The sequence below is a fragment of the Diachasmimorpha longicaudata genome, chromosome 9 (assembly GCF_034640455.1).
Source record: "Diachasmimorpha longicaudata isolate KC_UGA_2023 chromosome 9, iyDiaLong2, whole genome shotgun sequence".
In the NCBI taxonomy this organism is placed as follows: Eukaryota; Metazoa; Arthropoda; class Insecta; order Hymenoptera; family Braconidae; genus Diachasmimorpha; species Diachasmimorpha longicaudata.
In genome coordinates this window covers 892,912-965,000 of record NC_087233.1, presented here as the reverse complement: position 1 = coordinate 965,000, position 72,089 = coordinate 892,912, and positions in this window count along the sequence as shown.

Here is a 72,089-nt window from a genome sequence, read left to right as displayed (position 1 = left end):
TACCGATCTGACGCTGTTTTTTGATTCACATCTTTCGCTCTATGGTCGACGTTCTCTGCAGAACCGTCGATCGCACCTGAAAAATTCCTGTTTCATCGGCTTCAGTAGGACGAAATACACCTAGTAAGATGTTTAGCAACGGCTGTGAACTGTTGCGGGTGAGTTATATGCAAGTTGAGCTATTCCTATGAAAAATTTTCTGATATGAACGAAGTTATCTCGAGGACCGTTGATCGCACCTGAAAAATTCCTGTTTCATCGGCGTCAGTAGGACGAAATACAACTAGTAAGATGTTTAGCAACGGCTGTGAACTGTTGCGGGTGAGTTACAGCCAACTTTATCTTTTACTATGAAAAATTTTCTGATATGAACGAAGTTATCTCGAGAACCGTTGATCGCACCTGGAAAATTCCGGTGCCATCGGCTTCAGCTCGTCCAAATACACGTAGTAAAGAAGTTTGAAACAGCTGTGAACTGTTGCGGGTGAGTTATATCCAAGTTTAGCTATTACTATGAAAAATTTTCTGATATGAACGAAGTTATCTCGAGAACCGTTGATCGCACCTAGAAAATTCCGGTGCCATCGGCTTCAGCTCGTCGAAACACACCTAGTAAGGAAGTTAGAAGCAGCTGTGAACTGTTGCGGGTGAGTTATATGCAAGTTTAGCTATTACTATGAAAAATTTTCTGATATGAACGAAGTTATCTCGAGAACCGTTGATCGCACCTGGAAAATTCCGATGCCTTCGGCTTCAGCTCGTCGACATACACCTAGTAAATAAGTTTGAAGCAGCTGTCAACTGTTGCGAGTGAGTTATATGCAAGTTTAGCTATTACTATGAAAATTTTTCTGATATGAACGAAGTTATCTCGAGAACCGTTGATCGCACCTAGAAAATTCCGGTGCCATCGGCTTCAGCTCGTCGAAACACACCTAGTAAGGAAGTTAGAAGCAGCTGTGAACTGTTGCGGGTGAGTTATATGCAAGTTTAGCTATTACTATGAAAAATTTTCTGATATGAACGAAGTTATCTCGAGAACCGTTGATCGCACCTGGAAAATTCCGATGCCTTCGGCTTCAGCTCGTCGACATACACCTAGTAAATAAGTTTGAAGCAGCTGTCAACTGTTGCGAGTGAGTTATATGCAAGTTTAGCTATTACTATGAAAAATTTTCTGATATGAACGAAGTTATCTCGAGAACCGTTGATCGCACCTGAAAAATTCCTGTTTCATCGGCTTCAGTAGGACGAAATACACCTAGTAAGATGTTTAGCAACGGCTGTGAACTGTTGCGGGTGAGTTAAAGCCAACTTTATCTTTTACTATGAAAAATTTTCTGATATGAACGAAGTTATCTCGAGAACCGTTGATCGCACCTGGAAAATTCCGGTGCCATCAGCTTCAGCTCGTCGAAATACACCTAGTAAAGAAGTTTGAAACAGCTGTGAACTGTTGCGGGTGGGTTATATCCAAGTTTAGCTATTACTATGAAAAATTTTCTGATATGAACGAAGTTATCTCGAGAACCGTTGATCGCACCTAGAAAATTCCGATGGCTTCGGCTTCAGTTCGTCGACATACACCTAGTAAAGAAGTTTGAAACAGCTGTGAACTGTTGCGGGTGAGTTATATCCAAGTTTAGCTATTACTATGAAAAATTTTCTGATATGAACGAAGTTATCTCGAGAACCGTTGATCGCACATCGAAAATTTTTGTTCCATCCGCTTCAGGTCGTCGAAATACCCCCGGAAGCCAATTTTCAAACGGCTGCATTCAGTTGTGGGGAAATAATTGCAGTCTTATCCGTTTTAGTGAAAATCGTGCGTTTCAGTTTTGCTGAAAAACACTTTTTTGAAGAAAAATTCTTTGAAATCTTGCATTTTGACGCTGTACGACACCGTCTATGGCTGCATGGCATCATTTTGTATTACCGCACGCATTTTTTATACCGATCTGACGCTGTTTTTTGATTCACATCTTTCGCCCTATGGTCGACGTTCTCTGCAGAACCGTTGATCGCACCTGAAAAATTCCTGTTTCATCGGCTTCACTAGGACGAAATACACCTAGTAAGATGTTTAGCAACGGCTGTGAACTGTTGCGGGTGAGTTACAGCCAACTTTATCTTTTACTATGAAATATTTTCTGATATGAACGAAGTTATCTCGAGAACCGTTGATCGCACCTGGAAAATTCCGATTCCATCCGCTTCAGCTCGTCGAAATACCCCCGGAAGCCAATTTTCAAACGGCTGCATTCAGTTGTCGGGGAAATAATTGCAGTCTTATCCGTTTTAGTGAAAATCGTGCGTTTCAGTTTTGCTGAAAAACACTTTTTTGAAGAAAAATTTTTTGAAATCTTGCATTTTGACGCTGTACGACACCGTCGATGGCTGCATGGCATCATTTTGTAGTACCGCACGCATTTTTTCTACCGATCTGACGCTGTTTTTTGATTCACATCTTTCGCTCTATGGTCGACGTTCTCTGCAGAACCGTCGATCGCACCTGAAAAATTCCTGTTTCATCGGCTTCAGTAGGACGAAATACACCTAGTAAGATGTTTAGCAACGGCTGTGAACTGTTGCGGGTGAGTTATATGCAAGTTGAGCTATTCCTATGAAAAATTTTCTGATATGAACGAAGTTATCTCGAGGACCGTTGATCGCACCTGAAAAATTCCTGTTTCATCGGCGTCAGTAGGACGAAATACAACTAGTAAGATGTTTAGCAACGGCTGTGAACTGTTGCGGGTGAGTTACAGCCAACTTTATCTTTTACTATGAAAAATTTTCTGATATGAACGAAGTTATCTCGAGAACCGTTGATCGCACCTGGAAAATTCCGGTGCCATCGGCTTCAGCTCGTCCAAATACACGTAGTAAAGAAGTTTGAAACAGCTGTGAACTGTTGCGGGTGAGTTATATCCAAGTTTAGCTATTACTATGAAAAATTTTCTGATATGAACGAAGTTATCTCGAGAACCATTGATCGCACCTAGAAAATTCCGGTGCCATCGGCTTCAGCTCGTCGAAACACACCTAGTAAGGAAGTTAGAAGCAGCTGTGAACTGTTGCGGGTGAGTTATATGCAAGTTTAGCTATTACTATGAAAAATTTTCTGATATGAACGAAGTTATCTCGAGAACCGTTGATCGCACCTGGAAAATTCCGATGCCTTCGGCTTCAGCTCGTCGACATACACCTAGTAAATAAGTTTGAAGCAGCTGTCAACTGTTGCGAGTGAGTTATATGCAAGTTTAGCTATTACTATGAAAATTTTTCTGATATGAACGAAGTTATCTCGAGAACCGTTGATCGCACCTAGAAAATTCCGGTGCCATCGGCTTCAGCTCGTCGAAACACACCTAGTAAGGAAGTTAGAAGCAGCTGTGAACTGTTGCGGGTGAGTTATATGCAAGTTTAGCTATTACTATGAAAAATTTTCTGATATGAACGAAGTTATCTCGAGAACCGTTGATCGCACCTGAAAAATTCCTGTTTCATCGGCTTCAGTAGGACGAAATACACCTAGTAAGATGTTTAGCAACAGCTGTGAACTGTTGCGGGTGAGTTATATCCAAGTTTAGCTATTACTATGACAAATTTTCCGATATGAACGAAGTTATCTCGAGAACCGTTGATCGCACATCGAAAATTTTTGTTCCATCCACTTCAGGTCGTCGAAATACCCCCGGAAGCCAATTTTCAAACGGCTGCATTCAGTTGTCGGGGAAATAATTGCAGTCTTATCCGTTTTAGTGAAAATCGTGCGTTTCAGTTTTGCTGAAAAACACTTTTTTGAAGAAAAATTCTTTGAAATCTTGCATTTTGACGCTGTACGACACCGTCGATGGCTGCATGGAATCATTTTGTATTATCGCACGCATTTTTTATACCGATCTGACGCAGTTTTTTGATTCACATCTTTCGCCCTATGGTCGACGTTCTCTGCAGAACCGTTGATCGCACCTGAAAAATTCCTGTTTCATCGGCTTCACTAGGACGAAATACACCTAGTAAGATGTTTAGCAACGGCTGTGAACTGTTGCGGGTGAGTTACAGCCAACTTTATCTTTTACTATGAAATATTTTCTGATATGAACGAAGTTATCTCGAGAACCGTTGATCGCACCTGGAAAATTCCGATTCCATCCGCTTCAGCTCGTCGAAATACCCCCGGAAGCCAATTTTCAAACGGCTGCATTCAGTTGTCGGGGAAATAATTGCAGTCTTATCCGTTTTAGTGAAAATCGTGCGTTTCAGTTTTGCTGAAAAACACTTTTTTGAAGAAAAATTTTTTGAAATCTTGCATTTTGACGCTGTACGACAACGTCGATGGCTGCATGGCATCATTTTGTAGTACCGCACGCATTTTTTCTACCGATCTGACGCTGTTTTTTGATTCACATCTTTCGCCCTATGGTCGACGTTCTCTGCAGAACCGTCGATCGCACCTGAAAAATTCCTGTTTCATCGGCTTCAGTAGGACGAAATACACCTAGTAAGATGTTTAGCAACGGCTGTGAACTGTTGCGGGTGAGTTACAGCCAACTTTATCTTTTACGATGAAAAATTTTCTGATATGAACGAAGTTATCTCGAGAACCGTTGATCGCACCCGGAAAATTCCTGTTTCATCGGCTTCAGTAGGACGACATACACCTAGTAAGATGTTTAGCAACGGCTGTGAACTGTTGCGGGTGAGTTACAGCCAACTTTATCTTTTATTATGGAAAATTTTCTGATATGAACGAAGTTATCTCGAGAACCGTTGATCGCACGTGGAAAATTCCGGTGCCATCGGCTTCAGCTCGTCGAAATACACCTAGTAAAGAAGTTTGAAACAGCTGTGAACTGTTGCGGGTGAGTGATATCCAAGTTCCGCTATTACTATGAAAAATTTTCTGATATGAACCAAGTTATCTCGAGAACCGTTGATCGCACATCTAAAATTTTTGTTCCATCGGCTTCAGCTCGTCGAAATACCCCCGGAAGCCAATTTTCAAACGGCTGCATTCAGTTGTCGGGGAAATAATTGCAGTCTTATCCGTTTTAGTGAAAATCGTGCGTTTCAGTTTTGCTGAAAAACACTTTTTTGAAGAAAAATTTTTTGAAATCTTGCATTTTGACGCTGTACGACACCGTCGATGGCTGCATGGCATCATTTTGTAGTACCGCACGCATTTTTTCTACCGATCTGACGCTGTTTTTTGATTCACATCTTTCGCTCTATGGTCGACGTTCTCTGCAGAACCGTCGATCGCACCTGAAAAATTCCTGTTTCATCGGCTTCAGTAGGACGAAATACACCTAGTAAGATGTTTAGCAACGGCTGTGAACTGTTGCGGGTGAGTTATATGCAAGTTGAGCTATTCCTATGAAAAATTTTCTGATATGAACGAAGTTATCTCGAGGACCGTTGATCGCACCTGAAAAATTCCTGTTTCATCGGCGTCAGTAGGACGAAATACAACTAGTAAGATGTTTAGCAACGGCTGTGAACTGTTGCGGGTGAGTTACAGCCAACTTTATCTTTTACTATGAAAAATTTTCTGATATGAACGAAGTTATCTCGAGAACCGTTGATCGCACCTGGAAAATTCCGGTGCCATCGGCTTCAGCTCGTCCAAATACACGTAGTAAAGAAGTTTGAAACAGCTGTGAACTGTTGCGGGTGAGTTAAAGCCAACTTTATCTTTTACTATGAAAAATTTTCTGATATGAACGAAGTTATCTCGAGAACCGTTGATCGCACCTGGAAAATTCCGGTGCCATCAGCTTCAGCTCGTCGAAATACACCTAGTAAAGAAGTTTGAAACAGCTGTGAACTGTTGCGGGTGGGTTATATCCAAGTTTAGCTATTACTATGAAAAATTTTCTGATATGAACGAAGTTATCTCGAGAACCGTTGATCGCACCTAGAAAATTCCGATGGCTTCGGCTTCAGTTCGTCGACATACACCTAGTAAAGAAGTTTGAAACAGCTGTGAACTGTTGCGGGTGAGTTATATCCAAGTTTAGCTATTACTATGAAAAATTTTCTGATATGAACGAAGTTATCTCGAGAACCGTTGATCGCACATCGAAAATTTTTGTTCCATCCGCTTCAGGTCGTCGAAATACCCCCGGAAGCCAATTTTCAAACGGCTGCATTCAGTTGTGGGGAAATAATTGCAGTCTTATCCGTTTTAGTGAAAATCGTGCGTTTCAGTTTTGCTGAAAAACACTTTTTTGAAGAAAAATTCTTTGAAATCTTGCATTTTGACGCTGTACGACACCGTCTATGGCTGCATGGCATCATTTTGTATTACCGCACGCATTTTTTATACCGATCTGACGCTGTTTTTTGATTCACATCTTTCGCCCTATGGTCGACGTTCTCTGCAGAACCGTTGATCGCACCTGAAAAATTCCTGTTTCATCGGCTTCACTAGGACGAAATACACCTAGTAAGATGTTTAGCAACGGCTGTGAACTGTTGCGGGTGAGTTACAGCCAACTTTATCTTTTACTATGAAATATTTTCTGATATGAACGAAGTTATCTCGGGAACCGTTGATCGCACCTGGAAAATTCCGATTCCATCCGCTTCAGCTCGTCGAAATACCCCCGGAAGCCAATTTTCAAACGGCTGCATTCAGTTGTCGGGGAAATAATTGCAGTCTTATCCGTTTTAGTGAAAATCGTGCGTTTCAGTTTTGCTGAAAAACACTTTTTTGAAGAAAAATTTTTTGAAATCTTGCATTTTGACGCTGTACGACACCGTCGATGGCTGCATGGCATCATTTTGTAGTACCGCACGCATTTTTTCTACCGATCTGACGCTGTTTTTTGATTCACATCTTTCGCTCTATGGTCGACGTTCTCTGCAGAACCGTCGATCGCACCTGAAAAATTCCTGTTTCATCGGCTTCAGTAGGACGAAATACACCTAGTAAGATGTTTAGCAACGGCTGTGAACTGTTGCGGGTGAGTTATATGCAAGTTGAGCTATTCCTATGAAAAATTTTCTGATATGAACGAAGTTATCTCGAGGACCGTTGATCGCACCTGAAAAATTCCTGTTTCATCGGCGTCAGTAGGACGAAATACAACTAGTAAGATGTTTAGCAACGGCTGTGAACTGTTGCGGGTGAGTTACAGCCAACTTTATCTTTTACTATGAAAAATTTTCTGATATGAACGAAGTTATCTCGAGAACCGTTGATCGCACCTGGAAAATTCCGGTGCCATCGGCTTCAGCTCGTCCAAATACACGTAGTAAAGAAGTTTGAAACAGCTGTGAACTGTTGCGGGTGGGTTATATCCAAGTTTAGCTATTACTATGACAAATTTTCCGATATGAACGAAGTTATCTCGAGAACCGTTGATCGCACATCGAAAATTTTTGTTCCATCCACTTCAGGTCGTCGAAATACCCCCGGAAGCCAATTTTCAAACGGCTGCATTCAGTTGTCGGGGAAATAATTGCAGTCTTATCCGTTTTAGTGAAAATCGTGCGTTTCAGTTTTGCTGAAAAACACTTTTTTGAAGAAAAATTCTTTGAAATCTTGCATTTTGACGCTGTACGACACCGTCGATGGCTGCATGGAATCATTTTGTATTATCGCGCGCATTTTTTATACCGATCTGACGCAGTTTTTTGATTCACATCTTTCGCCCTATGGTCGACGTTCTCTGCAGAACCGTTGATCGCACCTGAAAAATTCCTGTTTCATCGGCTTCACTAGGACGAAATACACCTAGTAAGATGTTTAGCAACGGCTGTGAACTGTTGCGGGTGAGTTACAGCCAACTTTATCTTTTACTATGAAATATTTTCTGATATGAACGAAGTTATCTCGAGAACCGTTGATCGCACCTGGAAAATTCCGATTCCATCCGCTTCAGCTCGTCGAAATACCCCCGGAAGCCAATTTTCAAACGGCTGCATTCAGTTGTCGGGGAAATAATTGCAGTCTTATCCGTTTTAGTGAAAATCGTGCGTTTCAGTTTTGCTGAAAAACACTTTTTTGAAGAAAAATTTTTTGAAATCTTGCATTTTGACGCTGTACGACAACGTCGATGGCTGCATGGCATCATTTTGTAGTACCGCACGCATTTTTTCTACCGATCTGACGCTGTTTTTTGATTCACATCTTTCGCCCTATGGTCGACGTTCTCTGCAGAACCGTCGATCGCACCTGAAAAATTCCTGTTTCATCGGCTTCAGTAGGACGAAATACACCTAGTAAGATGTTTAGCAACGGCTGTGAACTGTTGCGGGTGAGTTACAGCCAACTTTATCTTTTACGATGAAAAATTTTCTGATATGAACGAAGTTATCTCGAGAACCGTTGATCGCACCCGGAAAATTCCTGTTTCATCGGCTTCAGTAGGACGACATACACCTAGTAAGATGTTTAGCAACGGCTGTGAACTGTTGCGGGTGAGTTACAGCCAACTTTATCTTTTATTATGGAAAATTTTCTGATATGAACGAAGTTATCTCGAGAACCGTTGATCGCACGTGGAAAATTCCGGTGCCATCGGCTTCAGCTCGTCGAAATACACCTAGTAAAGAAGTTTGAAACAGCTGTGAACTGTTGCGGGTGAGTGATATCCAAGTTCCGCTATTACTATGAAAAATTTTCTGATATGAACCAAGTTATCTCGAGAACCGTTGATCGCACATCTAAAATTTTTGTTCCATCGGCTTCAGCTCGTCGAAATACCCCCGGAAGCCAATTTTCAAACGGCTGCATTCAGTTGTCGGGGAAATAATTGCAGTCTTATCCGTTTTAGTGAAAATCGTGCGTTTCAGTTTTGCTGAAAAACACTTTTTTGAAGAAAAATTTTTTGAAATCTTGCATTTTGACGCTGTACGACACCGTCGATGGCTGCATGGCATCATTTTGTAGTACCGCACGCATTTTTTCTACCGATCTGACGCTGTTTTTTGATTCACATCTTTCGCTCTATGGTCGACGTTCTCTGCAGAACCGTCGATCGCACCTGAAAAATTCCTGTTTCATCGGCTTCAGTAGGACGAAATACACCTAGTAAGATGTTTAGCAACGGCTGTGAACTGTTGCGGGTGAGTTATATGCAAGTTGAGCTATTCCTATGAAAAATTTTCTGATATGAACGAAGTTATCTCGAGGACCGTTGATCGCACCTGAAAAATTCCTGTTTCATCGGCGTCAGTAGGACGAAATACAACTAGTAAGATGTTTAGCAACGGCTGTGAACTGTTGCGGGTGAGTTACAGCCAACTTTATCTTTTACTATGAAAAATTTTCTGATATGAACGAAGTTATCTCGAGAACCGTTGATCGCACCTGGAAAATTCCGGTGCCATCGGCTTCAGCTCGTCCAAATACACGTAGTAAAGAAGTTTGAAACAGCTGTGAACTGTTGCGGGTGAGTTATATCCAAGTTTAGCTATTACTATGAAAAATTTTCTGATATGAACGAAGTTATCTCGAGAACCATTGATCGCACCTAGAAAATTCCGGTGCCATCGGCTTCAGCTCGTCGAAACACACCTAGTAAGGAAGTTAGAAGCAGCTGTGAACTGTTGCGGGTGAGTTATATGCAAGTTTAGCTATTACTATGAAAAATTTTCTGATATGAACGAAGTTATCTCGAGAACCGTTGATCGCACCTGGAAAATTCCGATGCCTTCGGCTTCAGCTCGTCGACATACACCTAGTAAATAAGTTTGAAGCAGCTGTCAACTGTTGCGAGTGAGTTATATGCAAGTTTAGCTATTACTATGAAAATTTTTCTGATATGAACGAAGTTATCTCGAGAACCGTTGATCGCACCTAGAAAATTCCGGTGCCATCGGCTTCAGCTCGTCGAAACACACCTAGTAAGGAAGTTAGAAGCAGCTGTGAACTGTTGCGGGTGAGTTATATGCAAGTTTAGCTATTACTATGAAAAATTTTCTGATATGAACGAAGTTATCTCGAGAACCGTTGATCGCACCTGAAAAATTCCTGTTTCATCGGCTTCAGTAGGACGAAATACACCTAGTAAGATGTTTAGCAACGGCTGTGAACTGTTGCGGGTGAGTTAAAGCCAACTTTATCTTTTACTATGAAAAATTTTCTGATATGAACGAAGTTATCTCGAGAACCGTTGATCGCACCTGGAAAATTCCGGTGCCATCAGCTTCAGCTCGTCGAAATACACCTAGTAAAGAAGTTTGAAACAGCTGTGAACTGTTGCGGGTGGGTTATATCCAAGTTTAGCTATTACTATGAAAAATTTTCTGATATGAACGAAGTTATCTCGAGAACCGTTGATCGCACCTAGAAAATTCCGATGGCTTCGGCTTCAGTTCGTCGACATACACCTAGTAAAGAAGTTTGAAACAGCTGTGAACTGTTGCGGGTGAGTTATATCCAAGTTTAGCTATTACTATGAAAAATTTTCTGATATGAACGAAGTTATCTCGAGAACCGTTGATCGCACATCGAAAATTTTTGTTCCATCCGCTTCAGGTCGTCGAAATACCCCCGGAAGCCAATTTTCAAACGGCTGCATTCAGTTGTGGGGAAATAATTGCAGTCTTATCCGTTTTAGTGAAAATCGTGCGTTTCAGTTTTGCTGAAAAACACTTTTTTGAAGAAAAATTCTTTGAAATCTTGCATTTTGACGCTGTACGACACCGTCTATGGCTGCATGGCATCATTTTGTATTACCGCACGCATTTTTTATACCGATCTGACGCTGTTTTTTGATTCACATCTTTCGCCCTATGGTCGACGTTCTCTGCAGAACCGTTGATCGCACCTGAAAAATTCCTGTTTCATCGGCTTCACTAGGACGAAATACACCTAGTAAGATGTTTAGCAACGGCTGTGAACTGTTGCGGGTGAGTTACAGCCAACTTTATCTTTTACTATGAAATATTTTCTGATATGAACGAAGTTATCTCGAGAACCGTTGATCGCACCTGGAAAATTCCGATTCCATCCGCTTCAGCTCGTCGAAATACCCCCGGAAGCCAATTTTCAAACGGCTGCATTCAGTTGTCGGGGAAATAATTGCAGTCTTATCCGTTTTAGTGAAAATCGTGCGTTTCAGTTTTGCTGAAAAACACTTTTTTGAAGAAAAATTTTTTGAAATCTTGCATTTTGACGCTGTACGACACCGTCGATGGCTGCATGGCATCATTTTGTAGTACCGCACGCATTTTTTCTACCGATCTGACGCTGTTTTTTGATTCACATCTTTCGCTCTATGGTCGACGTTCTCTGCAGAACCGTCGATCGCACCTGAAAAATTCCTGTTTCATCGGCTTCAGTAGGACGAAATACACCTAGTAAGATGTTTAGCAACGGCTGTGAACTGTTGCGGGTGAGTTATATGCAAGTTGAGCTATTCCTATGAAAAATTTTCTGATATGAACGAAGTTATCTCGAGGACCGTTGATCGCACCTGAAAAATTCCTGTTTCATCGGCGTCAGTAGGACGAAATACAACTAGTAAGATGTTTAGCAACGGCTGTGAACTGTTGCGGGTGAGTTACAGCCAACTTTATCTTTTACTATGAAAAATTTTCTGATATGAACGAAGTTATCTCGAGAACCGTTGATCGCACCTGGAAAATTCCGGTGCCATCGGCTTCAGCTCGTCCAAATACACGTAGTAAAGAAGTTTGAAACAGCTGTGAACTGTTGCGGGTGAGTTATATCCAAGTTTAGCTATTACTATGACAAATTTTCCGATATGAACGAAGTTATCTCGAGAACCGTTGATCGCACATCGAAAATTTTTGTTCCATCCACTTCAGGTCGTCGAAATACCCCCGGAAGCCAATTTTCAAACGGCTGCATTCAGTTGTCGGGGAAATAATTGCAGTCTTATCCGTTTTAGTGAAAATCGTGCGTTTCAGTTTTGCTGAAAAACACTTTTTTGAAGAAAAATTTTTTGAAATCTTGCATTTTGACGCTGTACGACACCGTCGATGGCTGCATGGCATCATTTTGTAGTACCGCACGCATTTTTTCTACCGATCTGACGCTGTTTTTTGATTCACATCTTTCGCTCTATGGTCGACGTTCTCTGCAGAACCGTCGATCGCACCTGAAAAATTCCTGTTTCATCGGCTTCAGTAGGACGAAATACACCTAGTAAGATGTTTAGCAACGGCTGTGAACTGTTGCGGGTGAGTTATATGCAAGTTGAGCTATTCCTATGAAAAATTTTCTGATATGAACGAAGTTATCTCGAGGACCGTTGATCGCACCTGAAAAATTCCTGTTTCATCGGCGTCAGTAGGACGAAATACAACTAGTAAGATGTTTAGCAACGGCTGTGAACTGTTGCGGGTGAGTTACAGCCAACTTTATCTTTTACTATGAAAAATTTTCTGATATGAACGAAGTTATCTCGAGAACCGTTGATCGCACCTGGAAAATTCCGGTGCCATCGGCTTCAGCTCGTCCAAATACACGTAGTAAAGAAGTTTGAAACAGCTGTGAACTGTTGCGGGTGAGTTATATCCAAGTTTAGCTATTACTATGACAAATTTTCCGATATGAACGAAGTTATCTCGAGAACCGTTGATCGCACATCGAAAATTTTTGTTCCATCCACTTCAGGTCGTCGAAATACCCCCGGAAGCCAATTTTCAAACGGCTGCATTCAGTTGTCGGGGAAATAATTGCAGTCTTATCCGTTTTAGTGAAAATCGTGCGTTTCAGTTTTGCTGAAAAACACTTTTTTGAAGAAAAATTCTTTGAAATCTTGCATTTTGACGCTGTACGACACCGTCGATGGCTGCATGGAATCATTTTGTATTATCGCACGCATTTTTTATACCGATCTGACGCAGTTTTTTGATTCACATCTTTCGCCCTATGGTCGACGTTCTCTGCAGAACCGTTGATCGCACCTGAAAAATTCCTGTTTCATCGGCTTCACTAGGACGAAACACACCTAGTAAGATGTTTAGCAACGGCTGTGAACTGTTGCGGGTGAGTTACAGCCAACTTTATCTTTTACTATGAAATATTTTCTGATATGAACGAAGTTATCTCGAGAACCGTTGATCGCACCTGGAAAATTCCGATTCCATCCGCTTCAGCTCGTCGAAATACCCCCGGAAGCCAATTTTCAAACGGCTGCATTCAGTTGTCGGGGAAATAATTGCAGTCTTATCCGTTTTAGTGAAAATCGTGCGTTTCAGTTTTGCTGAAAAACACTTTTTTGAAGAAAAATTTTTTGAAATCTTGCATTTTGACGCTGTACGACAACGTCGATGGCTGCATGGCATCATTTTGTAGTACCGCACGCATTTTTTCTACCGATCTGACGCTGTTTTTTGATTCACATCTTTCGCCCTATGGTCGACGTTCTCTGCAGAACCGTCGATCGCACCTGAAAAATTCCTGTTTCATCGGCTTCAGTAGGACGAAATACACCTAGTAAGATGTTTAGCAACGGCTGTGAACTGTTGCGGGTGAGTTACAGCCAACTTTATCTTTTACGATGAAAAATTTTCTGATATGAACGAAGTTATCTCGAGAACCGTTGATCGCACCCGGAAAATTCCTGTTTCATCGGCTTCAGTAGGACGACATACACCTAGTAAGATGTTTAGCAACGGCTGTGAACTGTTGCGGGTGAGTTACAGCCAACTTTATCTTTTATTATTGAAAATTTTCTGATATGAACGAAGTTATCTCGAGAACCGTTGATCGCACGTGGAAAATTCCGGTGCCATCGGCTTCAGCTCGTCGAAATACACCTAGTAAAGAAGTTTGAAACAGCTGTGAACTGTTGCGGGTGAGTGATATCCAAGTTCCGCTATTACTATGAAAAATTTTCTGATATGAACCAAGTTATCTCGAGAACCGTTGATCGCATATCTAAAATTTTTGTTCCATCGGCTTCAGCTCGTCGAAATACCCCCGGAAGCCAATTTTCAAACGGCTGCATTCAGTTGTCGGGGAAATAATTGCAGTCTTATCCGTTTTAGTGAAAATCGTGCGTTTCAGTTTTGCTGAAAAACACTTTTTTGAAGAAAAATTTTTTGAAATCTTGCATTTTGACGCTGTACGACACCGTCGATGGCTGCATGGCATCATTTTGTAGTACCGCACGCATTTTTTCTACCGATCTGACGCTGTTTTTTGATTCACATCTTTCGCTCTATGGTCGACGTTCTCTGCAGAACCGTCGATCGCACCTGAAAAATTCCTGTTTCATCGGCTTCAGTAGGACGAAATACACCTAGTAAGATGTTTAGCAACGGCTGTGAACTGTTGCGGGTGAGTTATATGCAAGTTGAGCTATTCCTATGAAAAATTTTCTGATATGAACGAAGTTATCTCGAGGACCGTTGATCGCACCTGAAAAATTCCTGTTTCATCGGCGTCAGTAGGACGAAATACAACTAGTAAGATGTTTAGCAACGGCTGTGAACTGTTGCGGGTGAGTTACAGCCAACTTTATCTTTTACTATGAAAAATTTTCTGATATGAACGAAGTTATCTCGAGAACCGTTGATCGCACCTGGAAAATTCCGGTGCCATCGGCTTCAGCTCGTCCAAATACACGTAGTAAAGAAGTTTGAAACAGCTGTGAACTGTTGCGGGTGAGTTATATCCAAGTTTAGCTATTACTATGAAAAATTTTCTGATATGAACGAAGTTATCTCGAGAACCGTTGATCGCACCTAGAAAATTCCGGTGCCATCGGCTTCAGCTCGTCGAAACACACCTAGTAAGGAAGTTAGAAGCAGCTGTGAACTGTTGCGGGTGAGTTATATGCAAGTTTAGCTATTACTATGAAAAATTTTCTGATATGAACGAAGTTATCTCGAGAACCGTTGATCGCACCTGGAAAATTCCGATGCCTTCGGCTTCAGCTCGTCGACATACACCTAGTAAATAAGTTTGAAGCAGCTGTCAACTGTTGCGAGTGAGTTATATGCAAGTTTAGCTATTACTATGAAAATTTTTCTGATATGAACGAAGTTATCTCGAGAACCGTTGATCGCACCTGGAAAATTCCGGTGCCATCAGCTTCAGCTCGTCGAAATACACCTAGTAAAGAAGTTTGAAACAGCTGTGAACTGTTGCGGGTGGGTTATATCCAAGTTTAGCTATTACTATGAAAAATTTTCTGATATGAACGAAGTTATCTCGAGAACCGTTGATCGCACCTAGAAAATTCCGATGGCTTCGGCTTCAGTTCGTCGACATACACCTAGTAAAGAAGTTTGAAACAGCTGTGAACTGTTGCGGGTGAGTTATATCCAAGTTTAGCTATTACTATGAAAAATTTTCTGATATGAACGAAGTTATCTCGAGAACCGTTGATCGCACATCGAAAATTTTTGTTCCATCCGCTTCAGGTCGTCGAAATACCCCCGGAAGCCAATTTTCAAACGGCTGCATTCAGTTGTGGGGAAATAATTGCAGTCTTATCCGTTTTAGTGAAAATCGTGCGTTTCAGTTTTGCTGAAAAACACTTTTTTGAAGAAAAATTCTTTGAAATCTTGCATTTTGACGCTGTACGACACCGTCTATGGCTGCATGGCATCATTTTGTATTACCGCACGCATTTTTTATACCGATCTGACGCTGTTTTTTGATTCACATCTTTCGCCCTATGGTCGACGTTCTCTGCAGAACCGTTGATCGCACCTGAAAAATTCCTGTTTCATCGGCTTCACTAGGACGAAATACACCTAGTAAGATGTTTAGCAACGGCTGTGAACTGTTGCGGGTGAGTTACAGCCAACTTTATCTTTTACTATGAAATATTTTCTGATATGAACGAAGTTATCTCGAGAACCGTTGATCGCACCTGGAAAATTCCGATTCCATCCGCTTCAGCTCGTCGAAATACCCCCGGAAGCCAATTTTCAAACGGCTGCATTCAGTTGTCGGGGAAATAATTGCAGTCTTATCCGTTTTAGTGAAAATCGTGCGTTTCAGTTTTGCTGAAAAACACTTTTTTGAAGAAAAATTCTTTGAAATCTTGCATTTTGACGCTGTACGACACCGTCTATGGCTGCATGGCATCATTTTGTATTACCGCACGCATTTTTTATACCGATCTGACGCTGTTTTTTGATTCACATCTTTCGCCCTATGGTCGACGTTCTCTGCAGAACCGTTGATCGCACCTGAAAAATTCCTGTTTCATCGGCTTCACTAGGACGAAATACACCTAGTAAGATGTTTAGCAACGGCTGTGAACTGTTGCGGGTGAGTTACAGCCAACTTTATCTTTTACTATGAAATATTTTCTGATATGAACGAAGTTATCTCGAGAACCGTTGATCGCACCTGGAAAATTCCGATTCCATCCGCTTCAGCTCGTCGAAATACCCCCGGAAGCCAATTTTCAAACGGCTGCATTCAGTTGTCGGGGAAATAATTGCAGTCTTATCCGTTTTAGTGAAAATCGTGCGTTTCAGTTTTGCTGAAAAACACTTTTTTGAAGAAAAATTTTTTGAAATCTTGCATTTTGACGCTGTACGACACCGTCGATGGCTGCATGGCATCATTTTGTAGTACCGCACGCATTTTTTCTACCGATCTGACGCTGTTTTTTGATTCACATCTTTCGCTCTATGGTCGACGTTCTCTGCAGAACCGTCGATCGCACCTGAAAAATTCCTGTTTCATCGGCTTCAGTAGGACGAAATACACCTAGTAAGATGTTTAGCAACGGCTGTGAACTGTTGCGGGTGAGTTATATGCCAGTTGAGCTATTCCTATGAAAAATTTTCTGATATGAACGAAGTTATCTCGAGGACCGTTGATCGCACCTGAAAAATTCCTGTTTCATCGGCGTCAGTAGGACGAAATACAACTAGTAAGATGTTTAGCAACGGCTGTGAACTGTTGCGGGTGAGTTACAGCCAACTTTATCTTTTACTATGAAAAATTTTCTGATATGAACGAAGTTATCTCGAGAACCGTTGATCGCACCTGGAAAATTCCGGTGCCATCGGCTTCAGCTCGTCCAAATACACGTAGTAAAGAAGTTTGAAACAGCTGTGAACTGTTGCGGGTGAGTTATATCCAAGTTTAGCTATTACTATGACAAATTTTCCGATATGAACGAAGTTATCTCGAGAACCGTTGATCGCACATCGAAAATTTTTGTTCCATCCACTTCAGGTCGTCGAAATACCCCCGGAAGCCAATTTTCAAACGGCTGCATTCAGTTGTCGGGGAAATAATTGCAGTCTTATCCGTTTTAGTGAAAATCGTGCGTTTCAGTTTTGCTGAAAAACACTTTTTTGAAGAAAAATTCTTTGAAATCTTGCATTTTGACGCTGTACGACACCGTCGATGGCTGCATGGAATCATTTTGTATTATCGCACGCATTTTTTATACCGATCTGACGCAGTTTTTTGATTCACATCTTTCGCCCTATGGTCGACGTTCTCTGCAGAACCGTTGATCGCACCTGAAAAATTCCTGTTTCATCGGCTTCACTAGGACGAAATACACCTAGTAAGATGTTTAGCAACGGCTGTGAACTGTTGCGGGTGAGTTACAGCCAACTTTATCTTTTACTATGAAATATTTTCTGATATGAACGAAGTTATCTCGAGAACCGTTGATCGCACCTGGAAAATTCCGATTCCATCCGCTTCAGCTCGTCGAAATACCCCCGGAAGCCAATTTTCAAAGGGCTGCATTCAGTTGTCGGGGAAATAATTGCAGTCTTATCCGTTTTAGTGAAAATCGTGCGTTTCAGTTTTGCTGAAAAACACTTTTTTGAAGAAAAATTTTTTGAAATCTTGCATTTTGACGCTGTACGACAACGTCGATGGCTGCATGGCATCATTTTGTAGTACCGCACGCATTTTTTCTACCGATCTGACCCTGTTTTTTGATTCACATCTTTCGCCCTATGGTCGACGTTCTCTGCAGAACCGTCGATCGCACCTGAAAAATTCCTGTTTCATCGGCTTCAGTAGGACGAAATACACCTAGTAAGATGTTTAGCAACGGCTGTGAACTGTTGCGGGTGAGTTACAGCCAACTTTATCTTTTACGATGAAAAATTTTCTGATATGAACGAAGTTATCTCGAGAACCGTTGATCGCACCCGGAAAATTCCTGTTTCATCGGCTTCAGTAGGACGACATACACCTAGTAAGATGTTTAGCAACGGCTGTGAACTGTTGCGGGTGAGTTACAGCCAACTTTATCTTTTATTATGGAAAATTTTCTGATATGAACGAAGTTATCTCGAGAACCGTTGATCGCACGTGGAAAATTCCGGTGCCATCGGCTTCAGCTCGTCGAAATACACCTAGTAAAGAAGTTTGAAACAGCTGTGAACTGTTGCGGGTGAGTGATATCCAAGTTCCGCTATTACTATGAAAAATTTTCTGATATGAACCAAGTTATCTCGAGAACCGTTGATCGCACATCTAAAATTTTTGTTCCATCGGCTTCAGCTCGTCGAAATACCCCCGGAAGCCAATTTTCAAACGGCTGCATTCAGTTGTCGGGGAAATAATTGCAGTCTTATCCGTTTTAGTGAAAATCGTGCGTTTCAGTTTTGCTGAAAAACACTTTTTTGAAGAAAAATTTTTTGAAATCTTGCATTTTGACGCTGTACGACACCGTCGATGGCTGCATGGCATCATTTTGTAGTACCGCACGCATTTTTTCTACCGATCTGACGCTGTTTTTTGATTCACATCTTTCGCTCTATGGTCGACGTTCTCTGCAGAACCGTCGATCGCACCTGAAAAATTCCTGTTTCATCGGCTTCAGTAGGACGAAATACACCTAGTAAGATGTTTAGCAACGGCTGTGAACTGTTGCGGGTGAGTTATATGCAAGTTGAGCTATTCCTATGAAAAATTTTCTGATATGAACGAAGTTATCTCGAGGACCGTTGATCGCACCTGAAAAATTCCTGTTTCATCGGCGTCAGTAGGACGAAATACAACTAGTAAGATGTTTAGCAACGGCTGTGAACTGTTGCGGGTGAGTTACAGCCAACTTTATCTTTTACTATGAAAAATTTTCTGATATGAACGAAGTTATCTCGAGAACCGTTGATCGCACCTGGAAAATTCCGGTGCCATCGGCTTCAGCTCGTCCAAATACACGTAGTAAAGAAGTTTGAAACAGCTGTGAACTGTTGCGGGTGAGTTATATCCAAGTTTAGCTATTACTATGAAAAATTTTCTGATATGAACGAAGTTATCTCGAGAACCGTTGATCGCACCTAGAAAATTCCGGTGCCATCGGCTTCAGCTCGTCGAAACACACCTAGTAAGGAAGTTAGAAGCAGCTGTGAACTGTTGCGGGTGAGTTATATGCAAGTTTAGCTATTACTATGAAAAATTTTCTGATATGAACGAAGTTATCTCGAGAACCGTTGATCGCACCTGAAAAATTCCTGTTTCATCGGCTTCAGTAGGACGAAATACACCTAGTAAGATGTTTAGCAACGGCTGTGAACTTTTGCGGGTGAGTTAAAGCCAACTTTATCTTTTACTATGAAAAATTTTCTGATATGAACGAATTTATCTCGAGAACCGTTGATCGCACCTGGAAAAGTCCGGTGCCATCGGCTTCAGCTCGTCGAAATACACCTAGTAAAGAAGTTTGAAACAGCTGTGAACTATTGCGGGTGAGTTATATCCAAGTTTAGCTATTACTATGAAAAATTTTCTGATATGAACGAAGTTATCTCGAGAACCGTTGATCGCACATCGAAAATTTTTGTTCCATCCGCTTCAGCTCGTCGAAATACCCCCGGAAGCCAATTTTCAAACGGCTGCATTCAGTTGTCGGGGAAATAATTGCAGTCTTATCCGTTTTAGTGAAAATCGTGCGTTTCAGTTTTGCTGAAAAACACTTTTTTGAAGAAAAATTTTTTGAAATCTTGCATTTTGACGCTGTACGACACCGTCGATGGCTGCATGGCATCATTTTGTAGTACCGCACGCATTTTTTCTACCGATCTGACGCTGTTTTTTGATTCACATCTTTCGCCCTATGGTCGACGTTCTCTGCAGAACCGTCGATCGCACCTAGAAAATTCCGATGCCTTCGGCTTCAGTTCGTCGACATACACCTAGTAAAGAAGTTTGAAACAGCTGTGAACTGTTGCGGGTGAGTTATATCCAAGTTTAGCTATTACTATGAAAAATTTTCTGATATGAACGAAGTTATCTCGAGAACCGTTGATCGCACATCGAAAATTTTTGTTCCATCCGCTTCAGGTCGTCGAAATACCCCCGGAAGCCAATTTTCAAACGGCTGCATTCAGTTGTCGGGGAAATAATTGCAGTCTTATCCGTTTTAGTGAAAATCGTGCGTTTCAGTTTCGCTGAAAAACACTTTTTTGAAGAAAAATTCTTTGAAATCTTGCATTTTGACGCTGTACGACACCGTCGATGGCTGCATGGCATCATTTTGCATTACCGCACGCATTTTTTATACCGATCTGACGCTGTTTTTTGATTCACATCTTTCGCCCTATGGTCGACGTTCTCTGCAGAACCGTCGATCGCACCTGAAAAATTCCTGTTTCATCGGCTTCAGTAGGACGAAATACACCTAGTAAGATGTTTAGCAACGGCTGTGAACTGTTGCGGGTGAGTTATATGCAAGTTGAGCTATTCCTATGAAAAATTTTCTGATATGAACGAAGTTATCTCGAGGACCGTTGATCGCACCTGAAAAATTCCTGTTTCATCGGCGTCAGTAGGACGAAATACAACTAGTAAGATGTTTAGCAACGGCTGTGAACTGTTGCGGGTGAGTTACAGCCAACTTTATCTTTTACTATGAAAAATTTTCTGATATGAACGAAGTTATCTCGAGAACCGTTGATCGCACCTGGGAAATTCCGATGCCATCGGCTTCAGCTCGTCGAAATACACCTAGTAAAGAAGTTTGAAGCAGCTGTGAACTGTTGCGGGTGAGTTATATCCAAGTTTAGCTATTACTATGAAAAATTTTCTGATATGAACGAAGTTATCTCGAGAACCGTTGATCGCACATCGAAAATTTTTGTTCCATCCGCTTCAGCTCGTCGAAATACCCCCGGAAGCCAATTTTCAAACGGCTGCAGTCAGTTGTCGGGGAAATAATTGCAGTCTTATCCGTTTTAGTGAAAATCGTGCGTTTCAGTTTTGCTGAAAAACACTTTTTTGAAGAAAAATTTTTTGAAATCTTGCATTTTGACGCTGTACGACACCGTCGATGGCTGCATGGCATCATTTTGTAGTACCGCACGCATTTTTTCTACCGATCTGACGCTGTTTTTTGATTCACATCTTTCGCCCTATGGTCGACGTTCTCTGCAGAACCGTCGATCGCACCTAGAAAATTCCGATGCCTTCGGCTTCAGTTCGTCGACATACACCTAGTAAAGAAGTTTGAAACAGCTGTGAACTGTTGCGGGTGAGTTATATCCAAGTTTAGCTATTACTATGAAAAATTTTCTGATATGAACGAAGTTATCTCGAGAACCGTTGATCGCACATCGAAAATTTTTGTTCCATCCGCTTCAGGTCGTCGAAATACCCCCGGAAGCCAATTTTCAAACGGCTGCATTCAGTTGTCGGGGAAATAATTGCAGTCTTATCCGTTTTAGTGAAAATCGTGGGTTTCAGTTTCGCTGAAAAACACTTTTTTGAAGAAAAATTCTTTGAAATCTTGCACTTTGACGCTGTACGACACCGTCGATGGCTGCATGGCATCATTTTGTATTACCGCACGCATTTTTTATACCGATCTGACGCTGTTTTTTGATTCACATCTTTCGCCCTATGGTCGACGTTCTCTGCAGAACCGTCGATCGCACCTGAAAAATTCCTGTTTCATCGGCTTCAGTAGGACGAAATACACCTAGTAAGATGTTTAGCAACGGCTGTGAACTGTTGCGGGTGAGTTATATGCAAGTTTAGCTATTACTATGAAAAATTTTCTGATATGAACGAAGTTATCTCGAGAACCGTTGATCGCACCTGAAAAATTCCTGTTTCATCGGCTTCAGTAGGACGAAATACACCTAGTAAGATGTTTAGCAACGGCTGTGAACTGTTGCGGGTGAGTTAAAGCCAACTTTATCTTTTACTATGAAAAATTTTCTGATATGAACGAAGTTATCTCGAGAACCGTTGATCGCACCTGGAAAAGTCCGGTGCCATCGGCTTCAGCTCGTCGAAATACACCTAGTAAAGAAGTTTGAAACAGCTGTGAACTATTGCGGGTGAGTTATATCCAAGTTTAGCTATTACTATGAAAAATTTTCTGATATGAACGAAGTTATCTCGAGAACCGTTGATCGCACCTAGAAAATTCCGATGCCTTCGGCTTCAGTTCGTCGACATACACCTAGTAAAGAAGTTTGAAACAGCTGTGAACTGTTGCGGGTGAGTTATATCCAAGTTTAGCTATTACTATGAAAAATTTTCTGATATGAACGAAGTTATCTCGAGAACCGTTGATCGCACATCGAAAATTTTTGTTCCATCCGCTTCAGGTCGTCGAAATACCCCCGGAAGCCAATTTTCAAACGGCTGCATTCAGTTGTCGGGGAAATAATTGCAGTCTTATCCGTTTTAGTGAAAATCGTGCGTTTCAGTTTTGCTGAAAAACACTTTTTTGAAGAAAAATTCTTTGAAATCTTGCATTTTGACGCTGTACGACACCGTCGATGGCTGCATGGCATCATTTTGTATTACCGCACGCATTTTTTATACCGATCTGACGCTGTTTTTTGATTCACATCTTTCGCCCTATGGTCGACGTTCTCTGCAGAACCGTGGATCGCACCTGAAAAATTCCTGTTTCATCGGCTTCAGTAGGACGAAATACAACTAGTAAGATGTTTAGCAACGGCTGTGAACTGTTGCGGGTGAGTTACAGCCAACTTTATCTTTTACTATGAAAAATTTTCTGATATGAACGAAGTTATCTCGAGAACCGTTGATCGCACCTGGAAAATTCCGATGCCATCGGCTTCAGCTCGTCCAAATACACGTAGTAAAGAAGTTTGAAACAGCTGTGAACTGTTGCGGGTGAGTTATATCCAAGTTTAGCTATTACGATGAAAAATTTTCTGATATGAACGAAGTTATCTCGAGAACCGTTGATCGCACCTAGAAAATTCCGGTGCCATCGGCTTCAGCTCGTCGAAACACGCCTAGTAAGGGAGTTAGAAGCAGCTGTGAACTGTTGCGGGTGAGTTATATGCAAGTTTAGCTATTACTATGAAAAATTTTCTGATATGAACGAAGTTATCTCGAGAACCGTTGATCGCACCTGGAAAATTCCGATGCCTTCGGCTTCAGCTCGTCGACATACACCTAGTAAATAAGTTTGAAGCAGCTGTCAACTGTTGCGAGTGAGTTATATGCAAGTTTAGCTATTACTATGAAAAATTTTCTGATATGAACGAAGTTATCTCGAGAACCGTTGATCGCACCTGAAAAATTCCTGTTTCATCGGCTTCAGTAGGACGAAATACACCTAGTAAGATGTTTAGCAACGGCTGTGAACTGTTGCGGGTGAGTTAGAGCCAACTTTATCTTTTACTATGAAAAATTTTCTGATATGAACGAAGTTATCTCGAGAACCGTTGATCGCACCTGGAAAATTCCGGTGCCATCAGCTTCAGCTCGTCGAAATACACCTAGTAAAGAAGTTTGAAACAGCTGTGAACTGTTGCGGGTGGGTTATATCCACGTTTAGCTATTACTATGAAAAATTTTCTGATATGAACGAAGTTATCTCGAGAACCGTTGATCGCACCTAGAAAATTCCGATGGCTTCGGCTTCAGTTCGTCGACATACACCTAGTAAAGAAGTTTGAAACAGCTGTGAACTGTTGCGGGTGAGTTATATCCAAGTTTAGCTATTACTATGAAAAATTTTCTGATATGAACGAAGTTATCTCGAGAACCGTTGATCGCACCTGAAAAATTCCTGTTTCATCGGCTTCAGTAGGACGAAATACACCTAGTAAGATGTTTAGCAACGGCTGTGAACTGTTGCGGGTGAGTTATATCCAAGTTTAGCAATTACTATGAAAAATTTTCTGATATGAACGAAGTTATCTCGAGAACCGTTGGTCGCACATCTAAAAATTCTGTTCCATCCGCTTCAGCTCGTCGAAATACCCCCCCGATGGCAATTTTCAACCGGCTGCATTCAGTTGTCGGGGAAATAATTGCAGTCTTATCCGTTTTAGTGAAAATCGTGCGTTTCAGCAGCTGAAAAACACTTTTTTGAAGAAAAATTTTTTGAAATCTTGCATTTTGACGCTATACGACACCGTAGATGGCTGCATGGCATCATTTTGTAGTACCGCACGCATTTTTTATACCGATCTGACGCCGTTTTTTGATTTAGATCTTTCGCCCTATGGTCGACGTTCTCTGAAGAACCGTTGATCGCACCTGAAAAATTCCTGTTGCATCGGCTTCAGTAGGACGAAATACACCCAGTACAATGTTTAACAACGGCTGTGAACTGTTGCGGGTGAGTTACAGCCAACTTTATCTTTTACTATGAAAAATTTTCTGATATGAACGAAGTTATCTCGAGAACCGTTGATCGCACCTGGAAAATTCCGGTGCCATCGGCTTCAGCTCGTCGAAATACACCTAGTAAAGAAGTTTGAAGCAGCTGTGAACCGGTGCGGGTGAGTTATATCCAAGTTTAGCAATTACTATGAAAAATTTTCTGATATGAACGAAGTTATCTCGAGAACCGTTGATCGCACCTGGAAAATTCCGATGCCATCGGCTTCAGCTCGTCGAAATACACCTAGTAAAGAAGTTTGAAGCAGCTGTGAACTGTTGCGGGTGAGTTATATCGAAGTTTAGCAATTACTATGAAAAATTTTCTGATATGAACGAAGTTATCTCGAGAACCGTTGATCGCACATCGAAAATTTTTGTTCCATCCGCTTCAGGTCGTCGAAATACCCCCGGAAGCCAATTTTCAAACGGCTGCATTCAGTTGTCGGGGAAATAATTGCAGTCTTATCCGTTTTAGTGAAAATCGTGCGTTTCAGTTTCGCTGAAAAACACTTTTTTGAAGAAAAATTCTTTGAAATCTTGCATTTTGACGCTGTACGACACCGTCGATGGCTGCATGGCATCATTTTGCATTACCGCACGCATTTTTTATACCGATCTGACGCTGTTTTTTGATTCACATCTTTCGCCCTATGGTCGACGTTCTCTGCAGAACCGTCGATCGCACCTGAAAAATTCCTGTTTCATCGGCTTCAGTAGGACGAAATACACCTAGTAAGATGTTTAGCAACGGCTGTGAACTGTTGCGGGTGAGTTATATGCAAGTTGAGCTATTCCTATGAAAAATTTTCTGATATGAACGAAGTTATCTCGAGGACCGTTGATCGCACCTGAAAAATTCCTGTTTCATCGGCGTCAGTAGGACGAAATACAACTAGTAAGATGTTTAGCAACGGCTGTGAACTGTTGCGGGTGAGTTACAGCCAACTTTATCTTTTACTATGAAAAATTTTCTGATATGAACGAAGTTATCTCGAGAACCGTTGATCGCACCTGGGAAATTCCGATGCCATCGGCTTCAGCTCGTCGAAATACACCTAGTAAAGAAGTTTGAAGCAGCTGTGAACTGTTGCGGGTGAGTTATATCCAAGTTTAGCTATTACTATGAAAAATTTTCTGATATGAACGAAGTTATCTCGAGAACCGTTGATCGCACATCGAAAATTTTTGTTCCATCCGCTTCAGCTCGTCGAAATACCCCCGGAAGCCAATTTTCAAACGGCTGCAGTCAGTTGTCGGGGAAATAATTGCAGTCTTATCCGTTTTAGTGAAAATCGTGCGTTTCAGTTTTGCTGAAAAACACTTTTTTGAAGAAAAATTTTTTGAAATCTTGCATTTTGACGCTGTACGACACCGTCGATGGCTGCATGGCATCATTTTGTAGTACCGCACGCATTTTTTCTACCGATCTGACGCTGTTTTTTGATTCACATCTTTCGCCCTATGGTCGACGTTCTCTGCAGAACCGTCGATCGCACCTAGAAAATTCCGATGCCTTCGGCTTCAGTTCGTCGACATACACCTAGTAAAGAAGTTTGAAACAGCTGTGAACTGTTGCGGGTGAGTTATATCCAAGTTTAGCTATTACTATGAAAAATTTTCTGATATGAACGAAGTTATCTCGAGAACCGTTGATCGCACATCGAAAATTTTTGTTCCATCCGCTTCAGGTCGTCGAAATACCCCCGGAAGCCAATTTTCAAACGGCTGCATTCAGTTGTCGGGGAAATAATTGCAGTCTTATCCGTTTTAGTGAAAATCGTGGGTTTCAGTTTCGCTGAAAAACACTTTTTTGAAGAAAAATTCTTTGAAATCTTGCACTTTGACGCTGTACGACACCGTCGATGGCTGCATGGCATCATTTTGTATTACCGCACGCATTTTTTATACCGATCTGACGCTGTTTTTTGATTCACATCTTTCGCCCTATGGTCGACGTTCTCTGCAGAACCGTCGATCGCACCTGAAAAATTCCTGTTTCATCGGCTTCAGTAGGACGAAATACACCTAGTAAGATGTTTAGCAACGGCTGTGAACTGTTGCGGGTGAGTTATATGCAAGTTTAGCTATTACTATGAAAAATTTTCTGATATGAACGAAGTTATCTCGAGAACCGTTGATCGCACCTGAAAAATTCCTGTTTCATCGGCTTCAGTAGGACGAAATACACCTAGTAAGATGTTTAGCAACGGCTGTGAACTGTTGCGGGTGAGTTAAAGCCAACTTTATCTTTTACTATGAAAAATTTTCTGATATGAACGAAGTTATCTCGAGAACCGTTGATCGCACCTGGAAAAGTCCGGTGCCATCGGCTTCAGCTCGTCGAAATACACCTAGTAAAGAAGTTTGAAACAGCTGTGAACTATTGCGGGTGAGTTATATCCAAGTTTAGCTATTACTATGAAAAATTTTCTGATATGAACGAAGTTATCTCGAGAACCGTTGATCGCACCTAGAAAATTCCGATGCCTTCGGCTTCAGTTCGTCGACATACACCTAGTAAAGAAGTTTGAAACAGCTGTGAACTGTTGCGGGTGAGTTATATCCAAGTTTAGCTATTACTATGAAAAATTTTCTGATATGAACGAAGTTATCTCGAGAACCGTTGATCGCACATCGAAAATTTTTGTTCCATCCGCTTCAGGTCGTCGAAATACCCCCGGAAGCCAATTTTCAAACGGCTGCATTCAGTTGTCGGGGAAATAATTGCAGTCTTATCCGTTTTAGTGAAAATCGTGCGTTTCAGTTTTGCTGAAAAACACTTTTTTGAAGAAAAATTCTTTGAAATCTTGCATTTTGACGCTGTACGACACCGTCGATGGCTGCATGGCATCATTTTGTATTACCGCACGCATTTTTTATACCGATCTGACGCTGTTTTTTGATTCACATCTTTCGCCCTATGGTCGACGTTCTCTGCAGAACCGTGGATCGCACCTGAAAAATTCCTGTTTCATCGGCTTCAGTAGGACGAAATACAACTAGTAAGATGTTTAGCAACGGCTGTGAACTGTTGCGGGTGAGTTACAGCCAACTTTATCTTTTACTATGAAAAATTTTCTGATATGAACGAAGTTATCTCGAGAACCGTTGATCGCACCTGGAAAATTCCGATGCCATCGGCTTCAGCTCGTCCAAATACACGTAGTAAAGAAGTTTGAAACAGCTGTGAACTGTTGCGGGTGAGTTATATCCAAGTTTAGCTATTACGATGAAAAATTTTCTGATATGAACGAAGTTATCTCGAGAACCGTTGATCGCACCTAGAAAATTCCGGTGCCATCGGCTTCAGCTCGTCGAAACACGCCTAGTAAGGGAGTTAGAAGCAGCTGTGAACTGTTGCGGGTGAGTTATATGCAAGTTTAGCTATTACTATGAAAAATTTTCTGATATGAACGAAGTTATCTCGAGAACCGTTGATCGCACCTGGAAAATTCCGATGCCTTCGGCTTCAGCTCGTCGACATACACCTAGTAAATAAGTTTGAAGCAGCTGTCAACTGTTGCGAGTGAGTTATATGCAAGTTTAGCTATTACTATGAAAAATTTTCTGATATGAACGAAGTTATCTCGAGAACCGTTGATCGCACCTGAAAAATTCCTGTTTCATCGGCTTCAGTAGGACGAAATACACCTAGTAAGATGTTTAGCAACGGCTGTGAACTGTTGCGGGTGAGTTAGAGCCAACTTTATCTTTTACTATGAAAAATTTTCTGATATGAACGAAGTTATCTCGAGAACCGTTGATCGCACCTGGAAAATTCCGGTGCCATCAGCTTCAGCTCGTCGAAATACACCTAGTAAAGAAGTTTGAAACAGCTGTGAACTGTTGCGGGTGGGTTATATCCACGTTTAGCTATTACTATGAAAAATTTTCTGATATGAACGAAGTTATCTCGAGAACCGTTGATCGCACCTAGAAAATTCCGATGGCTTCGGCTTCAGTTCGTCGACATACACCTAGTAAAGAAGTTTGAAACAGCTGTGAACTGTTGCGGGTGAGTTATATCCAAGTTTAGCTATTACTATGAAAAATTTTCTGATATGAACGAAGTTATCTCGAGAACCGTTGATCGCACCTGAAAAATTCCTGTTTCATCGGCTTCAGTAGGACGAAATACACCTAGTAAGATGTTTAGCAACGGCTGTGAACTGTTGCGGGTGAGTTATATCCAAGTTTAGCAATTACTATGAAAAATTTTCTGATATGAACGAAGTTATCTCGAGAACCGTTGGTCGCACATCTAAAAATTCTGTTCCATCCGCTTCAGCTCGTCGAAATACCCCCCCGATGGCAATTTTCAACCGGCTGCATTCAGTTGTCGGGGAAATAATTGCAGTCTTATCCGTTTTAGTGAAAATCGTGCGTTTCAGCAGCTGAAAAACACTTTTTTGAAGAAAAATTTTTTGAAATCTTGCATTTTGACGCTATACGACACCGTAGATGGCTGCATGGCATCATTTTGTAGTACCGCACGCATTTTTTATACCGATCTGACGCCGTTTTTTGATTTAGATCTTTCGCCCTATGGTCGACGTTCTCTGAAGAACCGTTGATCGCACCTGAAAAATTCCTGTTGCATCGGCTTCAGTAGGACGAAATACACCCAGTACAATGTTTAACAACGGCTGTGAACTGTTGCGGGTGAGTTACAGCCAACTTTATCTTTTACTATGAAAAATTTTCTGATATGAACGAAGTTATCTCGAGAACCGTTGATCGCACCTGGAAAATTCCGGTGCCATCGGCTTCAGCTCGTCGAAATACACCTAGTAAAGAAGTTTGAAGCAGCTGTGAACCGGTGCGGGTGAGTTATATCCAAGTTTAGCAATTACTATGAAAAATTTTCTGATATGAACGAAGTTATCTCGAGAACCGTTGATCGCACCTGGAAAATTCCGATGCCATCGGCTTCAGCTCGTCGAAATACACCTAGTAAAGAAGTTTGAAGCAGCTGTGAACTGTTGCGGGTGAGTTATATCGAAGTTTAGCAATTACTATGAAAAATTTTCTGATATGAACGAAGTTATCTCGAGAACCGTTGATCGCACATCGAAAATTTTTGTTCCATCCGCTTCAGGTCGTCGAAATACCCCCGGAAGCCAATTTTCAAACGGCTGCATTCAGTTGTCGGGGAAATAATTGCAGTCTTATCCGTTTTAGTGAAAATCGTGCGTTTCAGTTTTGCTGAAAAACACTTTTTTGAAGAAAAATTCTTTGAAATCTTGCATTTTGACGCTGTACGACACCGTCGATGGCTGCATGGCATCATTTTGTATTACCGCACGCATTTTTTATACCGATCTGACGCTGTTTTTTGATTCACATCTTTCGCCCTATGGTCGACGTTCTCTGCAGAACCGTGGATCGCACCTGAAAAATTCCTGTTTCATCGGCTTCAGTAGGACGAAATACAACTAGTAAGATGTTTAGCAACGGCTGTGAACTGTTGCGGGTGAGTTACAGCCAACTTTATCTTTTACTATGAAAAATTTTCTGATATGAACGAAGTTATCTCGAGAACCGTTGATCGCACCTGGAAAATTCCGATGCCATCGGCTTCAGCTCGTCCAAATACACGTAGTAAAGAAGTTTGAAACAGCTGTGAACTGTTGCGGGTGAGTTATATCCAAGTTTAGCTATTACGATGAAAAATTTTCTGATATGAACGAAGTTATCTCGAGAACCGTTGATCGCACCTAGAAAATTCCGGTGCCATCGGCTTCAGCTCGTCGAAACACGCCTAGTAAGGGAGTTAGAAGCAGCTGTGAACTGTTGCGGGTGAGTTATATGCAAGTTTAGCTATTACTATGAAAAATTTTCTGATATGAACGAAGTTATCTCGAGAACCGTTGATCGCACCTGGAAAATTACGATGCCTTCGGCTTCAGCTCGTCGACATACACCTAGTAAATAAGTTTGAAGCAGCTGTCAACTGTTGCGAGTGAGTTATATGCAAGTTTAGCTATTACTATGAAAAATTTTCTGATATGAACGAAGTTATCTCGAGAACCGTTGATCGCACCTGAAAAATTCCTGTTTCATCGGCTTCAGTAGGACGAAATACACCTAGTAAGATGTTTAGCAACGGCTGTGAACTGTTGCGGGTGAGTTAGAGCCAACTTTATCTTTTACTATGAAAAATTTTCTGATATGAACGAAGTTATCTCGAGAACCGTTGATCGCACCTGGAAAATTCCGGTGTCATCAGCTTCAGCTCGTCGAAATACACCTAGTAAAGAAGTTTGAAACAGCTGTGAACTGTTGCGGGTGGGTTATATCCAAGTTTAGCTATTACTATGAAAAATTTTCTGATATGAACGAAGTTATCTCGAGAACCGTTGATCGCACCTAGAAAATTCCGATGGCTTCGGCTTCAGTTCGTCGACATACACCTAGTAAAGAAGTTTGAAACAGCTGTGAACTGTTGCGAGTGAGTTATATCCAAGTTTAGCTATTACTATGAAAAATTTTCTGATATGAACGAAGTTATCTCGAGAACCGTTGGTCGCACATCTAAAAATTCTGTTCCATCCGCTTCAGCTCGTCGAAATACCCCCCCGATGGCAATTTTCAACCGGCTGCATTCAGTTGTCGGGGAAATAATTGCAGTCTTATCCGTTTTAGTGAAAATCGTGCGTTTCAGCAGCTGAAAAACACTTTTTTGAAGAAAAATTTTTTGAAATCTTGCATTTTGACGCTATACGACACCGTAGATGGCTGCATGGCATCATTTTGTAGTACCGCACGCATTTTTTATACCGATCTGACGCCGTTTTTTGATTTAGATCTTTCGCCCTATGGTCGACGTTCTCTGAAGAACCGTTGATCGCACCTGAAAAATTCCTGTTGCATCGGCTTCAGTAGGACGAAATACACCCAGTACAATGTTTAACAACGGCTGTGAACTGTTGCGGGTGAGTTACAGCCAACTTTATCTTTTACTATGAAAAATTTTCAGATATGAACGAAGTTATCTCGAGAACCGTTGATCGCACCTGGAAAATTCCGGTGCCATCGGCTTCAGCTCGTCGAAATACACCTAGTACAGAAGTTTGAAGCAGCTGTGAACCGGTGCGGGTGAGTTATATCCAAGTTTAGCAATTACTATGAAAAATTTTCTGATATGAACGAAGTTATCTCGAGAACCGTTGATCGCACCTGGAAAATTCCGATGCCATCGGCTTCAGCTCGTCGAAATACACCTAGTAAAGAAGTTTGAAGCAGCTGTGAACTGTTGCGGGTGAGTTATATCGAAGTTTAGCAATTACTATGAAAAATTTTCTGATATGAACGAAGTTATCTCGAGAACCGTTGATCGCACATCGAAAATTTTTGTTCCATCCGCTTCAGGTCGTCGAAATACCCCCGGAAGCCAATTTTCAAACGGCTGCATTCAGTTGTCGGGGAAATAATTGCAGTCTTATCCGTTTTAGTGAAAATCGTGCGTTTCAGTTTTGCTGAAAAACACTTTTTTGAAGAAAAATTCTTTGAAATCTTGCATTTTGACGCTGTACGACACCGTCGATGGCTGCATGGCATCATTTTGTATTACCGCACGCATTTTTTATACCGATCTGACGCTGTTTTTTGATTCACATCTTTCGCCCTATGGTCGACGTTCTCTGCAGAACCGTGGATCGCACCTGAAAAATTCCTGTTTCATCGGCTTCAGTAGGACGAAATACAACTAGTAAGATGTTTAGCAACGGCTGTGAACTGTTGCGGGTGAGTTACAGCCAACTTTATCTTTTACTATGAAAAATTTTCTGATATGAACGAAGTTATCTCGAGAACCGTTGATCGCACCTGGAAAATTCCGATGCCATCGGCTTCAGCTCGTCCAAATACACGTAGTAAAGAAGTTTGAAACAGCTGTGAACTGTTGCGGGTGAGTTATATCCAAGTTTAGCTATTACGATGAAAAATTTTCTGATATGAACGAAGTTATCTCGAGAACCGTTGATCGCACCTAGAAAATTCCGGTGCCATCGGCTTCAGCTCGTCGAAACACGCCTAGTAAATAAGTTTGAAGCAGCTGTCAACTGTTGCGAGTGAGTTATATGCAAGTTTAGCTATTACTATGAAAAATTTTCTGATATGAACGAAGTTATCTCGAGAACCGTTGATCGCACCTGAAAAATTCCTGTTTCATCGGCTTCAGTAGGACGAAATACACCTAGTAAGATGTTTAGCAACGGCTGTGAACTGTTGCGGGTGAGTTAGAGCCAACTTTATCTTTTACTATGAAAAATTTTCTGATATGAACGAAGTTATCTCGAGAACCGTTGATCGCACCTGGAAAATTCCGGTGTCATCAGCTTCAGCTCGTCGAAATACACCTAGTAAAGAAGTTTGAAACAGCTGTGAACTGTTGCGGGTGGGTTATATCCAAGTTTAGCTATTACTATGAAAAATTTTCTGATATGAACGAAGTTATCTCGAGAACCGTTGATCGCACCTAGAAAATTCCGATGGCTTCGGCTTCAGTTCGTCGACATACACCTAGTAAAGAAGTTTGAAACAGCTGTGAACTGTTGCGAGTGAGTTATATCCAAGTTTAGCTATTACTATGAAAAATTTTCTGATATGAACGAAGTTATCTCGAGAACCGTTGGTCGCACATCTAAAAATTCTGTTCCATCCGCTTCAGCTCGTCGAAATACCCCCCCGATGGCAATTTTCAACCGGCTGCATTCAGTTGTCGGGGAAATAATTGCAGTCTTATCCGTTTTAGTGAAAATCGTGCGTTTCAGCAGCTGAAAAACACTTTTTTGAAGAAAAATTTTTTGAAATCTTGCATTTTGACGCTATACGACACCGTAGATGGCTGCATGGCATCATTTTGTAGTACCGCACGCATTTTTTATACCGATCTGACGCCGTTTTTTGATTTAGATCTTTCGCCCTATGGTCGACGTTCTCTGAAGAACCGTTGATCGCACCTGAAAAATTCCTGTTGCATCGGCTTCAGTAGGACGAAATACACCCAGTACAATGTTTAACAACGGCTGTGAACTGTTGCGGGTGAGTTACAGCCAACTTTATCTTTTACTATGAAAAATTTTCAGATATGAACGAAGTTATCTCGAGAACCGTTGATCGCACCTGGAAAATTCCGGTGCCATCGGCTTCAGCTCGTCGAAATACACCTAGTAAAGAAGTTTGAAGCAGCTGTGAACCGGTGCGGGTGAGTTATATTCAAGTTTAGCAATTACTATGAAAAATTTTCTGATATGAACGAAGTTATCTCGAGAACCGTTGATCGCACCTGGAAAATTCCGATGCCATCGGCTTCAGCTCGTCGAAATACACCTAGTAAAGAAGTTTGAAGCAGCTGTGAACTGTTGCGGGTGAGTTATATCGAAGTTTAGCAATTACTATGAAAAATTTTCTGATATGAACGAAGTTATCTCGAGAACCGTTGATCGCACATCGAAAATTTTTGTTCCATCCGCTTCAGGTCGTCGAAATACCCCAGGAAGCCAATTTTCAAACGGCTGCATTCAGTTGTCGGGGAAATAATTGCAGTCTTATCCGTTTTAGTGAAAATCGTGCGTTTCAGTTTTGCTGAAAAACACTTTTTTGAAGAAAAATTCTTTGAAATCTTGCATTTTGACGCTGTACGACACCGTCGATGGCTGCATGGCATCATTTTGTATTACCGCACGCATTTTTTATACCGATCTGACGCTGTTTTTTGATTCACATCTTTCGCCCTATGGTCGACGTTCTCTGCAGAACCGTGGATCGCACCTGAAAAATTCCTGTTTCATCGGCTTCAGTAGGACGAAATACAACTAGTAAGATGTTTAGCAACGGCTGTGAACTGTTGCGGGTGAGTTACAGCCAACTTTATCTTTTACTATGAAAAATTTTCTGATATGAACGAAGTTATCTCGAGAACCGTTGATCGCACCTGGAAAATTCCGATGCCATCGGCTTCAGCTCGTCCAAATACACGTAGTAAAGAAGTTTGAAACAGCTGTGAACTGTTGCGGGTGAGTTATATCCAAGTTTAGCTATTACGATGAAAAATTTTCTGATATGAACGAAGTTATCTCGAGAACCGTTGATCGCACCTAGAAAATTCCGGTGCCATCGGCTTCAGCTCGTCGAAACACGCCTAGTAAGGGAGTTAGAAGCAGCTGTGAACTGTTGCGGGTGAGTTATATGCAAGTTTAGCTATTACTATGAAAAATTTTCTGATATGAACGAAGTTATCTCGAGAACCGTTGATCGCACCTGGAAAATTCCGATGCCTTCGGCTTCAGCTCGTCGACATACACCTAGTAAATAAGTTTGAAGCAGCTGTCAACTGTTGCGAGTGAGTTATATGCAAGTTTAGCTATTACTATGAAAAATTTTCTGATATGAACGAAGTTATCTCGAGAACCGTTGATCGCACCTGAAAAATTCCTGTTTCATCGGCTTCAGTAGGACGAAATACACCTAGTAAGATGTTTAGCAACGGCTGTGAACTGTTGCGGGTGAGTTAGAGCCAACTTTATCTTTTACTATGAAAAATTTTCTGATATGAACGAAGTTATCTCGAGAACCGTTGATCGCACCTGGAAAATTCCGGTGCCATCAGCTTCAGCTCGTCGAAATACACCTAGTAAAGAAGTTTGAAACAGCTGTGAACTGTTGCGGGTGGGTTATATCCAAGTTTAGCTATTACTATGAAAAATTTTCTGATATGAACGAAGTTATCTCGAGAACCGTTGATCGCACCTAGAAAATTCCGATGGCTTCGGCTTCAGTTCGTCGACATACACCTAGTAAAGAAGTTTGAAACAGCTGTGAACTGTTGCGGGTGAGTTATATCCAAGTTTAGCTATTACTATGAAAAATTTTCTGATATGAACGAAGTTATCTCGAGAACCGTTGATCGCACCTAGAAAATTCCGGTGCCATCGGCTTCAGCTCGTCGAAACACACCTAGTAAGGAAGTTAGAAGCAGCTGTGAACTGTTGCGGGTGAGTTATATGCAAATTTAGCTATTACTATGAAAAATTTTCTGATATGAACGAAGTTATCTCGAGAACCGTTGGTCGCACATCTAAAAATTCTGTTCCATCCGCTTCAGCTCGTCGAAATACCCCCCCGATGGCAATTTTCAACCGGCTGCATTCAGTTGTCGGGGAAATAATTGCAGTCTTATCCGTTTTAGTGAAAATCGTGCGTTTCAGCAGCTGAAAAACACTTTTTTGAAGAAAAATTTTTTGAAATCTTGCATTTTGACGCTATACGACACCGTAGATGGCTGCATGGCATCATTTTGTAGTACCGCACGCATTTTTTATACCGATCTGACGCCGTTTTTTGATTTAGATCTTTCGCCCTATGGTCGACGTTCTCTGAAGAACCGTTGATCGCACCTGAAAAATTCCTGTTGCATCGGCTTCAGTAGGACGAAATACACCCAGTACAATGTTTAACAACGGCTGTGAACTGTTGCGGGTGAGTTACAGCCAACTTTATCTTTTACTATGAAAAATTTTCTGATATGAACGAAGTTATCTCGAGAACCGTTGATCGCACCTGGAAAATTCCGGTGCCATCGGCTTCAGCTCGTCGAAATACACCTAGTAAAGAAGTTTGAAGCAGTTGTGAACCGGTGCGGGTGAGTTATATCCAAGTTTAGCAATTACTATGAAAAATTTTCTGATATGAACGAAGTTATCTCGAGAACCGTTGATCGCACCTGGAAAATTCCGATGCCATCGGCTTCAGCTCGTCGAAATACACCTAGTAAAGAAGTTTGAAGCAGCTGTGAACTGTTGCGGGTGAGTTATATCGAAGTTTAGCAATTACTATGAAAAATTTTCTGATATGAACGAAGTTATCTCGAGAACCGTTGATCGCACCTGGAAAATTCCGATGCCATCGGCTTCAGCTCGTCGAAATACACCTAGTAAAGAAGTTTGAAGCAGCTGTGAACTGTTGCGGGTGAGTTATATCCAAGTTTAGCTATTACTATGAAAAATTTTCTGATATGAACGAAGTTATCTCGAGAACCGTTGATCGCACCTAGAAAATTCCGGTGCCATCGGCTTCAGCTCGTCGAAACACACCTAGTAAGGAAGTTAGAAGCAGCTGTGAACTGTTGCGGGTGAGTTATATGCAAGTTTAGCTATTACTATGAAAAATTTTCTGATATGAACGAAGTTATCTCGAGAACCGTTGATCGCACCTGAAAAATTCCTGTTTCATCGGCTTCAGTAGGACGAAATACACCTAGTAAGATGTTTAGCAACGGCTGTGAACTGTTGCGGGTGAGTTAAAGCCAACTTTATCTTTTACTATGAAAAATTTTCTGATATGAACGAAGTTATCTCGAGAACCGTTGATCGCACCTGGAAAAGTCCGGTGCCATCGGCTTCAGCTCGTCGAAATACACCTAGTAAAGAAGTTTGAAACAGCTGTGAACTATTGCGGGTGAGTTATATCCAAGTTTAGCTATTACTATGAAAAATTTTCTGATATGAACGAAGTTATCTCGAGAACCGTTGATCGCACCTAGAAAATTCCGATGCCTTCGGCTTCAGTTCGTCGACATACACCTAGTAAAGAAGTTTGAAACAGCTGTGAACTGTTGCGGGTGAGTTATATCCAAGTTTAGCTATTACTATGAAAAATTTTCTGATATGAACGAAGTTATCTCGAGAACCGTTGATCGCACATCGAAAATTTTTGTTCCATCCGCTTCAGGTCGTCGAAATACCCCCGGAAGCCAATTTTCAAACGGCTGCATTCAGTTGTCGGGGAAATAATTGCAGTCTTATCCGTTTTAGTGAAAATCGTGCGTTTCAGTTTTGCTGAAAAACACTTTTTTGAAGAAAAATTCTTTGAAATCTTGCATTTTGACGCTGTACGACACCGTCGATGGCTGCATGGCATCATTTTGTATTACCGCACGCATTTTTTATACCGATCTGACGCTGTTTTTTGATTCACATCTTTCGCCCTATGGTCGACGTTCTCTGCAGAACCGTGGATCGCACCTGAAAAATTCCTGTTTCATCGGCTTCAGTAGGACGAAATACAACTAGTAAGATGTTTAGCAACGGCTGTGAACTGTTGCGGGTGAGTTACAGCCAACTTTATCTTTTACTATGAAAAATTTTCTGATATGAACGAAGTTATCTCGAGAACCGTTGATCGCACCTGGAAAATTCCGATGCCATCGGCTTCAGCTCGTCCAAATACACGTAGTAAAGAAGTTTGAAACAGCTGTGAACTGTTGCGGGTGAGTTATATCCAAGTTTAGCTATTACGATGAAAAATTTTCTGATATGAACGAAGTTATCTCGAGAACCGTTGATCGCACCTAGAAAATTCCGGTGCCATCGGCTTCAGCTCGTCGAAAGACGCCTAGTAAGGGAGTTAGAAGCAGCTGTGAACTGTTGCGGGTGAGTTATATGCAAGTTTAGCTATTACTATGAAAAATTTTCTGATATGAACGAAGTTATCTCGAGAACCGTTGATCGCACCTGGAAAATTCCGATGCCTTCGGCTTCAGCTCGTCGACATACACCTAGTAAATAAGTTTGAAGCAGCTGTCAACTGTTGCGAGTGAGTTATATGCAAGTTTAGCTATTACTATGAAAAATTTTCTGATATGAACGAAGTTATCTCGAGAACCGTTGATCGCACCTGAAAAATTCCTGTTTCATCGGCTTCAGTAGGACGAAATACACCTAGTAAGATGTTTAGCAACGGCTGTGAACTGTTGCGGGTGAGTTAGAGCCAACTTTATCTTTTACTATGAAAAATTTTCTGATATGAACGAAGTTATCTCGAGAACCGTTGATCGCACCTGGAAAATTCCGGTGCCATCAGCTTCAGCTCGTCGAAATACACCTAGTAAAGAAGTTTGAAACAGCTGTGAACTGTTGCGGGTGGGTTATATCCAAGTTTAGCTATTACTATGAAAAATTTTCTGATATGAACGAAGTTATCTCGAGAACCGTTGATCGCACCTAGAAAATTCCGATGGCTTCGGCTTCAGTTCGTCGACATACACCTAGTAAAGAAGTTTGAAACAGCTGTGAACTGTTGCGGGTGAGTTATATCCAAGTTTAGCTATTACTATGAAAAATTTTCTGATATGAACGAAGTTATCTCGAGAACCGTTGATCGCACCTGAAAAATTCCTGTTTCATCGGCTTCAGTAGGACGAAATACACCTAGTAAGATGTTTAGCAACGGCTGTGAACTGTTGCGGGTGAGTTATATCCAAGTTTAGCAATTACTATGAAAAATTTTCTGATATGAACGAAGTTATCTCGAGAACCGTTGGTCGCACATCTAAAAATTCTGTTCCATCCGCTTCAGCTCGTCGAAATACCCCCCCGATGGCAATTTTCAACCGGCTGCATTCAGTTGTCGGGGAAATAATTGCAGTCTTATCCGTTTTAGTGAAAATCGTGCGTTTCAGCAGCTGAAAAACACTTTTTTGAAGAAAAATTTTTTGAAATCTTGCATTTTGACGCTATACGACACCGTAGATGGCTGCATGGCATCATTTTGTAGTACCGCACGCATTTTTTATACCGATCTGACGCCGTTTTTTGATTTAGATCTTTCGCCCTATGGTCGACGTTCTCTGAAGAACCGTTGATCGCACCTGAAAAATTCCTGTTGCATCGGCTTCAGTAGGACGAAATACACCCAGTACAATGTTTAACAACGGCTGTGAACTGTTGCGGGTGAGTTACAGCCAACTTTATCTTTTACTATGAAAAATTTTCTGATATGAACGAAGTTATCTCGAGAACCGTTGATCGCACCTGGAAAATTCCGGTGCCATCGGCTTCAGCTCGTCGAAATACACCTAGTAAAGAAGTTTGAAGCAGCTGTGAACCGGTGCGGGTGAGTTATATCCAAGTTTAGCAATTACTATGAAAAATTTTCTGATATGAACGAAGTTATCTCGAGAACCGTTGATCGCACCTGGAAAATTCCGATGCCATCGGCTTCAGCTCGTCGAAATACACCTAGTAAAGAAGTTTGAAGCAGCTGTGAACTGTTGCGGGTGAGTTATATCGAAGTTTAGCAATTACTATGAAAAATTTTCTGATATGAACGAAGTTATCTCGAGAACCGTTGATCGCACCTGGAAAATTCCGATGCCATCGGCTTCAGCTCGTCGAAATACACCTAGTAAAGAAGTTTGAAGCAGCTGTGAACTGTTGCGGGTGAGTTATATCCAAGTTTAGCTATTACTATGAAAAATTTTCTGATATGAACGAAGTTATCTCGAGAACCGTTGATCGCACCTAGAAAATTCCTGTTTCATCGGCTTCAGTAGGACGAAATACACCTAGTAAGATGTTTAGCAACGGCTGTGAACTGTTGCGGGTGAGTTAAAGCCAACTTTATCTTTTACTATGAAAAATTTTCTGATATGAACGAAGTTATCTCGAGAACCGTTGATCGCACCTGGAAAAGTCCGGTGCCATCGGCTTCAGCTCGTCGAAAATTTTTGTTCCATCCGCTTCAGGTCGTCGAAATACCCCCGGAAGCCAATTTTCAAACGGCTGCATTCAGTTGTCGGGGAAATAATTGCAGTCTTATCCGTTTTAGTGAAAATCGTGCGTTTCAGTTTTGCTGAAAAACACTTTTTTGAAGAAAAATTCTTTGAAATCTTGCATTTTGACGCTGTACGACACCGTCGATGGCTGCATGGCATCATTTTGTATTACCGCACGCATTTTTTATACCGATCTGACGCTGTTTTTTGATTCACATCTTTCGCCCTATGGTCGACGTTCTCTGCAGAACCGTGGATCGCACCTGAAAAATTCCTGTTTCATCGGCTTCAGTAGGACGAAATACAACTAGTAAGATGTTTAGCAACGGCTGTGAACTGTTGCGGGTGAGTTACAGCCAACTTTATCTTTTACTATGAAAAATTTTCTGATATGAACGAAGTTATCTCGAGAACCGTTGATCGCACCTGGAAAATTCCGATGCCATCGGCTTCAGCTCGTCCAAATACACGTAGTAAAGAAGTTTGAAACAGCTGTGAACTGTTGCGGGTGAGTTATATCCAAGTTTAGCTATTACGATGAAAAATTTTCTGATATGAACGAAGTTATCTCGAGAACCGTTGATCGCACCTAGAAAATTCCGGTGCCATCGGCTTCAGCTCGTCGAAAGACGCCTAGTAAGGGAGTTAGAAGCAGCTGTGAACTGTTGCGGGTGAGTTATATGCAAGTTTAGCTATTACTATGAAAAATTTTCTGATATGAACGAAGTTATCTCGAGAACCGTTGATCGCACCTGGAAAATTCCGATGCCTTCGGCTTCAGCTCGTCGACATACACCTAGTAAATAAGTTTGAAGCAGCTGTCAACTGTTGCGAGTGAGTTATATGCAAGTTTAGCTATTACTATGAAAAATTTTCTGATATGAACGAAGTTATCTCGAGAACCGTTGATCGCACCTGAAAAATTCCTGTTTCATCGGCTTCAGTAGGACGAAATACACCTAGTAAGATGTTTAGCAACGGCTGTGAACTGTTGCGGGTGAGTTAGAGCCAACTTTATCTTTTACTATGAAAAATTTTCTGATATGAACGAAGTTATCTCGAGAACCGTTGATCGCACCTGGAAAATTCCGGTGCCATCAGCTTCAGCTCGTCGAAATACACCTAGTAAAGAAGTTTGAAACAGCTGTGAACTGTTGCGGGTGGGTTATATCCAAGTTTAGCTATTACTATGAAAAATTTTCTGATATGAACGAAGTTATCTCGAGAACCGTTGATCGCACCTAGAAAATTCCGATGGCTTCGGCTTCAGTTCGTCGACATACACCTAGTAAAGAAGTTTGAAACAGCTGTGAACTGTTGCGGGTGAGTTATATCCAAGTTTAGCTATTACTATGAAAAATTTTCTGATATGAACGAAGTTATCTCGAGAACCGTTGATCGCACCTGAAAAATTCCTGTTTCATCGGCTTCAGTAGGACGAAATACACCTAGTAAGATGTTTAGCAACGGCTGTGAACTGTTGCGGGTGAGTTATATCCAAGTTTAGCAATTACTATGAAAAATTTTCTGATATGAACGAAGTTATCTCGAGAACCGTTGGTCGCACATCTAAAAATTCTGTTCCATCCGCTTCAGCTCGTCGAAATACCCCCCCGATGGCAATTTTCAACCGGCTGCATTCAGTTGTCGGGGAAATAATTGCAGTCTTATCCGTTTTAGTGAAAATCGTGCGTTTCAGCAGCTGAAAAACACTTTTTTGAAGAAAAATTTTTTGAAATCTTGCATTTTGACGCTATACGACACCGTAGATGGCTGCATGGCATCATTTTGTAGTACCGCACGCATTTTTTATACCGATCTGACGCCGTTTTTTGATTTAGATCTTTCGCCCTATGGTCGACGTTCTCTGAAGAACCGTTGATCGCACCTGAAAAATTCCTGTTGCATCGGCTTCAGTAGGACGAAATACACCCAGTACAATGTTTAACAACGGCTGTGAACTGTTGCGGGTGAGTTACAGCCAACTTTATCTTTTACTATGAAAAATTTTCTGATATGAACGAAGTTATCTCGAGAACCGTTGATCGCACCTGGAAAATTCCGGTGCCATCGGCTTCAGCTCGTCGAAATACACCTAGTAAAGAAGTTTGAAGCAGCTGTGAACCGGTGCGGGTGAGTTATATCCAAGTTTAGCAATTACTATGAAAAATTTTCTGATATGAACGAAGTTATCTCGAGAACCGTTGATCGCACCTGGAAAATTCCGATGCCATCGGCTTCAGCTCGTCGAAATACACCTAGTAAAGAAGTTTGAAGCAGCTGTGAACTGTTGCGGGTGAGTTATATCGAAGTTTAGCAATTACTATGAAAAATTTTCTGATATGAACGAAGTTATCTCGAGAACCGTTGATCGCACCTGGAAAATTCCGATGCCATCGGCTTCAGCTCGTCGAAATACACCTAGTAAAGAAGTTTGAAGCAGCTGTGAACTGTTGCGGGTGAGTTATATCCAAGTTTAGCTATTACTATGAAAAATTTTCTGATATGAACGAAGTTATCTCGAGAACCGTTGATCGCACCTAGAAAATTCCTGTTTCATCGGCTTCAGTAGGACGAAATACACCTAGTAAGATGTTTAGCAACGGCTGTGAACTGTTGCGGGTGAGTTAAAGCCAACTTTATCTTTTACTATGAAAAATTTTCTGATATGAACGAAGTTATCTCGAGAACCGTTGATCGCACCTGGAAAAGTCCGGTGCCATCGGCTTCAGCTCGTCGAAATACACCTAGTAAAGAAGTTTGAAACAGCTGTGAACTATTGCGGGTGAGTTATATCCAAGTTTAGCTATTACTATGAAAAATTTTCTGATATGAACGAAGTTATCTCGAGAACCGTTGATCGCACCTAGAAAATTCCGATGCCTTCGGCTTCAGTTCGTCGACATACACCTAGTAAAGAAGTTTGAAACAGCTGTGAACTGTTGCGGGTGAGTTATATCCAAGTTTAGCTATTACTATGAAAAATTTTCTGATATGAACGAAGTTATCTCGAGAACCGTTGATCGCACATCGAAAATTTTTGTTCCATCCGCTTCAGGTCGTCGAAATACCCCCGGAAGCCAATTTTCAAACGGCTGCATTCAGTTGTCGGGGAAATAATTGCAGTCTTATCCGTTTTAGTGAAAATCGTGCGTTTCAGTTTTGCTGAAAAACACTTTTTTGAAGAAAAATTCTTTGAAATCTTGCATTTTGACGCTGTACGACACCGTCGATGGCTGCATGGCATCATTTTGTATTACCGCACGCATTTTTTATACCGATCTGACGCTGTTTTTTGATCCACATCTTTCGCCCTATGGTCGACGTTCTCTGCAGAACCGTGGATCGCACCTGAAAAATTCCTGTTTCATCGGCTTCAGTAGGACGAAATACAACTAGTAAGATGTTTAGCAACGGCTGTGAACTGTTGCGGGTGAGTTACAGCCAACTTTATCTTTTACTATGAAAAATTTTCTGATATGAACGAAGTTATCTCGAGAACCGTTGATCGCACCTGGAAAATTCCGGTGCCATCGGCTTCAGCTCGTCCAAATACACGTAGTAGAGAAGTTTGAAACAGCTGTGAACTGTTGCGGGTGAGTTATATCCAAGTTTAGCTATTACGATGAAAAATTTTCTGATATGAACGAAGTTATCTCGAGAACCGTTGATCGCACCTAGAAAATTCCGGTGCCATCGGCTTCAGCTCGTCGAAACACGCCTAGTAAGGAAGTTAGAAGCAGCTGTGTACTGTTGCGGGTGAGTTATATGCAAGTTTAGCTATTACTATGAAAAATTTTCTGATATGAACGAACTTATCTCGAGAACCGTTGATCGCACCTGGAAAATTCCGATGCCTTCGGCTTCAGCTCGTCGACATACACCTAGTAAATAAGTTTGAAGCAGCTGTCAACTGTTGCGAGTGAGTTATATGCAAGTTTAGCTATTACTATGAAAAATTTTCTGATATGAACGAAGTTATCTCGAGAACCGTTGATCGCACCTGAAAAATTCCTGTTTCATCGGCTTCAGTAGGACGAAATACACCTAGTAAGATGTTTAGCAACGGCTGTGAACTGTTGCGGGTGAGTTAGAGCCAACTTTATCTTTTACTATGAAAAATTTTCTGATATGAACGAAGTTATCTCGAGAACCGTTGATCGCACCTGGAAAATTCCGGTGCCATCAGCTTCAGCTCGTCGAAATACACCTAGTAAAGAAGTTTGAAACAGCTGTGAACTGTTGCGGGTGGGTTATATCCAAGTTTAGCTATTACTATGAAACATTTTCTGATATGAACGAAGTTATCTCGAGAACCGTTGATCGCACCTGGAAAATTGAGGTGCCATCGGCTTCAGCTCGTCCAAATACACGTAGTAAAGAAGTTTGAAACAGCTGTGAACTGTTGCGGGTGAGTTATATCCAAGTTTAGCTATTACTATGAAAAATTTTCTGATATGAACGAAGTTATCTCGAGAACCGTTGATCGCACCTAGAAAATTCCGGTGCCATCGGCTTCAGCTCGTCGAAACACACCTAGTAAGGAAGTTAGAAGCAGCTGTGAACTGTTGCGGGTGAGTTATATGCAAGTTTAGCTATTACTATGAAAAATTTTCTGATATGAACGAAGTTATCTCGAGAACCGTTGATCGCACCTGAAAAATTCCTGTTTCATCGGCTTCAGTAGGACGAAATACACCTAGTAAGATGTTTAGCAACGGCTGTGAACTGTTGCGGGTGAGTTAAAGCCAACTTTATCTTTTACTATGAAAAATTTTCTGATATGAACGAAGTTATCTCGAGAACCGTTGATCGCACCTGGAAAAGTCCGGTGCCATCGGCTTCAGCTCGTCGAAATACACCTAGTAAAGAAGTTTGAAACAGCTGTGAACTATTGCGGGTGAGTTATATCCAAGTTTAGCTATTACGATGAAAAATTTTCTGATATGAACGAAGTTATCTCGAGAACCGTTGATCGCACCTAGAAAATTCCGGTGCCATCGGCTTCAGCTCGTCGAAACACGCCTAGTAAGGGAGTTAGAAGCAGCTGTGAACTGTTGCGGGTGAGTTATATGCAAGTTTAGCTATTACTATGAAAAATTTTCTGATATGAACGAAGTTATCTCGAGAACCGTTGATCGCACCTGGAAAATTCCGATGCCTTCGGCTTCAGCTCGTCGACATACACCTAGTAAATAAGTTTGAAGCAGCTGTCAACTGTTGCGAGTGAGTTATATGCAAGTTTAGCTATTACTATGAAAAATTTTCTGATATGAACGAAGTTATCTCGAGAACCGTTGATCGCACCTGAAAAATTCCTGTTTCATCGGCTTCAGTAGGACGAAATACACCTAGTAAGATGTTTAGCAACGGCTGTGAACTGTTGCGGGTGAGTTATATCCAAGTTTAGCAATTACTATGAAAAATTTTCTGATATGAACGAAGTTATCTCGAGAACCGTTGGTCGCACCTGGAAAATTCCGATTCCATCCGCTTCAGCTCGTCGAAATACCCCCGGAAGCCAATTTTCAAACGGCTGCATTCAGTTGTCGGGGAAATAATTGCAGTCTTATCCGTTTTAGTGAAAATCGTGCGTTTCAGTTTTGCTGAAAAACACTTTTTTGAAGAAAAATTTTTTGAAATCTTGCATTTTGACGCTGTACGACACCGTCGATGGCTGCATGGCATCATTTTGTAGTACCGCACGCATTTTTTCTACCGATCTGACGCTGTTTTTTGATTCACATCTTTCGCTCTATGGTCGACGTTCTCTGCAGAACCGTCGATCGCACCTGAAAAATTCCTGTTTCATCGGCTTCAGTAGGACGAAATACACCTAGTAAGATGTTTAGCAACGGCTGTGAACTGTTGCGGGTGAGTTATATGCAAGTTGAGCTATTCCTATGAAAAATTTTCTGATATGAACGAAGTTATCTCGAGGACCGTTGATCGCACCTGAAAAATTCCTGTTTCATCGGCGTCAGTAGGACGAAATACAACTAGTAAGATGTTTAGCAACGGCTGTGAACTGTTGCGGGTGAGTTACAGCCAACTTTATCTTTTACTATGAAAAATTTTCTGATATGAACGAAGTTATCTCGAGAACCGTTGATCGCACCTGGAAAATTCCGGTGCCATCGGCTTCAGCTCGTCCAAATACACGTAGTAAAGAAGTTTGAAACAGCTGTGAACTGTTGCGGGTGAGTTATATCCAAGTTTAGCTATTACTATGAAAAATTTTCTGATATGAACGAAGTTATCTCGAGAACCGTTGATCGCACCTAGAAAATTCCGGTGCCATCGGCTTCAGCTCGTCGAAACACACCTAGTAAGGAAGTTAGAAGCAGCTGTGAACTGTTGCGGGTGAGTTATATGCAAGTTTAGCTATTACTATGAAAAATTTTCTGATATGAACGAAGTTATCTCGAGAACCGTTGATCGCACCTGGAAAATTCCGATGCCTTCGGCTTCAGCTCGTCGACATACACCTAGTAAATAAGTTTGAAGCAGCTGTCAACTGTTGCGAGTGAGTTATATGCAAGTTTAGCTATTACTATGAAAAATTTTCTGATATGAACGAAGTTATCTCGAGAACCGTTGATCGCACCTAGAAAATTCCGGTGCCATCGGCTTCAGCTCGTCGAAACACACCTAGTAAGGAAGTTAGAAGCAGCTGTGAACTGTTGCGGGTGAGTTATATGCAAATTTAGCTATTACTATGAAAAATTTTCTGATATGAACGAAGTTATCTCGAGAACCGTTGATCGCACCTGGAAAATTCCGATGCCTTCGGCTTCAGCTCGTCGACATACACCTAGTAAATAAGTTTGAAGCAGCTGTCAACTGTTGCGAGTGAGTTATATGCAAGTTTAGCTATTACTATGAAAAATTTTCTGATATGAACGAAGTTATCTCGAGAACCGTTGATCGCACCTGAAAAATTCCTGTTTCATCGGCTTCAGTAGGACGAAATACACCTAGTAAGATGTTTAGCAACGGCTGTGAACTGTTGCGGGTGAGTTAAAGCCAACTTTATCTTTTATTATGAAAAATTTTCTGATATGAACGAAGTTATCCCGAGAACCGTTGATCGCACCTGGAAAATTCCGGTGCCATCAGCTTCAGCTCGTCGAAATACACCTAGTAAAGAAGTTTGAAACAGCTGTGAACTGTTGCGGGTGGGTTATATCCAAGTTTAGCTATTACTATGAAAAATTTTCTGATATGAACGAAGTTATCTCGAGAACCGTTGATCGCACATCGAAAATTTTTGTTCCATCCGCTTCAGGTCGTCGAAATACCCCCGGAAGCCAATTTTCAAACGGCTGCATTCAGTTGTGGGGAAATAATTGCAGTCTTATCCGTTTTAGTGAAAATCGTGCGTTTCAGTTTTGCTGAAAAACACTTTTTTGAAGAAAAATTCTTTGAAATCTTGCATTTTGACGCTGTACGACACCGTCTATGGCTGCATGGCATCATTTTGTATTACCGCACGCATTTTTTATACCGATCTGACGCTGTTTTTTGATTCACATCTTTCGCCCTATGGTCGACGTCCTCTGCAGAACCGTTGATCGCACCTGAAAAATTCCTGTTTCATCGGCTTCACTAGGACGAAATACACCTAGTAAGATGTTTAGCAACGGCTGTGAACTGTTGCGGGTTGAGTTACAGCCAACTTTATCTTTTACTATGAAATATTTTCTGATATGAACGAAGTTATCTCGAGAACCGTTGATCGCACCTGGAAAATTCCGATTCCATCCGCTTCAGCTCGTCGAAATACCCCCGGAAGCCAATTTTCAAACGGCTGCATTCAGTTGTCGGGGAAATAATTGCAGTCTTATCCGTTTTAGTGAAAATCGTGCGTTTCAGTTTTGCTGAAAAACACTTTTTTGAAGAAAAATTTTTTGAAATCTTGCATTTTGACGCTGTACGACACCGTCGATGGCTGCATGGCATCATTTTGTAGTACCGCACGCATTTTTTCTACCGATCTGACGCTGTTTTTTGATTCACATCTTTCGCTCTATGGTCGACGTTCTCTGCAGAACCGTCGATCGCACCTGAAAAATTCCTGTTTCATCGGCTTCAGTAGGACGAAATACACCTAGTAAGATGTTTAGCAACGGCTGTGAACTGTTGCGGGTGAGTTATATGCAAGTTGAGCTATTCCTATGAAAAATTTTCTGATATGAACGAAGTTATCTCGAGGACCGTTGATCGCACCTGAAAAATTCCTGTTTCATCGGCGTCAGTAGGACGAAATACAACTAGTAAGATGTTTAGCAACGGCTGTGAACTGTTGCGGGTGAGTTACAGCCAACTTTATCTTTTACTATGAAAAATTTTCTGATATGAACGAAGTTATCTCGAGAACCGTTGATCGCACCTGGAAAATTCCGGTGCCATCGGCTTCAGCTCGTCCAAATACACGTAGTAAAGAAGTTTGAAACAGCTGTGAACTGTTGCGGGTGAGTTATATCCAAGTTTAGCTATTACTATGAAAAATTTTCTGATATGAACGAAGTTATCTCGAGAACCGTTGATCGCACATCGAAAATTTTTGTTCCATCCACTTCAGGTCGTCGAAATACCCCCGGAAGCCAATTTTCAAACGGCTGCATTCAGTTGTCGGGGAAATAATTGCAGTCTTATCCGTTTTAGTGAAAATCGTGCGTTTCAGTTTTGCTGAAAAACACTTTTTTGAAGAAAAATTCTTTGAAATCTTGCATTTTGACGCTGTACGACACCGTCGATGGCTGCATGGCATCATTTTGTATTACCGCACGCATTTTTTATACCGATCTGACGCTGTTTTTTGATTCACATCTTTCGCCCTATGGTCGACGTTCTCTGCAGAACCGTTGATCGCACCTGAAAAATTCCTGTTTCATCGGCTTCACTAGGACGAAATACACCTAGTAAGATGTTTAGCAACGGCTGTGAACTGTTGCGGGTGAGTTACAGCCAACTTTATCTTTTACTATGAAATATTTTCTGATATGAACGAAGTTATCTCGAGAACCGTTGATCGCACCTGGAAAATTCCCATTCCATCCGCTTCAGCTCGTCGAAATACCCCCGGAAGCCAATTTTCAAACGGCTGCATTCAGTTGTCGGGGAAATAATTGCAGTCTTATCCGTTTTAGTGAAAATCGTGCGTTTCAGTTTTGCTGAAAAACACTTTTTTGAAGAAAAATTTTTTGAAATCTTGCATTTTGACGCTGTACGACACCGTCGATGGCTGCCTGGCATCATTTTGTAGTACCGCACGCATTTTTTCTACCGATCTGACGCTGTTTTTTGATTCACATCTTTCGCTCTATGGTCGACGTTCTCTGCAGAACCGTCGATCGCACCTGAAAAATTCCTGTTTCATCGGCTTCAGTAGGACGAAATACACCTAGTAAGATGTTTAGCAACGGCTGTGAACTGTTGCGGGTGAGTTATATGCAAGTTGAGCTATTCCTATGAAAAATTGTCTGATATGAACGAAGTTATCTCGAGGACCGTTGATCGCACCTGAAAAATTCCTGTTTCATCGGCGTCAGTAGGACGAAATACAACTAGTAAGATGTTTAGCAACGGCTGTGAACTGTTGCGGGTGAGTTACAGCCAACTTTATCTTTTACTATGAAAAATTTTCTGATATGAACGAAGTTATCTCGAGAACCGTTGATCGCACCTGGAAAATTCCGATTCCATCCGCTTCAGCTCGTCGAAATACCCCCGGAAGCCAATTTTCAAACGGCTGCATTCAGTTGTCGGGGAAATAATTGCAGTCTTATCCGTTTTAGTGAAAATCGTGCGTTTCAGTTTTGCTGAAAAACACTTTTTTGAAGAAAAATTTTTTGAAATCTTGCATTTTGACGCTGTACGACACCGTCGATGGCTGCATGGCATCATTTTGTAGTACCGCACGCATTTTTTCTACCGATCTGACGCTGTTTTTTGATTCACATCTTTCGCTCTATGGTCGACGTTCTCTGCAGAACCGTCGATCGCACCTGAAAAATTCCTGTTTCATCGGCTTCAGTAGGACGAAATACACCTAGTAAGATGTTTAGCAACGGCTGTGAACTGTTGCGGGTGAGTTAAAGCCAACTTTATCTTTTACTATGAAAAATTTTCTGATATGAACGAAGTTATCTCGAGAACCGTTGATCGCACCTGGAAAATTCCGGTGCCATCAGCTTCAGCTCGTCGAAATACACCTAGTAAAGAAGTTTGAAACAGCTGTGAACTGTTGCGGGTGGGTTATATCCAAGTTTAGCTATTACTATGAAAAATTTTCTGATATGAACGAAGTTATCTCGAGAACCGTTGATCGCACCTAGAAAATTCCGATGGCTTCGGCTTCAGTTCGTCGACATACACCTAGTAAAGAAGTTTGAAACAGCTGTGAACTGTTGCGGGTGAGTTATATCCAAGTTTAGCTATTACTATGAAAAATTTTCTGATATGAACGAAGTTATCTCGAGAACCGTTGATCGCACATCGAAAATTTTTGTTCCATCCGCTTCAGGTCGTCGAAATACCCCCGGAAGCCAATTTTCAAACGGCTGCATTCAGTTGTGGGGAAATAATTGCAGTCTTATCCGTTTTAGTGAAAATCGTGCGTTTCAGTTTTGCTGAAAAACACTTTTTTGAAGAAAAATTCTTTGAAATCTTGCATTTTGACGCTGTACGACACCGTCTATGGCTGCATGGCATCATTTTGTATTACCGCACGCATTTTTTATACCGATCTGACGCTGTTTTTTGATTCACATCTTTCGCCCTATGGTCGACGTTCTCTGCAGAACCGTTGATCGCACCTGAAAAATTCCTGTTTCATCGGCTTCACTAGGACGAAATACACCTAGTAAGATGTTTAGCAACGGCTGTGAACTGTTGCGGGTGAGTTACAGCCAACTTTATCTTTTACTATGAAATATTTTCTGATATGAACGAAGTTATCTCGAGAACCGTTGATCGCACCTGGAAAATTCCGATTCCATCCGCTTCAGCTCGTCGAAATACCCCCGGAAGCCAATTTTCAAACGGCTGCATTCAGTTGTCGGGGAAATAATTGCAGTCTTATCCGTTTTAGTGAAAATCGTGCGTTTCAGTTTTGCTGAAAAACACTTTTTTGAAGAAAAATTTTTTGAAATCTTGCATTTTGACGCTGTACGACACCGTCGATGGCTGCATGGCATCATTTTGTAGTACCGCACGCATTTTTTCTACCGATCTGACGCTGTTTTTTGATTCACATCTTTCGCTCTATGGTCGACGTTCTCTGCAGAACCGTCGATCGCACCTGAAAAATTCCTGTTTCATCGGCTTCAGTAGGACGAAATACACCTAGTAAGATGTTTAGCAACGGCTGTGAACTGTTGCGGGTGAGTTATATGCAAGTTGAGCTATTCCTATGAAAAATTTTCTGATATGAACGAAGTTATCTCGAGGACCGTTGATCGCACCTGAAAAATTCCTGTTTCATCGGCGTCAGTAGGACGAAATACAACTAGTAAGATGTTTAGCAACGGCTGTGAACTGTTGCGGGTGAGTTACAGCCAACTTTATCTTTTACTATGAAAAATTTTCTGATATGAACGAAGTTATCTCGAGAACCGTTGATCGCACCTGGAAAATTCCGGTGCCATCGGCTTCAGCTCGTCCAAATACACGTAGTAAAGAAGTTTGAAACAGCTGTGAACTGTTGCGGGTGAGTTATATCCAAGTTTAGCTATTACTATGACAAATTTTCCGATATGAACGAAGTTATCTCGAGAACCGTTGATCGCACATCGAAAATTTTTGTTCCATCCACTTCAGGTCGTCGAAATACCCCCGGAAGCCAATTTTCAAACGGCTGCATTCAGTTGTCGGGGAAATAATTGCAGTCTTATCCGTTTTAGTGAAAATCGTGCGTTTCAGTTTTGCTGAAAAACACTTTTTTGAAGAAAAATTCTTTGAAATCTTGCATTTTGACGCTGTACGACACCGTCGATGGCTGCATGGAATCATTTTGTATTATCGCACGCATTTTTTATACCGATCTGACGCAGTTTTTTGATTCACATCTTTCGCCCTATGGTCGACGTTCTCTGCAGAACCGTTGATCGCACCTGAAAAATTCCTGTTTCATCGGCTTCACTAGGACGAAATACACCTAGTAAGATGTTTAGCAACGGCTGTGAACTGTTGCGGGTGAGTTAAAGCCAACTTTATCTTTTATTATGAAAAATTTTCTGATATGAACGAAGTTATCTCGAGAACCGTTGATCGCACCTGGAAAATTCCGGTGCCATCAGCTTCAGCTCGTCGAAATACACCTAGTAAAGAAGTTTGAAACAGCTGTGAACTGTTGCGGGTGGGTTATATCCAAGTTTAGCTATTACTATGAAAAATTTTCTGATATGAACGAAGTTATCTCGAGAACCGTTGATCGCACATCGAAAATTTTTGTTCCATCCGCTTCAGGTCGTCGAAATACCCCCGGAAGCCAATTTTCAAACGGCTGCATTCAGTTGTGGGGAAATAATTGCAGTCTTATCCGTTTTAGTGAAAATCGTGCGTTTCAGTTTTGCTGAAAAACACTTTTTTGAAGAAAAATTCTTTGAAATCTTGCATTTTGACGCTGTACGACACCGTCTATGGCTGCATGGCATCATTTTGTATTACCGCACGCATTTTTTATACCGATCTGACGCTGTTTTTTGATTCACATCTTTCGCCCTATGGTCGACGTCCTCTGCAGAACCGTTGATCGCACCTGAAAAATTCCTGTTTCATCGGCTTCACTAGGACGAAATACACCTAGTAAGATGTTTAGCAACGGCTGTGAACTGTTGCGGGTTGAGTTACAGCCAACTTTATCTTTTACTATGAAATATTTTCTGATATGAACGAAGTTATCTCGAGAACCGTTGATCGCACCTGGAAAATTCCGATTCCATCCGCTTCAGCTCGTCGAAATACCCCCGGAAGCCAATTTTCAAACGGCTGCATTCAGTTGTCGGGGAAATAATTGCAGTCTTATCCGTTTTAGTGAAAATCGTGCGTTTCAGTTTTGCTGAAAAACACTTTTTTGAAGAAAAATTTTTTGAAATCTTGCATTTTGACGCTGTACGACACCGTCGATGGCTGCATGGCATCATTTTGTAGTACCGCACGCATTTTTTCTACCGATCTGACGCTGTTTTTTGATTCACATCTTTCGCTCTATGGTCGACGTTCTCTGCAGAACCGTCGATCGCACCTGAAAAATTCCTGTTTCATCGGCTTCAGTAGGACGAAATACACCTAGTAAGATGTTTAGCAACGGCTGTGAACTGTTGCGGGTGAGTTATATGCAAGTTGAGCTATTCCTATGAAAAATTTTCTGATATGAACGAAGTTATCTCGAGGACCGTTGATCGCACCTGAAAAATTCCTGTTTCATCGGCGTCAGTAGGACGAAATACAACTAGTAAGATGTTTAGCAACGGCTGTGAACTGTTGCGGGTGAGTTACAGCCAACTTTATCTTTTACTATGAAAAATTTTCTGATATGAACGAAGTTATCTCGAGAACCGTTGATCGCACCTGGAAAATTCCGGTGCCATCGGCTTCAGCTCGTCCAAATACACGTAGTAAAGAAGTTTGAAACAGCTGTGAACTGTTGCGGGTGAGTTATATCCAAGTTTAGCTATTACTATGAAAAATTTTCTGATATGAACGAAGTTATCTCGAGAACCGTTGATCGCACATCGAAAATTTTTGTTCCATCCACTTCAGGTCGTCGAAATACCCCCGGAAGCCAATTTTCAAACGGCTGCATTCAGTTGTCGGGGAAATAATTGCAGTCTTATCCGTTTTAGTGAAAATCGTGCGTTTCAGTTTTGCTGAAAAACACTTTTTTGAAGAAAAATTCTTTGAAATCTTGCATTTTGACGCTGTACGACACCGTCGATGGCTGCATGGCATCATTTTGTATTACCGCACGCATTTTTTATACCGATCTGACGCTGTTTTTTGATTCACATCTTTCGCCCTATGGTCGACGTTCTCTGCAGAACCGTTGATCGCACCTGAAAAATTCCTGTTTCATCGGCTTCACTAGGACGAAATACACCTAGTAAGATGTTTAGCAACGGCTGTGAACTGTTGCGGGTGAGTTACAGCCAACTTTATCTTTTACTATGAAATATTTTCTGATATGAACGAAGTTATCTCGAGAACCGTTGATCGCACCTGGAAAATTCCCATTCCATCCGCTTCAGCTCGTCGAAATACCCCCGGAAGCCAATTTTCAAACGGCTGCATTCAGTTGTCGGGGAAATAATTGCAGTCTTATCCGTTTTAGTGAAAATCGTGCGTTTCAGTTTTGCTGAAAAACACTTTTTTGAAGAAAAATTTTTTGAAATCTTGCATTTTGACGCTGTACGACACCGTCGATGGCTGCATGGCATCATTTTGTAGTACCGCACGCATTTTTTCTACCGATCTGACGCTGTTTTTTGATTCACATCTTTCGCTCTATGGTCGACGTTCTCTGCAGAACCGTCGATCGCACCTGAAAAATTCCTGTTTCATCGGCTTCAGTAGGACGAAATACACCTAGTAAGATGTTTAGCAACGGCTGTGAACTGTTGCGGGTGAGTTAAAGCCAACTTTATCTTTTACTATGAAAAATTTTCTGATATGAACGAAGTTATCTCGAGAACCGTTGATCGCACCTGGAAAATTCCGGTGCCATCAGCTTCAGCTCGTCGAAATACACCTAGTAAAGAAGTTTGAAACAGCTGTGAACTGTTGCGGGTGGGTTATATCCAAGTTTAGCTATTACTATGAAAAATTTTCTGATATGAACGAAGTTATCTCGAGAACCGTTGATCGCACCTAGAAAATTCCGATGGCTTCGGCTTCAGTTCGTCGACATACACCTAGTAAAGAAGTTTGAAACAGCTGTGAACTGTTGCGGGTGAGTTATATCCAAGTTTAGCTATTACTATGAAAAATTTTCTGATATGAACGAAGTTATCTCGAGAACCGTTGATCGCACATCGAAAATTTTTGTTCCATCCGCTTCAGGTCGTCGAAATACCCCCGGAAGCCAATTTTCAAACGGCTGCACTCAGTTGTGGGGAAATAATTGCAGTCTTATCCGTTTTAGTGAAAATCGTGCGTTTCAGTTTTGCTGAAAAACACTTTTTTGAAGAAAAATTCTTTGAAATCTTGCATTTTGACGCTGTACGACACCGTCTATGGCTGCATGGCATCATTTTGTATTACCGCACGCATTTTTTATACCGATCTGACGCTGTTTTTTGATTCACATCTTTCGCCCTATGGTCGACGTTCTCTGCAGAACCGTTGATCGCACCTGAAAAATTCCTGTTTCATCGGCTTCACTAGGACGAAATACACCTAGTAAGATGTTTAGCAACGGCTGTGAACTGTTGCGGGTGAGTTACAGCCAACTTTATCTTTTACTATGAAATATTTTCTGATATGAACGAAGTTATCTCGAGAACCGTTGATCGCACCTGGAAAATTCCGATTCCATCCGCTTCAGCTCGTCGAAATACCCCCGGAAGCCAATTTTCAAACGGCTGCATTCAGTTGTCGGGGAAATAATTGCAGTCTTATCCGTTTTAGTGAAAATCGTGCGTTTCAGTTTTGCTGAAAAACACTTTTTTGAAGAAAAATTTTTTGAAATCTTGCATTTTGACGCTGTACGACACCGTCGATGGCTGCATGGCATCATTTTGTAGTACCGCACGCATTTTTTCTACCGATCTGACGCTGTTTTTTGATTCACATCTTTCGCTCTATGGTCGACGTTCTCTGCAGAACCGTCGATCGCACCTGAAAAATTCCTGTTTCATCGGCTTCAGTAGGACGAAATACACCTAGTAAGATGTTTAGCAACGGCTGTGAACTGTTGCGGGTGAGTTATATGCAAGTTGAGCTATTCCTATGAAAAATTTTCTGATATGAACGAAGTTATCTCGAGGACCGTTGATCGCACCTGAAAAATTCCTGTTTCATCGGCGTCAGTAGGACGAAATACAACTAGTAAGATGTTTAGCAACGGCTGTGAACTGTTGCGGGTGAGTTACAGCCAACTTTATCTTTTACTATGAAAAATTTTCTGATATGAACGAAGTTATCTCGAGAACCGTTGATCGCACCTGGAAAATTCCGGTGCCATCGGCTTCAGCTCGTCCAAATACACGTAGTAAAGAAGTTTGAAACAGCTGTGAACTGTTGCGGGTGAGTTATATCCAAGTTTAGCTATTACTATGACAAATTTTCCGATATGAACGAAGTTATCTCGAGAACCGTTGATCGCACATCGAAAATTTTTGTTCCATCCACTTCAGGTCGTCGAAATACCCCCGGAAGCCAATTTTCAAACGGCTGCATTCAGTTGTCGGGGAAATAATTGCAGTCTTATCCGTTTTAGTGAAAATCGTGCGTTTCAGTTTTGCTGAAAAACACTTTTTTGAAGAAAAATTCTTTGAAATCTTGCATTTTGACGCTGTACGACACCGTCGATGGCTGCATGGAATCATTTTGTATTATCGCACGCATTTTTTATACCGATCTGACGCAGTTTTTTGATTCACATCTTTCGCCCTATGGTCGACGTTCTCTGCAGAACCGTTGATCGCACCTGAAAAATTCCTGTTTCATCGGCTTCACTAGGACGAAATACACCTAGTAAGATGTTTAGCAACGGCTGTGAACTGTTGCGGGTGAGTTACAGCCAACTTTATCATTTACTATGAAATATTTTCTGATATGAACGAAGTTATCTCGAGAACCGTTGATCGCACCTGGAAAATTCCGATTCCATCCACTTCAGCTCGTCGAAATACCCCCGGAAGCCAATTTTCAAACGGCTGCATTCAGTTGTCGGGGAAATAATTGCAGTCTTATCCGTTTTAGTGAAAATCGTGCGTTTCAGTTTTGCTGAAAAACACTTTTTTGAAGAAAAATTTTTTGAAATCTTGCATTTTGACGCTGTACGACAACGTCGATGGCTGCATGGCATCATTTTGTAGTACCGCACGCATTTTTTCTACCGATCTGACGCTGTTTTTTGATTCACATCTTTCGCCCTATGGTCGACGTTCTCTGCAGAACCGTCGATCGCACCTGAAAAATTCCTGTTTCATCGGCTTCAGTAGGACGAAATACACCTAGTAAGATGTTTAGCAACGGCTGTGAACTGTTGCGGGTGAGTTACAGCCAACTTTATCTTTTACGATGAAAAATTTTCTGATATGAACGAAGTTATCTCGAGAACCGTTGATCGCACCCGGAAAATTCCTGTTTCATCGGCTTCAGTAGGACGACATACACCTAGTAAGATGTTTAGCAACGGCTGTGAACTGTTGCGGGTGAGTTACAGCCAACTTTATCTTTTATTATGGAAAATTTTCTGATATGAACGAAGTTATCTCGAGAACCGTTGATCGCACGTGGAAAATTCCGGTGCCATCGGCTTCAGCTCGTCGAAATACACCTAGTAAAGAAGTTTGAAACAGCTGTGAACTGTTGCGGGTGAGTGATATCCAAGTTCCGCTATTACTATGAAAAATTTTCTGATATGAACCAAGTTATCTCGAGAACCGTTGATCGCACATCTAAAATTTTTGTTCCATCGGCTTCAGCTCGTCGAAATACCCCCGGAAGCCAATTTTCAAACGGCTGCATTCAGTTGTCGGGGAAATAATTGCAGTCTTATCCGTTTTAGTGAAAATCGTGCGTTTCAGTTTTGCTGAAAAACACTTTTTTGAAGAAAAATTTTTTGAAATCTTGCATTTTGACGCTGTACGACACCGTCGATGGCTGCATGGCATCATTTTGTAGTACCGCACGCATTTTTTCTACCGATCTGACGCTGTTTTTTGATTCACATCTTTCGCTCTATGGTCGACGTTCTCTGCAGAACCGTCGATCGCACCTGAAAAATTCCTGTTTCATCGGCTTCAGTAGGACGAAATACACCTAGTAAGATGTTTAGCAACGGCTGTGAACTGTTGCGGGTGAGTTATATGCAAGTTGAGCTATTCCTATGAAAAATTTTCTGATATGAACGAAGTTATCTCGAGGACCGTTGATCGCACCTGAAAAATTCCTGTTTCATCGGCGTCAGTAGGACGAAATACAACTAGTAAGATGTTTAGCAACGGCTGTGAACTGTTGCGGGTGAGTTACAGCCAACTTTATCTTTTACTATGAAAAATTTTCTGATATGAACGAAGTTATCTCGAGAACCGTTGATCGCACCTGGAAAATTCCGGTGCCATCGGCTTCAGCTCGTCCAAATACACGTAGTAAAGAAGTTTGAAACAGCTGTGAACTGTTGCGGGTGAGTTATATCCAAGTTTAGCTATTACTATGAAAAATTTTCTGATATGAACGAAGTTATCTCGAGAACCGTTGATCGCACCTAGAAAATTCCGGTGCCATCGGCTTCAGCTCGTCGAAACACACCTAGTAAGGAAGTTAGAAGCAGCTGTGAACTGTTGCGGGTGAGTTATATGCAAGTTTAGCTATTACTATGAAAAATTTTCTGATATGAACGAAGTTATCTCGAGAACCGTTGATCGCACCTGGAAAATTCCGATGCCTTCGGCTTCAGCTCGTCGACATACACCTAGTAAATAAGTTTGAAGCAGCTGTCAACTGTTGCGAGTGAGTTATATGCAAGTTTAGCTATTACTATGAAAATTTTTCTGATATGAACGAAGTTATCTCGAGAACCGTTGATCGCACCTAGAAAATTCCGGTGCCATCGGCTTCAGCTCGTCGAAACACACCTAGTAAGGAAGTTAGAAGCAGCTGTGAACTGTTGCGGGTGAGTAATATGCAAGTTTAGCTATTACTATGAAAAATTTTCTGATATGAACGAAGTTATCTCGAGAACCGTTGATCGCACCTGGAAAATTCCGATGCCTTCGGCTTCAGCTCGTCGACATACACCTAGTAAATAAGTTTGAAGCAGCTGTCAACTGTTGCGAGTGAGTTATATGCAAGTTTAGCTATTACTATGAAAAATTTTCTGATATGAACGAAGTTATCTCGAGAACCGTTGATCGCACCTGAAAAATTCCTGTTTCATCGGCTTCAGTAGGACGAAATACACCTAGTAAGATGTTTAGCAACGGCTGTGAACTGTTGCGGGTGAGTTAAAGCCAACTTTATCTTTTACTATGAAAAATTTTCTGATATGAACGAAGTTATCTCGAGAACCGTTGATCGCACCTAGAAAATTCCGATGGCTTCGGCTTCAGTTCGTCGACATACACCTAGTAAAGAAGTTTGAAACAGCTGTGAACTGTTGCGGGTGAGTTATATCCAAGTTTAGCTATTACTATGAAAAATTTTCTGATATGAACGAAGTTATCTCGAGAACCGTTGATCGCACATCGAAAATTTTTGTTCCATCCGCTTCAGGTCGTCGAAATACCCCCGGAAGCCAATTTTCAAACGGCTGCATTCAGTTGTGGGGAAATAATTGCAGTCTTATCCGTTTTAGTGAAAATCGTGCGTTTCAGTTTTGCTGAAAAACACTTTTTTGAAGAAAAATTCTTTGAAATCTTGCATTTTGACGCTGTACGACACCGTCTATGGCTGCATGGCATCATTTTGTATTACCGCACGCATTTTTTATACCGATCTGACGCTGTTTTTTGATTCACATCTTTCGCCCTATGGTCGACGTTCTCTGCAGAACCGTTGATCGCACCTGAAAAATTCCTGTTTCATCGGCTTCACTAGGACGAAATACACCTAGTAAGATGTTTAGCAACGGCTGTGAACTGTTGCGGGTGAGTTACAGCCAACTTTATCTTTTACTATGAAATATTTTCTGATATGAACGAAGTTATCTCGAGAACCGTTGATCGCACCTGGAAAATTCCGATTCCATCCGCTTCAGCTCGTCGAAATACCCCCGGAAGCCAATTTTCAAACGGCTGCATTCAGTTGTCGGGGAAATAATTGCAGTCTTATCCGTTTTAGTGAAAATCGTGCGTTTCAGTTTTGCTGAAAAACACTTTTTTGAAGAAAAATTTTTTGAAATCTTGCATTTTGACGCTGTACGACACCGTCGATGGCTGCATGGCATCATTTTGTAGTACCGCACGCATTTTTTCTACCGATCTGACGCTGTTTTTTGATTCACATCTTTCGCTCTATGGTCGACGTTCTCTGCAGAACCGTCGATCGCACCTGAAAAATTCCTGTTTCATCGGCTTCAGTAGGACGAAATACACCTAGTAAGATGTTTAGCAACGGCTGTGAACTGTTGCGGGTGAGTTATATGCAAGTTGAGCTATTCCTATGAAAAATTTTCTGATATGAACGAAGTTATCTCGAGGACCGTTGATCGCACCTGAAAAATTCCTGTTTCATCGGCGTCAGTAGGACGAAATACAACTAGTAAGATGTTTAGCAACGGCTGTGAACTGTTGCGGGTGAGTTACAGCCAACTTTATCTTTTACTATTGTAGTATCGTAAATGCGTTTGTAATTTAAGTTTAGAGTAAGTTTATAGTAAGTTAGGATTAGGACAAATAGTAATTTGTCCATAAGTGCTGGAGTAGTTCGTTTATGATGGGTCCGAGGACTCAAGCATAGACGAGCAATCCAGATATATTGCGGGTCGGAAGACCCAGGTCAGAGACGACCATGGGGACTTCCCCATGAACGTCGCACACGAGGTGGTCACGTTGGCCCATGCCGCTGACGTCAGGGGGAAAAACCTTTCCCGTACTGACCGTGTTGACCTCGGAGTGGGGGGCGACGTAGGGCACCCTGATAGACCCTTATGAGGAGGGAGAACATCAGAGTGTGTCGAGAGACCTTGAGGAGAAGGTCAGCGGGTAGAGTCGAGCATTCATAGTTAGAGTTCAGAGTTAGAGTTTAGAGTTAGAGTTAGAGCTGAAGTTAAGTTAAGACTAGACCATATTAGACGCTAATTTGTAGAGAATAGTAGCATACTTTTTAACAAGCTGTAGTGTACCGTTTTAAATTGAATAAATGTATTAGTGTAGAAGTGTCGTGTTTCAACTGAAAATCCTTTACCGATATACCCCACATAATTTTGGGGGCTCGTCCGGGATATCGAAAAAAGGATTCAGTAATTAAGAAGTGCGTGAGTGATAACCAGCGATCAAAATGATAAGTGACAGCGAGAAAAACGCAGAAGAACGAGAAGAAGCTGTAGCCAACGACACTGAGGACGAAGCCACATTAGAATCACGCTTAGAAGCCATGAAATTAATAGAGATCAAAGAAGAGCTACGCCAGAGAAGACTGAAGACGACTGGGAATAAAAATGAGCTCATGATAAGATTGAGAAATGTGTGGCAACAGGAACGAGGACAACGTCCACCATCTGGACGTGTACAAAGAAAAAATAAGCAGAACACTCCTGATCGGAAGAAGCACAGAGAAGAGCCAGAAGTCAACAGTGAAGTGAGTGAAGCAGAGAGTTCCAGTCAATCGGACAGTGAAGACGAGTATGATGAACGTAGACGCAGGCGAAGGCGTAAACACCGTGATCAGTACACGTTATCATTTAAGGACGTAGAAGCGTCGCTTGAAAAGTTCAGCGGTGAAGACCATGTCAATGTTGTCAGGTGGCTGAATGATTTTGAGGAAGTAGCTGAAACATGTCACTGGAATGACATTCAGAAAGTTGCCTACGCAAAACAGTTGCTACGAGGGTCAGCAAAGACATTTGTTAATTTTGAAAAGTGCAGAAAGTGGTCAGTGCTGAAAAAATCATTGAAGGATGAGTTTGCAGAAACAGTGGATAGCTATAAAATTCATCAAGAGCTATCGAAGCGCAAGAAGAAACCGGAAGAGAAATTCCAAGCCTACATTTACAGTATGCTGGAGATTGCAGCACAAGCTGACGTTGACACGCCTGCAGTCATCAGATACATCATAACAGGAATTCCAGATGAGCCACATAATAAAACAATGTTGTATGGAGCCAAGACAATTCGGGAACTGAAAGACCGTTTTCTTCAATACGAAGCCATGAAGAATGAAGCAAAGATGAGGAACAGAATACCGAAACAAGAAGATAAAAAGAAAGTTCTCAGGAGCGACATCAAGGCAGAGTTCAGAACAGACTTCAAGACAGGATCCGGAGCAGAGTTCAAGGCTGGAAAACCTGACGGAAAGGGTTGTTACAACTGTGGCGAGAACGGCCACATCGGACGCTTTTGTCCCAACAAGGAGAAGGGCATGAAGTGCTTCAAATGTAAGGATTGGGGTCATCGATCATCTGAGTGCCCTACCAAGAAGAGCAGCGAGAAGACTTCTTCATACGCATCATCCCAAGGGTCAAAAGGAAAACAACTGAAGGAAGTAAAAATCATCGATATGAGGTATTCCGCTGTCATTGACACTGGCAGCGATTTAAGTTTAATAACTAGAGACACTTATAATAAGATTGGATCGCCAGTGTTGGGCAATAGAATCGAGTTTGATGGACTAGGCGCGAAAAATAATTGTACCGATGGTTCGTTTGAGAGCGATTTAACAGTCGATGGCGAACGTTTTAAGATTAATTTTCACGTAGTAGATAATAGTATGATGAGGTATCCCGTGCTAATTGGTGCCGATTTTTTGAATCTGGTAGATTTTCGGTCAGTCGCGGGTAAAGTCATTATCAAGAAGATTCCTGAGAACATGCTTAGAGACGATGCCGAATTGCCTGAAGTATTAAAAATAGATGTAATTGAAGAAAAGAGTATAGATTTATCCCATATCAAAGATGGTAGCGTGTGTGAAGAAATCGAAGCATTAATAGATTCTTATAAGCCCGAGAAGACGCGAGATGTAGGGATAGAGATGAAACTCATCTTAACTGATGAAACACCGATTCACCAACGGCCTAGACGATTATCTTACGCCGAGAGAAAGGAAGTAGATCGACAAACGGATGCATGGCTAGAAGAGGGTATTATCTGTCGCTCGAACTCAGATTTTGCAAGCCCTATTGTACTGGTTCCGAAAAAAAACGGGAAAACGAGAATTTGCGTAGATTTTCGGAAATTGAATAAAAAAATCATTAAGGATCGATACCCGTTGCCATTGATTGAAGACCAGCTAGATCGTTTGCAGGGCGCGCGAGTTTTTACAGCCCTTGATTTAGAGAATGGATTTTTTCATGTAGATGTGGAAAAACAGAGTCGTAAATATACTTCGTTTCTAACGCCGACCGCGCAATTTGAGTTTATAAAGATGCCGTTCGGATTATGTAATTCTCCATCAGTTTTTCAGAAATTTATAAACGCGGTGTTTAGAGATCTAATATCGAAAGATATCGTCTTAACCTATATGGATGATATTATTATTCCGGCATGCAACATTCAGGAAGGTTTAGATAGACTAAAACTTGTCATTAGAGTATCGCGGGAGGCCGGATTAATAATTAATTGGTCAAAGTGCAAATTTTTGGAGACGCGCATCGAGTATCTAGGCCATATCATTGAAAATGGTACCCTGAAGCCTTCAGAGAATAAAGTCAAGGCGGTCGTGAGATTCTCAGAGCCAAAATGCGTAAAAAATATTCAAAGTTTTTTAGGTTTAACCGGATACTTCCGTAAATTCATTCCCGGTTATGCACGTTTAGCCAGACCCTTGTCGAATCTGTTGAAAGCAGATGTAGAATTTAAATTCCAAAATGAAGAGAGAGATGCATTTATTAACCTCAAAAATGCATTGATTAGTCATCCAGTTTTACGGCTATATCGTGTAGGCGCAGAGACAGAGCTCCATACTGACGCATCAAAGCTCGGTTATGGTGCTATCCTTTTACAGAAGGATGAAAACGAAAATTCTTTCCATCCTATCTATTTCGCGAGCGGTAAGACGTCTAAAGCCGAAGAAAAATATAGTAGCTACGAGTTAGAAGTACTCGCGATAATTAAATCTTTGAAAAAATTTAGAGTCTACCTATTAGGTATTCCTTTTAAGATTGTCACCGATTGTCAAGCGTTCACGATGACAATGAACAAGCAGGACTTGTGTGTACGCGTAGCACGATGGGCTTTACTCCTACAGGAGTTTAATTTTGAAATTGAGCATCGTCCCGGCAAGAGCATGTCACATGTAGATGCATTAAGTCGAAATCCTTTGCCAGAAGCACTTTTGATAGGAGAGAAAAATGACAGTTTAATCGCCAGATTTAAAAAATGCCAGACTGAAGATAAAGAAATTAGAAGTTTAACTGAGAATGTGTGTAATGGTGAAACCACTGATTTTATTGTACAAAATAATTTATTATATAAGCGAATGAGAGATGATGTTTTACTAGTTGTACCTCATGTCTTGCAGTCGCAAATTATTAGACAGGCACATGAGCAGGGCCATTTTGGCATCACTAAAACTGAGGAAATTGTTAAGAGAGATTACTGGTTTCCGAGAATGCGAGAGAAAATCGAGAGAATTGTACGGGGTTGTATAAATTGCATAGTAAGTGAAAGAAAGCAAGGGAAACAAGAGGGTTTTCTTAATCCCATAGAGAAAGGAGACAAACCCCTTGACACTTACCATATCGATCATATTGGCCCAATGACAATTACAAAGAAACGCTATAGACATATTTTTGTAGTTGTAGATGCTTTTTCTAAATCTGTTTGGTTATATCCTACTCGGTCAACAGATGCAGCCGAGGTAATTGATAGATTAACTAAGCAATCAGTAGTTTTTGGTAATCCGCGACGAATCGTATCGGATCGAGGTAGCGCATTCACATCACATGCATTCAAAGAATATTGCCTAGAGAATGATATTCAGCATTCCTTAGTATGTACTGGCCTTCCGAGGGCTAATGGTCAAGTGGAAAGGGTAAACCGTACGTTGATCCCATTATTAACGAAGTTGTCCGCTCCTAAACCCGATGAGTGGTTTAAACATGTTCACACAGCGCAGATGTTTTTGAATGCGACCTCAAATAGAAGTACGGGTCGAACGCCATTCCAGTTGCTTTTCGGAGTGAATATGCGTTTAAAAGAAAATGTCGAGGTTCGCGCGATGATTGAGGAAGAGTGGATGCATATGTTTGAGGAAGAGCGCAATGAGATTAGAAAAGACGCGAAGCAAAAAATTTGTAAAATTCAGGCCGAAAATCAGAGGAACTATGATAAAAAACGTAAAGAGGCCAAGTATTATAAAGAGGGAGATCTTGTTGCTATTAAACGCACTCAGTTAGGGCCAGGGTTGAAGCTCTATCCAAAGTTTTTAGCTCCATATCGTGTAGTGAGAAAATTACGCAATGATCGATACATTGTGAGAAAAGTAGGAGAACACGAAGGTCCACAAGAGACATCCACATCAGCTGACTACATGAAGCCATGGCTACCTGATGTTGATTACTCTGATGATGAGTAGATTAACATTTGAGGGCAAATGTTCCTGTCAGGACGGCCGAGTGTAGTATCGTAAATGCGTTTGTAATTTAAGTTTAGAGTAAGTTTATAGTAAGTTAGGATTAGGACAAATAGTAATTTGTCCATAAGTGCTGGAGTAGTTCGTTTATGATGGGTCCGAGGACTCAAGCATAGACGAGCAATCCAGATATATTGCGGGTCGGAAGACCCAGGTCAGAGACGACCATGGGGACTTCCCCATGAACGTCGCACACGAGGTGGTCACGTTGGCCCATGCCGCTGACGTCAGGGGGAAAAACCTTTCCCGTACTGACCGTGTTGACCTCGGAGTGGGGGGCGACGTAGGGCACCCTGATAGACCCTTATGAGGAGGGAGAACATCAGAGTGTGTCGAGAGACCTTGAGGAGAAGGTCAGCGGGTAGAGTCGAGCATTCATAGTTAGAGTTCAGAGTTAGAGTTTAGAGTTAGAGTTAGAGCTGAAGTTAAGTTAAGACTAGACCATATTAGACGCTAATTTGTAGAGAATAGTAGCATACTTTTTAACAAGCTGTAGTGTACCGTTTTAAATTGAATAAATGTATTAGTGTAGAAGTGTCGTGTTTCAACTGAAAATCCTTTACCGATATATCCCACACTATGAAAAATTTTCTGATATGAACGAAGTTATCTCGAGAACCGTTGATCGCACCTGGAAAATTCCGGTGCCATCGGCTTCAGCTCGTCCAAATACACGTAGTAAAGAAGTTTGAAACAGCTGTGAACTGTTGCGGGTGAGTTATATCCAAGTTTAGCTATTACTATGACAAATTTTCCGATATGAACGAAGTTATCTCGAGAACCGTTGATCGCACATCGAAAATTTTTGTTCCATCCACTTCAGGTCGTCGAAATACCCCCGGAAGCCAATTTTCAAACGGCTGCATTCAGTTGTCGGGGAAATAATTGCAGTCTTATCCGTTTTAGTGAAAATCGTGCGTTTCAGTTTTGCTGAAAAACACTTTTTTGAAGAAAAATTCTTTGAAATCTTGCATTTTGACGCTGTACGACACCGTCGATGGCTGCATGGAATCATTTTGTATTATCGCACGCATTTTTTATACCGATCTGACGCAGTTTTTTGATTCACATCTTTCGCCCTATGGTCGACGTTCTCTGCAGAACCGTTGATCGCACCTGAAAAATTCCTGTTTCATCGGCTTCACTAGGACGAAATACACCTAGTAAGATGTTTAGCAACGGCTGTGAACTGTTGCGGGTGAGTTACAGCCAACTTTATCTTTTACTATGAAATATTTTCTGATATGAACGAAGTTATCTCGAGAACCGTTGATCGCACCTGGAAAATTCCGATTCCATCCGCTTCAGCTCGTCGAAATACCCCCGGAAGCCAATTTTCAAACGGCTGCATTCAGTTGTCGGGGAAATAATTGCAGTCTTATCCGTTTTAGTGAAAATCGTGCGTTTCAGTTTTGCTGAAAAACACTTTTTTGAAGAAAAATTCTTTGAAATCTTGCATTTTGACGCTGTACGACACCGTCGATGGCTGCATGGAATCATTTTGTATTATCGCACGCATTTTTTATACCGATCTGACGCAGTTTTTTGATTCACATCTTTCGCCCTATGGTCGACGTTCTCTGCAGAACCGTTGATCGCACCTGAAAAATTCCTGTTTCATCGGCTTCACTAGGACGAAATACACCTAGTAAGATGTTTAGCAACGGCTGTGAACTGTTGCGGGTGAGTTACAGCCAACTTTATCTTTTACTATGAAATATTTTCTGATATGAACGAAGTTATCTCGAGAACCGTTGATCGCACCCGGAAAATTCCTGTTTCATCGGCTTCAGTAGGACGACATACACCTAGTAAGATGTTTAGCAACGGCTGTGAACTGTTATGGGTGAGTTACAGCCAACTTTATCTTTTATTATGGAAAATTTTCTGATATGAACGAAGTTATCTCGAGAACCGTTGATCGCACCTGAAAAATTCCTGTTTCATCGGCTTCAGTAGGACGAAATACACCTAGTAAGATGTTTAGCAACGGCTGTGAACTGTTGCGGGTGAGTTAAAGCCAACTTTATCTTTTACTATGAAAAATTTTCTGATATGAACGAAGTTATCTCGAGAACCGTTGATCGCACCTAGAAAATTCCGATGGCTTCGGCTTCAGTTCGTCGACATACACCTAGTAAAGAAGTTTGAAACAGCTGTGAACTGTTGCGGGTGAGTTATATCCAAGTTTAGCTATTACTATGAAAAATTTTCTGATATGAACGAAGTTATCTCGAGAACCGTTGATCGCACATCGAAAATTTTTGTTCCATCCGCTTCAGGTCGTCGAAATACCCCCGGAAGCCAATTTTCAAACGGCTGCATTCAGTTGTGGGGAAATAATTGCAGTCTTATCCGTTTTAGTGAAAATCGTGCGTTTCAGTTTTGCTGAAAAACACTTTTTTGAAGAAAAATTCTTTGAAATCTTGCATTTTGACGCTGTACGACACCGTCTATGGCTGCATGGCATCATTTTGTATTACCGCACGCATTTTTTATACCGATCTGACGCTGTTTTTTGATTCACATCTTTCGCCCTATGGTCGACGTTCTCTGCAGAACCGTTGATCGCACCTGAAAAATTCCTGTTTCATCGGCTTCACTAGGACGAAATACACCTAGTAAGATGTTTAGCAACGGCTGTGAACTGTTGCGGGTGAGTTACAGCCAACTTTATCTTTTACTATGAAATATTTTCTGATATGAACGAAGTTATCTCGAGAACCGTTGATCGCACCTGGAAAATTCCGATTCCATCCGCTTCAGCTCGTCGAAATACCCCCGGAAGCCAATTTTCAAACGGCTGCATTCAGTTGTCGGGGAAATAATTGCAGTCTTATCCGTTTTAGTGAAAATCGTGCGTTTCAGTTTTGCTGAAAAACACTTTTTTGAAGAAAAATTTTTTGAAATCTTGCATTTTGACGCTGTACGACAACGTCGATGGCTGCATGGCATCATTTTGTAGTACCGCACGCATTTTTTCTACCGATCTGACGCTGTTTTTTGATTCACATCTTTCGCCCTATGGTCGACGTTCTCTGCAGAACCGTCGATCGCACCTGAAAAATTCCTGTTTCATCGGCTTCAGTAGGACGAAATACACCTAGTAAGATGTTTAGCAACGGCTGTGAACTGTTGCGGGTGAGTTACAGCCAACTTTATCTTTTACGATGAAAAATTTTCTGATATGAACGAAGTTATCTCGAGAACCGTTGATCGCACCCGGAAAATTCCTGTTTCATCGGCTTCAGTAGGACGACATACACCTAGTAAGATGTTTAGCAACGGCTGTGAACTGTTGCGGGTGAGTTACAGCCAACTTTATCTTTTATTATGGAAAATTTTCTGATATGAACGAAGTTATCTCGAGAACCGTTGATCGCACGTGGAAAATTCCGGTGCCATCGGCTTCAGCTCGTCGAAATACACCTAGTAAAGAAGTTTGAAACAGCTGTGAACTGTTGCGGGTGAGTGATATCCAAGTTCCGCTATTACTATGAAAAATTTTCTGATATGAACCAAGTTATCTCGAGAACCGTTGATCGCACATCTAAAATTTTTGTTCCATCGGCTTCAGCTCGTCGAAATACCCCCGGAAGCCAATTTTCAAACGGCTGCATTCAGTTGTCGGGGAAATAATTGCAGTCTTATCCGTTTTAGTGAAAATCGTGCGTTTCAGTTTTGCTGAAAAACACTTTTTTGAAGAAAAATTTTTTGAAATCTTGCATTTTGACGCTGTACGACACCGTCGATGGCTGCATGGCATCATTTTGTAGTACCGCACGCATTTTTTCTACCGATCTGACGCTGTTTTTTGATTCACATCTTTCGCTCTATGGTCGACGTTCTCTGCAGAACCGTCGATCGCACCTGAAAAATTCCTGTTTCATCGGCTTCAGTAGGACGAAATACACCTAGTAAGATGTTTAGCAACGGCTGTGAACTGTTGCGGGTGAGTTATATGCAAGTTGAGCTATTCCTATGAAAAATTTTCTGATATGAACGAAGTTATCTCGAGGACCGTTGATCGCACCTGAAAAATTCCTGTTTCATCGGCGTCAGTAGGACGAAATACAACTAGTAAGATGTTTAGCAACGGCTGTGAACTGTTGCGGGTGAGTTACAGCCAACTTTATCTTTTACTATGAAAAATTTTCTGATATGAACGAAGTTATCTCGAGAACCGTTGATCGCACCTGGAAAATTCCGGTGCCATCGGCTTCAGCTCGTCCAAATACACGTAGTAAAGAAGTTTGAAACAGCTGTGAACTGTTGCGGGTGAGTTATATCCAAGTTTAGCTATTACTATGAAAAATTTTCTGATATGAACGAAGTTATCTCGAGAACCGTTGATCGCACCTAGAAAATTCCGGTGCCATCGGCTTCAGCTCGTCGAAACACACCTAGTAAGGAAGTTAGAAGCAGCTGTGAACTGTTGCGGGTGAGTTATATGCAAGTTTAGCTATTACTATGAAAAATTTTCTGATATGAACGAAGTTATCTCGAGAACCGTTGATCGCACCTGGAAAATTCCGATGCCTTCGGCTTCAGCTCGTCGACATACACCTAGTAAATAAGTTTGAAGCAGCTGTCAACTGTTGCGAGTGAGTTATATGCAAGTTTAGCTATTACTATGAAAATTTTTCTGATATGAACGAAGTTATCTCGAGAACCGTTGATCGCACCTAGAAAATTCCGGTGCCATCGGCTTCAGCTCGTCGAAACACACCTAGTAAGGAAGTTAGAAGCAGCTGTGAACTGTTGCGGGTGAGTTATATGCAAGTTTAGCTATTACTATGAAAAATTTTCTGATATGAACGAAGTTATCTCGAGAACCGTTGATCGCACCTGAAAAATTCCTGTTTCATCGGCTTCAGTAGGACGAAATACACCTAGTAAGATGTTTAGCAACGGCTGTGAACTGTTGCGGGTGAGTTAAAGCCAACTTTATCTTTTACTATGAAAAATTTTCTGATATGAACGAAGTTATCTCGAGAACCGTTGATCGCACCTGGAAAATTCCGGTGCCATCAGCTTCAGCTCGTCGAAATACACCTAGTAAAGAAGTTTGAAACAGCTGTGAACTGTTGCGGGTGGGTTATATCCAAGTTTAGCTATTACTATGAAAAATTTTCTGATATGAACGAAGTTATCTCGAGAACCGTTGATCGCACCTAGAAAATTCCGATGGCTTCGGCTTCAGTTCGTCGACATACACCTAGTAAAGAAGTTTGAAACAGCTGTGAACTGTTGCGGGTGAGTTATATCCAAGTTTAGCTATTACTATGAAAAATTTTCTGATATGAACGAAGTTATCTCGAGAACCGTTGATCGCACATCGAAAATTTTTGTTCCATCCGCTTCAGGTCGTCGAAATACCCCCGGAAGCCAATTTTCAAACGGCTGCATTCAGTTGTGGGGAAATAATTGCAGTCTTATCCGTTTTAGTGAAAATCGTGCGTTTCAGTTTTGCTGAAAAACACTTTTTTTAAGAAAAATTCTTTGAAATCTTGCATTTTGACGCTGTACGACACCGTCTATGGCTGCATGGCATCATTTTGTATTACCGCACGCATTTTTTATACCGATCTGACGCTGTTTTTTGATTCACATCTTTCGCCCTATGGTCGACGTTCTCTGCAGAACCGTTGATCGCACCTGAAAAATTCCTGTTTCATCGGCTTCACTAGGACGAAATACACCTAGTAAGATGTTTAGCAACGGCTGTGAACTGTTGCGGGTGAGTTACAGCCAACTTTATCTTTTACTATGAAATATTTTCTGATATGAACGAAGTTATCTCGAGAACCGTTGATCGCACCTGGAAAATTCCGATTCCATCCGCTTCAGCTCGTCGAAATACCCCCGGAAGCCAATTTTCAAACGGCTGCATTCAGTTGTCGGGGAAATAATTGCAGTCTTATCCGTTTTAGTGAAAATCGTGCGTTTCAGTTTTGCTGAAAAACACTTTTTTGAAGAAAAATTTTTTGAAATCTTGCATTTTGACGCTGTACGACACCGTCGATGGCTGCATGGCATCATTTTGTAGTACCGCACGCATTTTTTCTACCGATCTGACGCTGTTTTTTGATTCACATCTTTCGCTCTATGGTCGACGTTCTCTGCAGAACCGTCGATCGCACCTGAAAAATTCCTGTTTCATCGGCTTCAGTAGGACGAAATACACCTAGTAAGATGTTTAGCAACGGCTGTGAACTGTTGCGGGTGAGTTATATGCAAGTTGAGCTATTCCTATGAAAAATTTTCTGATATGAACGAAGTTATCTCGAGGACCGTTGATCGCACCTGAAAAATTCCTGTTTCATCGGCGTCAGTAGGACGAAATACAACTAGTAAGATGTTTAGCAACGGCTGTGAACTGTTGCGGGTGAGTTACAGCCAACTTTATCTTTTACTATGAAAAATTTTCTGATATGAACGAAGTTATCTCGAGAACCGTTGATCGCACCTGGAAAATTCCGGTGCCATCGGCTTCAGCTCGTCCAAATACACGTAGTAAAGAAGTTTGAAACAGCTGTG